The sequence below is a fragment of the Podarcis gaigeae genome, assembly GCF_964106915.1.
Source record: "Podarcis gaigeae genome assembly, chromosome: 11".
In the NCBI taxonomy this organism is placed as follows: Eukaryota; Metazoa; Chordata; class Lepidosauria; order Squamata; family Lacertidae; genus Podarcis; species Podarcis gaigeae.
The window spans coordinates 2,079,257-2,145,498 of NC_139687.1; the positions used below are offsets into that span (position 1 = coordinate 2,079,257).

The following is a 66,242-nucleotide window of genomic DNA, read 5'->3' on the forward strand; positions in this document are numbered from 1 at the left end:
AGTCATGGAGGTTAGTCTTGTCTGGCTGCAGATGTGGCCTGGGATGTGGGGAATATGTGTACCAGTTCCATGGGAAGGGCTCTTTTCTTCAGCTCCTACTCCCCCTGTAAACAGCGGTCACGACAGGGTTCAGCCTTGCCCAATACGGAGAGTAAGGAACTACTGTATGCAAAATGTCAAAGTGCCAGAGGAAGGAATAAGCCTGCTTGGGCGTGCTGGTTGCCCCCTCATGTTTTGTGGCACAGGGCGGGCAAATGTTGGCTAGAAGAAAGCTTGAAGCCACTTGATGAAGCCACCTGATATTCTTTTTACAAAGTGAGGTACACATATCCAACTCCTTTCCCCCAAGAAGCCAAATCATCTGCCGCCCAGGTAAATTCCGGGCACAATTCTAGGGACACCGTAGGATCTCCGGGGAGGGAATGCCGACTGTTTGCCTCCTGGATCAGAAAGTCCAACTGGGTTGCCAGTGGAGAGACGTCTTGCTGTCTCCGTGGCCGCTCCGTCTTGGCGCTCGGACGCGGCGCCGCCAGGGGCCGAAGCGGACTGGCCCCTGGGCTCAGCAGCACCAGAAGCCTCCGGCTGCTCCCGGGGTGACAGCGGCTTCGAGGACTCGGCGGCAGAGGCTGAGGCGTCTCCCCGGCGCGGACGGGGCGGGCCGAGCCGCGCTGGCGGAGGAGGAGAGATGGAGGCAGGTAGCGCGGAGGCTGCTCGTGGCCCCGAAGGAGGACGGGCTCCCGGGAGGAGGAGGAGGAAGCGCCGCCGCCGCCGCCACCTGCGCCGCAAGGGAGGCCGGGAGGAGCGGCAGGCTGGTGCCGTCTAGGGCGCGCCATGGGCTCTCTGGCGCTCCTCTTCCGAGGGACCTTCGCGCACTCCAGCCGCTCGGCGCCCCTCGACATTCGCGCCGGCCACCTGCTGGGCGTCGACGAGAGCGGCAAGGTGAGGCGGCGGCGGCGGCGGCGGGGCGGCGGGCGGGCGCCAGGGGGATGCCGGCTGGCGCCTTGGCCGGCACGTGGGCGGCCGCGGGACGAGGCGAGCGAGGGGCTTGGAGGAGAAGGAGCGGCGGGTGCCCGCCCGGGAGGAGGCGCACTTGGTGTCCCGGTGCTCCCAGGGTTATATAAGCGGAACGCGCGGCTGGGCGGGAAGAAAGCGGGGGGGGGGGGCAGAGAGAGAGAGAGAGAGAGAGGCTGCTGGCCGGCGCTCCCGGGGCAGGAGGGCTTCCCTGGGAGTGGACGTGCTTCGGGGCCCGGAAAGCGAAGAGTGCTGCACGGGGACTCGGACTCGGGGCTTTTCCCGGGACAGCCCCAACTCGCCAAGCAGCCGCTGGCGTTCTAGTTTCCGGGGCTTCTTTGGCTCTGAAAACACCCCCGGGAAAGTGGGGAGAGGAAGATGGCAGCGTGGAAGCCCGTCCGCAATGGGCGCCCGTCTTAAAATGGTCTTCAGGAAGCTCTTTGTAGGCTTATTAATAGTCCAATGTCAGTCGATGACGCCAAGTGCGAAAAGAGCAGCGATGATGCCCAGCTCTGCTTCCATCGGGCTCGGAAGCGTTTCAGGCAATATGAACTCGTGAGCCTTTTGAGGCAGCGAATATAAAGCACCAAAACAAAAGGGTTACAGAAATTATGAACCATTTACTGCTGCTCTCTGATCATGTATACATACTAACACAGATTAGAAACCATACTCAATAAATATGCCTGGAAAACAGTGAAGCACTTGCAAGTCTTTTTCCATCCTAATTTTGTATACATATATTTCAAGTACCGTACTTAATAGCTTGTGTTGATGGAGTTGAATAGAAGATTGTTGTGCGTGTAGTTTATTATGGGTTTTTCTGGGTGATGTTAGATATACACCTGGGAACATGTCTTTGAGATATTCACATAATTTTGTAGGCTTCGGTAATTTTAGTAATATAAAAGCAGAGGTGGCATGCAATATATTTTACACACATCTTTTTCTTGTGAAAGTTTGAAATGTAAAATTATGGCCTCTATTATACTAATTTTCTGTGGTAAAAATTGACTTTATCCTTACAGTATCTCCAGATAATCACATTGTTTCTGTAAGCTGCTTCCTGTAAAGATGAGAATTAACTGAGATGATTCATCAGCAGATCTTTTTATAAATAGCTTTCAGAACATATGGCCTCAAAACTGGCTTTAAAGCCCCCACCCCCTGGAATCTTTGTTACAAAAGACATTGTTCCAAGGAGCCTTTTCAGTATCTCTTGGGGGGATTTGAGTCCTCATCTCTCTTGCTTTGACCCTAACATATTGTCCTATCCTAAGTAGTACAGTGGTACCTCGGGTTGCAGGCGCTTCAGGTTACAGACTCCGCTAGCCCAGAAACAGTACCTCGGGTTAAGAACTTTGCTTCAGGATAAGAATACAAATTGTGCAGTGGCGGCGTGGCGGCAGCAGGAGACCCCCATTAGCTAAAGTGGTGCTTCAGGTTAAGAACAGTTTCAGGTTAAGAACGGACCTCCAGAACAAATTAAATTCGTAACCAGAGGTACCACTGTACATGACTTCTATGCTTAATGCTATTTTAATGCTCAACCAATAGACACACAAAGCTTCTGGGTTCTGCTGCTTTGACCATCTGGCCTTATATATTTTTAGAGCCAGCAAACTCTTGTCCAGTTAATATTCATTTAACAAGAGATATAATTAATATATCTCTTGTATATTGGATATGTGGATCATGGATAAGTATTCCTTTAAAAGCTTAATGGAGTGTATTATTGTGCATTTCCATACAGTTTCAAATGATTGCAGTGACTAATAAATGGATGCTTGGCATAGCAACGATACCTACTTTTGCAGCTCTGACTGTACATGTTATTTAATACAGTTCATTTCTTCCTTACGACATGACCACATATTCTATTTCTGCCACAATTCATATAATTGTAAAGATTGCTTTGCAAAGCTTGCTTTACATACTCTGGTCTAATTTGCATGTGGCACTAAGCCATGGCTTGTTTTCTGACAAGTCATGGTGTGCTGTTAACTTATGAAATGTGGCTTGTTTTAGCTATAATAATGATAATAATAATAATTTATTATTTGTACCCCACCCATCTAGCTGGGTTTCCCCAGCGACTCTGAGCGGCTTTCAACAAAGATGAAAAAATACTGTATTTTCCCGTCTATAAGACGTCCCCACGTATAAGACGCCCCCTATTTTAGGGGACTCCGATTTAAGAAAATGAGGGAAGATCTATCCATGTATAAGATGCCCCCAAATATTGGACATTATTTTTAGGGGGGGAACCTAGTCTTATACACAGAAAAATACGGTACATTTAATAATAATAATAATTTGTACCCTGCCCATCTGGCAGGGTTTCCCCAGCCACTCTGGGCGGCTTCCACAGAAACCAAAAATACACTAAAATATCACACATTAAAAACTTCCCTGAACAGGGCTGCCTTAAGATGTCTTCTGAACATCAGGTAGTTGTTTATTGCTTTGACATCTGATGGGAGGGTGCTGGACCTCAGTGTCCAGGCAGAATGATGGGGGTAGAGACACTCCTACAGGTATACTGGGCCGAGGCTGTTTAGGACTTTAAAGGTCAACACCAACACCTTAAATTGTGCTCAGAAACGTACTGGGAGCCAATGTAGGTCTTTCAAGACTGGTGTTATTTGATCTTGGCAGCCACTCCCAATCACCAGTCTGGCTGCTGCATTCTGGATTAGTTGTAGCTTCTGGGTCACCTTCAAAAGTAGCCCCATGTAGAGCATGTTGCAATAGTCCAAGCGGCAGATAACTAGAGCGTGCACCACTCTGGTAAGACAGTCTGCGGGCAGGTAGGGTCTCAGCCTGCATACCAGATGGAGCTAGTAGACAGCTGCCCTGGACACAGAATTAACCTGTGCCTCCATGGACAGCTGTGAGTCCAAAATGACTCCCAGGCTGCGCACCTGGCTGCACACCTGGTCCACACTTGCCCCATTCAGTACCAGGGAGTCCCCCCCCCCCACATGCCCGCCCCTTGTCCCCCCAAAAGAGTACTTCTGTCTTGTCAGGATTCAACCTCAATCCGTTAGCCACCTCAGACACTCACACAGGACCTTCACCTCCTTCACTGGTTCCGATTTGAAAGAGAGGTAGAGTATCTGCATACTGATGAACACCCAGCCCAACCCCCCCTGACGATCTCTCCCAGTGGCTTCATGTAGAGGTTAAAAAGCATGGGGGAGAGGACGGAACCCTGAGGCACCCCACAAGTGAGAGCCCAGGGGTCTGAACACTCATCCCCCTTCACCACTTTTTTTAAAATAATTTTTATTATTTTCCAACACAAATATACAATTATGTCAAATTTTCACAAATTTGATTCTTTTTAGACTTCCTTCGGCTTCTCTGACAATCATCCATAATTACTTCTCAGTTTACGCATTCCTCTGTTTATATTGCCATTAAACTTCCCTCCCACTCCTATTTGTTTTTAACAATATATCTCTGCTTTCACAGTGCTTCTTGAAATCCCACCAGTGTTGTTTGCACATCACATGTTCATTTCAGATATTCAACAAATTTCCCCCAGTCCTCGATGAACTTTTGGTCTTGAAGATATCTAATTTTTCCGGTTAATCTGTCCAATTCTGCATAGTCAGTCAGCTTCAGTCTCCATTCTTCTATTGTCGGTATTTCCTCTTGTTTCCATTTCTGGGCCAGTAGAATTCTTGCTGCTGTGGCTGTGTATTGAAAAAGTTTACAGTCTTTTCTTCTAATTTCATTCCCTGTAATTCCTAAAAGAAAGGTCTCTGGTTTCTTCACAAATGTATATTTTAACATCTTTTTCATTTCATTTGACTTGGGCCAAACTTATTCAGGGACAGCCCCATGGAGGCCATGCTTTCCACGAGCGGCCCCTTGTAAGGTCGTGTTGGCATGGATGTTAAAATCCCCTAGGACAACCAAACTAGGTGTCTTCAGGAGAACATTCGCCATGACCTGAAGCAGCTCAGGCAGGGAATCCTTGGTACAGCGGGGAGGTCAGTACACCAGAAGGAATCCTGTACTGCCCCTATTGCCCAACTTCCAGAACATGCACTCAGAGAACTGGGTCTTCCCAATAGAACGCCTGGTGCAAACTAATGACTTCCTAAAAATCACTGCAACCCCCCCTCCCCGCCCACGTGACCTGGGTTGCTGTGCGTAAGAGAAACCTGGTGGACAAGCAGCGGCAAGGACAGGCCCATCTGCTTCATCCAACCAAGTTTCTGTCACACATGCCAGGTCAAGTCCTCCATCCATGATCAAGTCATGGATGGCAGTGGTCTTATGAATCATTGACCTGGCATTGCACAGCAGCACCTTCAGGTCATGTGGGTATCCCTTGCTGATTCTAGTATCCGTCCAGTCAAGACCAGACCTGGAGGCAGGGATAGTCCTCAAACAACGACTAAGCCTGCTTCCTTGGTAATGACATGGTCTGGTCTTAGCGTAACTCCTCCTCCTACCCGTGATCACTGGGATTGGGTGTCCCAGAGCATTCCCCCCCCCCACCATGGAACCTGCCTCAGCCATTCTGTTGGTTGGGCCCACTCCCTGGCAGCCCTGACCCCCTCTCCTTAAGAACCAAATACAAACTTTATAAAACAACAAAAACAAAAAAGTACATAGTTATGTTAAAAATTGAACAAACATTGGGGCCGACAGCACCCACAGCCGGCAGGAATCTCTGCAGTCCCTCCGGAGCCTCTTTTGTAGGGCAAGGTGAGCCTGGACCCCCCCCCCCCAGGCCAGATGGAAAGGGCCTTACAGGGAGTGGCCGTCAGCACTCACAGCCATCAGGAATCCGGCTATGGTTTGGTGTTGTCTCTGAACCCAAAAGCCTTGCTTAAACATACTTTGTTGGGCTGCACCACTCCACATGCTCACTAAGCTACACAAGGAAGAAGCAGCTGAAAAATGAAACTAAGCTTTGGGGAACAAGCTATGCCTTGTGATTCCAGAGTGGCCGGAGGCTTCTTAAATTCTGCCTTCCAGGGAGCCCCATGTACTGCTTAATGGGTTGAATGACAAACTAAGTTCCTAACAGCTGTTTTATTTCGATTGCTACAATTTCTTGCCCCACCAAATGGGAAATGTTTGTGTATGTGTATATCATTGTGGCCTGTAGAAGGGAGGAATTGAAATGCAAGCACCTAAAGCTGACCTTGGGGGGCTTGGAAGGCATAAAAGTGCCAAAAAGCCCAACTTCCTCCCTCAGGTTTGTTGTATTCAGGGATAAAAATATATCTGTATTCCTAAAACATAAAATTTTATGTTTTTTATTTTTTGTATTTTAGGTTTTATATTCTTTTTTCTTTTTCTTTTTTTCCGTTTCATTCTTTCCCCTTTATTATTGTTAACTTTTTCTTCTGTTATGTTTATGTATGGAAAATAATAAATATTATTGTGGGAAAAAATGAAAAATAAAAAATATGCCCAATCAAAGCTAAATAAAAATAAAAATAAAATATATCTGTATTCCCCACCCCACACTATTGGATTGAATCCAATGCTGGCTCAACTAATTGAAATTAATGGGCATGTGTAACTTAGGCCCGTTCATTCCAGTGGATCTACTCTGAGTAGAACTCAGTTGGCAGCAACTCACTGTGCTTTGCCTGGGCGGCTCTTATGGTGATCTTTGTACAATACAAGAACAGCTTGTATCATTCTCAGTAAACTTACTGATCATTTGGCTGCCTTTTAATCAGTAGCAAGCAAGTATTTCAGAGAACTGCAGAAATGCAAATGCGCACATAGACAAATACATGGGCTGTATATTATGGTTTAACTTCAAACATTATCTTACCATCTTTGCTGATAAGCAGTGAGGGTCCCCTGGAGACTTGGCAAAGTTTTGAGAAGTGATGGAATGCCTTTTGATGGCTGCTCTGGTTTTAAGGTGGTATGTTTTGTGTACAGATGACTCCTGATAAAGTCCTAAGTACAACCGGGTAGAATATTTTACAATAAATCACTTACTTTAGTGCTCTCCATTGGCAGATCTAAGGAGATGCTTTGGCAGAGATACAAATGTGTGAATCAAAAAAGGGCAATCAAATAATATTGAACATGCATGTGTGAACTGACCCCTGCTTCATCATCCTCACTGGATTAAAAGGTAAAGGTAAAGGGACCCTTGACCATTAGGTCCAGTCATGGACGACTCTGGGGTTGCAGTGTTCATCTCGCTTTATTGGCCGAGGGAGCCGGCGTACAGCTTCCAGGTCATGTGACCAGCATGACTAAGCCGCTTCTGGCGAACCGCAGCAACGCATGGAAACACAGTTTACTGCTGGAGTGGTACCTATTTATCTACTTGCACTTTGACATGCTTTTGAACTGCTGAGTTGGCAGGAGCAGGGACCGAGCAATGGGAGCTCACCCCATCACGGGGATTTGAACCGCCTACCTTCCGATCGGCAAGCCCTAGGCTCAGTGGTTTAGACCACAGCGCCACCCACGTCCCTTCCTCACCGGAATAGTGTTGACCGATTGGGGTGGCCTACAAAAAAAGCAGAACATCTGAACCAGATGATAGCCTAACCTTTTACAACTTGTTCTTAATAACTGTTCTTCCCTCTTTGCTTTTTAAATATTTTCTTTCTTCCTAAAATGACATTTATATGATGCATTTTGCTACTCCTGAAAGGAACTATTTAAAGTTGCCTTGTTATGAATACTGTATAGGCAGCTCTTCTTCCATGACAACAAGCCTGCTTTCCACATTTCCCATCTGGTGTAGCATGCTTGTCTTTCCTTCACTTATTCTTGTTTTCTACTTTGTGTTCAGTAAGTGGTATTAGTCATTCTCCTCCCAGCTTCACTCCAGCATTTCTGTGACATTTTTTAATTGCTCATTAGAAGATCTGCGTTATAAAGCATATACATCTGTTATATAATGGTGTAGTGTGCATGCATATGCCAAAGCATGATACTAATGATAATAATGATAATAATAATAATAATAATAGAGTTGTTTGTTACCTTGAATGAACTGTTACTAGATAATTTTACAGATTACATTTATTATTTACAGCAGCAAATATTTACAACTGAGTACCAGCGGGTGGTTCTGTCGTCTAAACCACAGAGCCTAGGGCTGGCTGATCAGAAGGTCGGCAGTTCGAATCCCTGCGACAGGGTGAGCTCCTGTTGCTCGGTCCCTGCCCCTGCCCACCTAGCCGTTCAAAAGCACGTCAAAGTGCAAGTGTGTTAGGGTTAGGGTTGTGCAGGTGTGTTATGCCACCTATGCCTGAGTTTAATTGTTTTCTCCCTAACATATGCTGAAACTGATTTAGCAGGTTTAGACATACAGATATTGTCACATTATCATATATTGGTCAACCTAAACCCGCCTACCAGATCATTTTTAAACTAGACAAAGGACCCAACATTGTTTGCTATAGTTCCCCATATAGCTTAGAAACCAACCCATATTCCCAAGAGGAAAAGGTCAAGGGTAGATTTTTGAAACTTTTAAGTGTATGTGTGTGGCCTCCACTTGGACAGTAGGATCTCAAATAATATGATTCAATTGATATATTTGTAAGCAAGTAAGATACAGATTAGGGACGTGGGTGGAGCTGTGGTCTAAACCACTGAGCCTAGGGCTTGCAGATCAGAAGGTCGGCAGTTTGAATCCCCGTGACGGCGTGAGCTCCCATTGCTCGGTCCCTGCTCCTGTCCACCTAGCAGTTCTAAAGCACACCAGTGCAAGTAGATCAATAGGTACCGCTCCGGCGGGCAGGTAAACGGCGTTTCCGTGTGCTGCTCTGGTTTGCCAGAAGCGGCTTAGTCATGCTGGCCACATGACCCGAAAGCTGTACGCTGGCTCCCTCGGCCAATAAAGTGAGATGAGCGCTGCAATCCCAGAGTCGGCCATGACTGGACCTACAGGTCAGGGGTCCCTTTACCTTTACTTTTTAAAACAACAAATATTTGAAGGACACAGTTGCAGTGGCAGAGTGTAAGCTAATGCTGCCTAGGGGAGGCAAATGGACACACCCCCAGGGGCGCAGGGTGCAGAGGCAGCCTGCTGCGACTCACGTTGCAAAGCACACCTGGGGCGAGCACACCGCAGCCTCTCTCCACCCCCAGGTCAGGCTCGAAACAACATATATATTCTGCTTAATGTTCAAATGTATTCTCAGTGGTTTACAGAATATAAAAACCAATCGCACTACATTGTTAATACAGAATAATTAAAAACACACCATAAATTAAGATATAAACTCCATGATTAAGATATACAATAAAATAATCCTATTCAAGCAGCACTGCAATTAAAACAGGAGACACAGGTCAAGAGCCACGGATTTGGTGTTACCTGGCACTTAAGCACAGCACACCTCTACTCAAATACAGTGTAAACCCAATGCTGGCAGAGCAAAAGTCAAATGATTGGGCACATAGTATGAGGTTATATTTCTTAGGCCTCCTGTCACAAACACTTGGAGCTAGTAAGGGGGACCTCTGGCAATGGGATACAATGGAGAAAGAGCGCCTTGTACAACAGGGGCACAAGGAGTGAGCAATAGACTCCACTCCAGCAACTGGGGGTGCCAAGACAGAGCACCGTGAGCAGGTAGAATCATAGAATCATAGAGTTGGAAGAGACCACAAGGGCCATCGAGTCCAACCCCCTGCCAAGCAGGAAACCATCAGAGCATTCCTGACATATGGTTGGTACTGTCTCACTGTATGATTCCTGTGTCTTGTCATAACTGTGTTGCTCTCAGATTCTCCACACACAGCAGACAGCAATGTCGTCCAAATGAAAGGGAGGCACCCATCCCCACTTGCAGCTAATGTCTCCATCAGCAAAAGCCAGATCATCCACTCCAACCATTGCAACTGCTGGCCACTCATGCACACTCATGCCTTGCAAGGTTCACAGCCCAGATGCAGTAAGCAGGAGAAACTGTCACCATACACAGAGCCTTTCACTGTAGCCCTCCAGGGGAAGAATGTGAGTACACTCATAGTCACTGTGTCTCTCCCCCTCCTTACCAGTGGTGCTAGTGGAGAGCTCTAGCACAACACTCAGATTTCATCAGCCCTTCTTTTTCATTTCCTCCCAAACACCTACTTAGACTCCAGAGCCATATGGTGCCAGCTGCTGCCCATTGCTGATTGCGTTCTCGGTCTCTCACCGTGCTCTCCGTAGTCGCTTTGCTACAGGTTAAGGATCCAGGCTAAGGATCTCTGTGGGCCTTGAGGGAAGCCCACTCCTTAACCGCAAGCACTGACCACGATGCTCCTGGCTGTTCCGGCATGGGACTGTTGACTTGTTTGCTCCATGCAGACTCCTTGCGCACTTTGTGACAGTACCATATTGGCCCGAATATAAGACACACCTGAATATAAGCCGCACCTTTAAAATTCAAAAGGGAAAAAGAAAAAAAGACAATACCCGAATATAAGTAGCTCCCTTAAAATTCCGCAGACACTCCCACCTGTTCCATTTCACCGTATGTCTCTTTCAGCAGCGATATCGTAAAAGCCAATTTTTTTAAGGTCTCTAAGCTTTCAGCACCTGCACTGAAGAAGAATTAATTACTAATGGAATCTAATTATCAATGGATTACGACTATTAATGGAATGTAAGAGGGAATTAACAAGAACTTCATTATTTTTTATGGATTATTTGAATGAATAAACTGTGTGAAAATGTTGTGAGAATTGGTGGCATTACCTTCTAAAAAGGGCACTAACTTTGATTTATTATGGTTTTGGCAAGACACCAGCTTGTTAGCAGATTGGAAAGGATCAAAGAAGAAAATGCTGGAAGTCTGCCTGGAGCCATGGTCAGATGCCAGTTCACTTTCGGTTTGAAAAGGCAAGATGGCGTGAGGCCATGGCGTAATTGAGAATTCAGCCCTTGAAAAAGGGGGCGGGATGCTGAAGATGATTGATTGATTACAACATGAAGCAAAGGACGAATGCAAACAAATATTTCACACAGAAAGTTACAGGATATAAACTTCATTTGCAAATTAATGGCTATGGAATAGCTAAACACGAATGAGATTTGTCACACCAGTGGCTGTTAAAATAAAGAATTAAGATTGGAACTGTTGTACTTGGATTAAGAGGACTGGATAAGGACCAAGGAATAACATCATCATCTCCTGATAATCAGAACACGGGAAGTCACCCCAAATTGCTTAATTTGGAACTGAATAATTGTCTCTTTTAATTGTATTATGGTTTGGTATTGTATTAATGTGGCTTATATTGGATTGTTATTAATGAAAAATTAAAAAAAAAATTATTCAACATAAAAAAGAAAGCAGAGGGAAAGACTAATCTCCAGTGATGTGCATGATGACTGACTGCTGCTGTGGGGCTGGCTCTGTGGTGTGTGGTATATGGGTGTGAGTTCTGGGCACCCCCACCCCCACCCCCATGACTGTAGTTTCTTCCTTAGCATACAGAAGCTGAGTGGGAGGCATTTCCCATTTTCTCCTGGGAGCTCAAACGGCTGCCTCCAACTTCTCAAAAGGGCTGTTCATTGCAGGTATTGTGGTGTTGTGTGTGATTTGTGCATTGTGACACAAGAGGAATGCTAGGAATTTGTTAGGGGTGTGCCTGTATGGGCACCTCAGCATTGGCTGCCTCTGACCTTTTGTGCTGGTTGCTGTTTTTTACTTTGTTATCCTACCTTCTTATCTTGCAGCGAATGTCCACTGCATAGGACTAAGGTTGCATGCTCAACAGTTGCCTGTTCTGGATGGGGTTGCTAATACTAATTTGAGTCTCCCATGCTTGTGCTTGTTGTTAGCCAATCAGGTTATTGATCACCAATTATTGATTTTGCCAATTTTCATGGTTATGGTTGGAATGTCTGATTGTACTAAAAGGAATGTTACACAGTGCCCAGTTACCACCAGTATTCCCTTTGTATGGACTTAAGAGAAGACAGATACAACATGCTTTTTAAAATATTTATTCACTCTTATATTGATTAATACAATTCTAATAAAGCAATACTTCAGAACGTACCACCTACTCTAATACTCTGACACATTAAGCAAATAGTAGTTGTTCTACCCCAATACAGCATGAATTGGTTGATCAGGCCAATTAGTAGGACAGAATCTTATAAAGCCAGGCATTGTTGGAGTTAGATGAGATATGATCCCCTTTCAAGTGTATGTTTGTGTATCCTGAAGATTAACGCTGGACTTTCCCCCATAATTCCTTGCCCAGGTGGGTCCTACCTGATCTCCACCTTATGGCATATAAGGAGTTCATGATCTGCTTGTGCCATCTTGGCACTATCTTGTTATGCCCCGATGCACAACCAAACAGGTGTGGTGTTCTTGCTGTGCCATTTGTTCACTAATGCCCTTCTCCACATCCATTTGTTACCAATCCTGAACAAATTTACTAATTCTGTTATTTCTGCTTAACACTGCAGTTAGACTTCTACTTTCAGCTATTCAAGATATTATGCTTCAGTTAACGTGACCTATCTTAAGCATTTAAACATTTTAATACCCCTCTTCTATATTAATATAGAACCAGTGTGGTGTAGTGGTTAAGAGCGGTAGTCTTGTAATCTGGGGAACCGGGTTCGTGTCTCCGCTCCTCCACATGCAGCTGCTGGGTGACCTTGGGCCAGTCACACTTCTGTGAAGTCTCTCAGCCCCACTCACCTCACAGAGTGTTTGTTGTGGGGGAGGAAGGGAAAGGAGATTGTTAGCCGCTTTGAGACTCCTGAAGGGGAGTGAAAGGCGGGATATCAAATCCAAACTCTTCTTCTTCTTCTATACTATAGAAATTTAAATAATTATATGTATTAAAGCTCCTTCATAGAACTGCTATTCTTTCTGATATTATTCATTCAGAAGTCCTATCAAAGAGTATATTTTGAGTGTCTTCCTTTTAGAGTTCCCCCTAAAAGCACCAGTGTGTCTGGAACGCCACAAGAGAGAAGCCTAGGGCTAAGTGCCTCTAAGTGTACTATTTTTCTAGCCTCCTGGTAAAAAACCATACTTTCTGTTATCTGGGATCATACATACACCGTACATTTAAAGCACTCTTCATATCACTTTGGCGCCACAGAGCTGTTTTATGGACCTGTGAGTAATGTGGTGGGTGCATAGGAGCCAACTCCTAGGAGCTGAGATCCCTTTGTCCCCCCTAACCCTAACCCATAAAATATTTGAGGGGGCTGTACCTCCCCAAAGTTGATAGGCATTGCCATTCAGATGGTGTGTGTGTACTGCAACTTGTGATCGACTCTGCAGGGTGGGGCTTACCTGGCCCCCCAATATATTATTCAAGTTGGCGCCCCTGGTTGGGTGCAAACTCCTACTGCCTTTACAAGGCATTTGGAAGGCTGGGAAGAGCTGGAGCTGGGCTGGCAAAGGATCTGCTGGATCTTAAGTCACAACATATTTAGTGTAGTAAAAACAGAAGTTTATCTCCTACCCCCTTGCACCCTTGTTGGTGCAAGTGATGGGGCTGCAGCTGTGCTGCTTACTCCGCTGCTCTTCTGAGCCCCCACTTCTGCCCTGGTATGATTAGAGTTGCATTCCTTAGTAATACAGATGAAAAACAGGAGCAGCACAAGGAAATAGCATTTGAATTACGAGATCACACTAAAGTCACCAGGAAGAGCAATAGTTTGGAATTATATTGGAAGAGCAATAAAGTGGAACCTTTAATATGAATAACACCTTAAACGAAGTAACTTAAAATTCTTTAAAATTAGCCTTGATTAATTTTCCTTCATGTGAATCTACACTAAATGTGAAGCACACAGAATCATATCAAAAACAAGCATTTGAATGCCTTATACTCTTTTCACTTCCTTAGATTGCATTTTTGGAACCAGCCGAAGAGCAGGAGAAACTGGCAAAGAAGTGGGGATTCAAAGCATCTGACATCCGAGAGCTCAGTAATAAGTATGCATTATGTTTTATTTTACTTTTGTCATCAGATATTTTTGTCTTTATCATTTTCAACAATGTTGTTGTTGATGATGATGACAAATTGTATTTATGAAATACCTTTTCTGAGTGTTCGGTCTGCTTTGCATTTTCTCCTTTTATCCCCACAACAGTTCTAACAGCCAGATTAGTACAACTATCTATATATTACAGTGGTACTTCGGGTTAAGTACTTAATTCGTTCCGGAGGTCCTTACTTAACCTGAAACTGTTCTTAACCTGAAGCACCACTTTAGCTAATGGGGCCTCCTCCTGCTGCCGTGCCGCCGGAGCACGATTTCTGTTCTCATCCTGAAGCAAAGTTTTTAACCTGAAGCACTATTTCTGGGTCAGCGGAGTCTGTAACCTGAAGCATATGTAACCTGAAGCATACCAAGGTACCACTGTACATAGTATCTCTATATTTTTGAAAGTGGGGGTGCTGATGTTGTCAGATAGGGTAAGTACGTGGTCTGCTGAGATTTGAACTGGGACTTGCCACTCACAAGTCATGCTCCAGTTGTCTTCTAACTTGCTAAACAGGAACGCATGCACAAACATGAGCTCAAGTACAGGGAGGAACGTTCCCCTCCAAAATAGTCCACTGTGGAATATCCGTTTTCAGAAGAAATGTGCCTCTGAAAACCAGTTGCAGGAAGCAGGCTGTGGGCTTCACAGAAAGGGAAGCACCTGGTTTGCCAATGCGGAATACAGGGTGTTGGGTTAGAATCTAGTTGTTAGAGAGACCTTTGGCTTAAATTAAAGCAATTACAAATTTATTCATGTTCTAAAAACCAAGGAAACCATATATTATGGCTCCCACCTTAACTTCTGCTCCATGTTATTGATAAATACTGTTTTTTGTATACAGTTTGACCTTCATATATCAATATTTTGACTTGACGTTCAGCCCAATCTTCTTCCCTTGCAGGATGAGTATCATGCTGAGTATGAACGTTAAATAAGAATGTTGCTACATGTTGAAAATGATGACATGCAATACCCATTGGAGGAAATGGATGCAACAGTACTCCCAACCATTTTTCTCCTGTGTGGTTCCAAAGACACGTTAAACACCCGACTTTACACTTTCCCAGCTGCTTCTCTGTTCCAAAGTGTCCCATCCAAAGCAGCTTTGTAATTAGGCATTGTAGACAAATTTTGCTTACATTGACAGAAGACAGTTAAATGTGCAAAGCAATTTACCTGAGAGAGAGCCAGTCTATGGGTACTGCTCCAAAGTGAGTAGCTACAACTGAAGGGTGTGAGCCTTACTTTCAAGTAAATGCATTTAGGTTTGGGGTGTTAATTGGTACTGAAGACAGAATGTTCTTTTAAAATTGCAAGATTTTTATTTTTCATCTTTATTGATTTGCATTTATAAAGCATTGCTAGAACAGGTTGACTGCAGATTCTAGCTGAGTTAATAAGTGTAGGGTGACTTCGGTAGAGGGAAATTGGCAGAGCAGCATGATATCTCTTTGTTTTACCATCTTGTGCAATAGAAAGGAGGCTATGTTTCAGTTACGCAAGAAACATTTGTGCAGATCACACTTCTGAAACCCAGCTGAGAGAATAACACATTGACACACAATTCGGCAAAAGTTCATTAAAATTAGAATGCCTTGTAATCATCGTTTGCACTCTCTTCAGGTTTGCTTTCTTTGAATGTTAAGATTGTCAAGATTTACTAGTATCATGGAAAGCAAATCTTATTAAAAGTGTTCAGTATAATGGAGGCCTGGTTTATGATTGGGCTGCTTCAGAATTAATGCAACCAGAAAAAGAATTGACTACAGTAGTACCTTGGGTTACATACACTTCAGGGTCCATATGCTTCAGGTTACAGACTCTGCTAACCCAGAAATAGTACCTCAGGTTAAGAACTTTGCTTCAGGATGAGAACAGAAATCGTGCTCTGGCAGCGTGGCGGCAGGAGGCCCCATTAGCTAAAGTGGTGCTTCAAGTTAAGAACAGTTTCAGATTAAGAACAGATCTCTGAAACGAATTAAGTACTTAACCCGATGTACCGCTGTATTTGCCAGGATGTTCATAAATTACATGTGATGATTGACTGAAATGCTGAGAATAATACAGGAAGTGTGGAATACAGCAGGAGTAGACATGAGAGAGGCGAATCAGTATTATATAACTCATAGGAGCAATAAGCATAAAGCAAATATTGTATAACACTTATCTAATGCAATGTTCAGATCATGGACACAATCTACACAAGGGTTATGTGATTCTTTCACTAGGTCAAAGGCCTTACATTTTTCTGTGCTTTTTAACTGTCAACAGCATTTATTGCTTAGTGATAACAGCTGCCATCTTCCCCTAATGGAACTGAAGGGTTCTAACTGAAATGAAATTCTAATGTAACTGAAGAATGAGCTATCAAATGAGACAAACAAACAAATATTAGCCCTCTTCGAATGGCATTTGTGGGGTTATCAGTGTGTTGATGAAGAGAGAAGGGAGAAATGCAGGGTCCCCAATTGCCTGTGCGTGTTCAGGTTGGATGCTTTTAGGCTCTGCTGGAGGTGAATAAATGGTAGGGCAACCAGTGGGTCCTCCCTCCATGTATTGAGAGCCCCACACTTGTCTGTATTTCCTTGTGAAATGGAGATCACTCTTTTGTTCAAAAGTGACATTTGATATTTATGTGCTGTGTTGTTGTTTTTTACTATGGGCTTAAGGTGAGGATTGTTCCACAAGCATATTATTAAGACCCAGGGCTTAAGATACTTATGGGAATAATATTTTAAAACCTGTTTTTCTTCTTATTTTTTCATGCATTTTCTCCTCAGTGAATTCTTCATGCCAGGTTTGGTTGATGCACACATCCATGCCCCACAGTATTCTTTTGCAGGAACACGAATCGATCTGCCTCTTTTGCAGTGGTTGAAGGAATATACCTACCCAACAGAAGCCAAATTCAAAGACAATGATTTTGTGGAAGAGGTGTACACTAGAGTGGTGGTAAGTATGTCTTGAGGGTTAGGATAGTTTATGCCTTTGTAAGCAAGAGCATTTCAAGTGGATATGCTGAAATAAAGGCAGCCCGTTAGATTCTCTAATCCTCTTGTGAGTTCCACATGTACACTCCAATATGAAGTACAGTAGGTGACAAACATTTGCTTATAAACAATTTATGAACAAAACATTAGCAACTTGAATAACTAGTAAGCCAGCAGCTTTCCAGGGTTTGAGATGCAACTCTTTCCTAGTCTTACCTGGAGATTGAGCCTGGGAATATTTGCACACGAAGCATGAGCTCTGTCTGTGAGCTACAACCCTTTCCCAGATGGGTGACTGGCTCCCAAGGTGCAGTTGTGTGTGTGTGCATGGGCATACACACATGTACACTTTCTCTGGTAGAATTTGGCTTAGTTAAGTTGCTTGAATATTACCATCTTCAGTGGAACATGTTATCAGAAATAAGCATGCTTATTCAGGCAGTACCTAAGGCTCAATTGTTGGAACCGTTTGTGGTGGTCAGTATGAAGCCTAAATGAAATTCAGTGATATAAGTGGCAGCATTACGATGTATGTTATGATAAACTGTTTTAAATGCAGTAAAAAAGGAGTGGGGAGACAGAATGGAATAGCAGACTGATAAAAAAGAAGAAGCTAAGATAGAGAAATGATGGAAGAAATGGAATTTGCACATTACCTTGCACTTTTTTATACTAAATAAATATTTAAAAGAATTAGAATAAAAGGGAGGAGAAAGGCAAGGGGAGGAAAACAAGCACAAAGTAGAAATTTAGAAAAATGGGTGACATGTTATAAATGTACCATGCAAGTTAGAAACAGGGAATCTTTTTAAAATGAGTTGAAGATGCTATAACAGAAACATTTTGTCCATTATATATAAACTCATTTCTTTCATTTTCTTTTCTGTTGCCTCTGGCCACTTTTTTGCATAGTACAAAAATCTGTGTAGTCTATGGTGACTCCTGAAATTTGCAGCTGAAACAATTTTGTCTAGCATTCATTGCAGGACTGTTTCTGCAAATAACTGAAACAGAGTTCTTTTTTACAGAGGCGAACGCTTAAGAACGGCACAACTACAGCCTGCTACTTTGGAACAATTCACACAGATGCTTCTTTGCTTCTCGCTGATATTATAGGTAAAATGATAATGGCTCTCCGCAACTTAAATAACATAAGAATTAGGTTGCTGGTTCTGATGAAGTGCCACTCTGATTGTATATGGCGTCTCTCGCAATGGGTGGTCTGATTTCTCTAGAAAAGCCGGCAGACAGCACGATGGAGACTAAACACCACATCTTATTTTTCTTCAGCAAAATGAAGGTTGCAGGTTAGCTGTGGAGATCAGAGCTAACAGCCTGTGTTTTCAAGGAGAGCTTTCTTAGTATGTTTTAAAAAGAAAGTCTTGCCAGAACTGTGAATGGAAAGCATTGTTTTGAGTTTTGTTCTTTACAGATAAATTTGGCCAGAGGGCATTTGTGGGTAAAGTTTGCATGGACATCAATGAGAGTTTTGAAGAGTACAAGGAGACCACCACTGAATCAATCAAGGAGACGGAAAGGTAAAATGCTTTCTTCATGTACAAGTTAGGTAGCATATTTTTCTAAAAGTAATGAAATAGGTAAAACATAGAATCTAAAAGTTAAATAGAAGACTTTATTAAAACATAAATACTGAGCTGTAATATGACCACAGAATCTAAGGATCCTGCTACAGCTATTTTTATAACCATGTTACATTCTTAAGAATACTTACCCTTGAAGTAAACCGACAGAGACACATTTCTTCTTGAATAAATTTTTAAATGCACTTCTAATTTTTTTAAGCATAAGGTGAGTGTTTCTGTCTTCCATGTTTCTAACAGCTTACTATATATCAGAAGAGAAGGGATTTAGCTTGCATCCGGTTTACAAAGAGAGTTATCAAAATAAGCCTGTTGAAAACAAAGGGGGGATAGTATTAAATATCTAAGTATTGTGCATGTAACGTTGTTAGCAAATCTTGGGTCACTGAAGTCATGTTTTTTGGAACATAAAATGGTAAATATATAAAAAAAAACATAACAATATATTTTGGATAGTTTAAAAGATTTTGAGGATTATTTATACTTCTGTCTTTACAGATTTTAAGCTAAAAAAAATGATGTTCCTCTTATATTGCTTTTGGAGCTTCTTCATCACCTCCTCCTCCTCCTCCTTTTCCCTCCACCCTCTCAGATACTTCCCCTTTTGTGTTGTGTCCTCAAATTGGAATCCTGATGGCAGCACCTGTCTTATTGTTCATACTTTTGTTTGATTGTTGCTGAAATCTAAGGTGCAAGTGGATTCCTCCTTGCCCCTATCGCAGCCCCTTGTGCCCAAAAGGAAAAAGGCAGACTATTCTGCTAACTGATAAGAAGAATCCTAGGATTGTAGAGTTGGAAGGTACCCTCAGGGGCAATCTAGTCCAACCCTCTGCAATGCAGGAATCACAGACCCATGGGGGTCACAGACAGAACTTCTCTATCACGTTTAGCTTCATTCGAAAAGTGTTGAATAACCAAAGTTTATATGCATATTATTAAACATCTTAACTGAACCTAGCAATAAAGTGCCAACGTGTTTTATGTGTACATCTGAGAGACTCATTACCATTGTACACCACATGGGGACGTTTCTCTAATGGCTCCTTGGAATTTCTTCATGTCTATGCAGGCGCTGCCATGCGCAGGAGCATGTTTCTAGTGCCCACATTTAGGATGACTTTTAGTGGCATCCAATATATACTATGCATGTGGCTGATAAGGAACCTGCTTTCTTACAGCTGCTACAACATGTGCTGTACTTGTGAGTGACTCACCCACAGTATCAAAGAAAAACTGCTGCTAATGTTGCTTATTTAGTTAATTAACCTGTCTTCATAAACCTTCAAGGAAATTCTCATTTTTTCTACATACTTTAAAAGAAAATAAATGTTATTTAAAGGAGATGCAGGGGAGGTAGACAGTATCAAAGAAATGAATGAAAAACAGATCTTAAATTAGAATTTAATTTTTTTGTGGACACAACTATTGTAAATGAAACATCGATTTTGCCATCTAAAAATAAGGCAATAAAAATAGAATTCATTTAGGTTTGTGATACACAGCCAAAATTAAGTTTTTACTTTTTAAAAGAAAAATACTGCCATTATAGTATATAATTATGTTTTCACTTCACTTCACATGTTATCTATTTAGTTGTCACAGGAAGCATAGTAATGACCACTTGTCTGCTGTTAATTACCAACAGCTTGTGTAGATTTGAGATAAAAATCCTTAGCTGCTGTACATTTGTACAGTCCTATTAACCTCACTGAAAAAGTGATGATTTACTGTGTGATCACATTGTCAAACGATCCATGCAAAAATATCTTTCTGTTTGTACACATAATGGGTGTGTGTGTGTGGCCTGCATGTGGGGGCTGACTAATGAGGCCAATGGAGTTGATGTGTAATCCATTCTGGAGGGACTCAGTGTTTCTGTAAAATTCATCCACTTTGGCCAAAAGGGAAGGGAGTTGTAACCATTTTTAAATTCACCATTATAGTGATTATAGTGATTGGGGACCACTTTGTTTTATATAGAGATGCTCAGAACTCAGAATACAAATCAAAGCAGAGAGGACACACGGCAATTCAGAAACAGATCAGAATTTTGTTAAAATACACAGATACAAGGTACACCCCTGATACAGAAACACAGAGGGACTGACATGCACAAATATAATGCTAATTTAAAAAATGGTTGTAACTTACCCTGGGACCTCATATTAAAGGACGAAGAAATCTAGATGATGGTGATGAATATATTTTTTATATATTTTAACTTCCTACCCCAATCCTTTCAGGTTTGTTAGAGGAGTACTGGACAAGAAAGTAAGTAGAATTTCTTTTCCTTTCCCAGAACAGTAACTGGTCATGTTGTACTCCCAGGGCATGCATATTTCAATGTAAATGATAAGATGTTTTCCTATGTAAAAGATTAGGCTGTATGGTAGGGGTCATTAACATTTTTAATTTTGACAGAGTTTGGGGGATTCTGGTCACAAAATAGCCGCTATGGGGCAGGGCATAACACAAAATGGGTGCCATGGGGAGCATGGCAAAACACAAAAATTGAGAGACAGCCCACCCCTGACAACTTTAGGCTTACCTGATCCTGACTGTGTAGATCACACAACATTGATTTTTACTGATTTCACACCCACATACACTCATGCTGTTACTGGCTAATAGCAGCAGGGAGTGTTCCTCAGTACTGTACTAGGAAAAATACACAAGGTTACAACACTATTCTCCTCATTTCACAGAAATCATTTGGAAGGCACCTGCACATTTTGCCCTATTACTTTCTTTCTAAGAGGGATAGGAGCTAGAAAGAAAGAAAGAAAGAAAGAAAGAAAGAAAGAAAGAAAGAAAGAAAGAAAAAGCCAGGGGAACCCTTACAGGTGCCAAGCTACCCACAGACACTGGTATGGCGATCCTGTCAGAATTCACGTCTCACCCTTGAGCTGAGCTAGACAAGATGGAGACAGACCCATCTATCTGATCTGTCCCAATCATTTGAAACGGAGAGGGATACAGTGGTACCTCAGTTTTTGATCGCCTTCGTTGACGAACGTTTTGGAACTTGAACGCCGCAAACCCAGAAGTAAATGCTTCTGTTTTCAAACACGCCTCAGAAGTCGAACGGCTTCCACTGAGGTACCACTGTATTTTTCTCAGTTTTCTCTGTAAATTTGCAGGCCACCCTTTGCGCCTCGGTTTTCAAATGTTTCAGAAGTCAAACAGTTTTCTGGAACGGATTACGTTTGAAAACTGAGGTTCCACTGTAGTTCTGTTTAACCCCACTCCAGACTCATTGCCATTCCTGGAGCCAGGCTGAGGGGAACGTGAAGTCAGAGAGACTGCAAGGAACTAAGCCATATGTGGATCATGCTCCTTGTAAAGAATGATGGGTTATAGCCTGACTTTGCACATGCTGAGCACTTTGTGCCTGCTAACTGATGTCACTGTTTAGCTATCTGAAATTGTGGTTTAGCCATAACGGAGCAGAAACTGTGTGCCTTGGAAAAAGTAATCTGTACAGGCTTAATTTGTTCCCGTTTTTAATAATTTGCCTAAGAAACAAGCTAAGAATAGGTATATTTAATATGCTGTTATACACAAATGTCTATTGTCTTTCTTTGACATTTTCCCCAGTATCCAAGGGTTCACCCCATAGTAACGCCCCGCTTTGGACCATCCTGTACAGAGGAACTGCTTAATAGCCTTGGTAAGCTGGCAAAGATTCATGACCTTCATGTGCAGGTAAGTTTTTTGTTATCATATTTAGTGAAAACTCATCTATGCAGCAATTTCAAATGACACTTTTGGGCTACCCCCCCCCCCAAAGAAAAAGCTTAACAACTTTTGTGTTCAGATTTTTACTTCTTGAAATATGGCAACGCTACTGTAGCTTAGGAAACACCAACTCTGTTTAGGCCACCAGCCCTGATGTCAGCCCTGCAGTCATGATATATGCAGGGGAAATGGAAAACCCAGTGCAATTTTTTTCATGGTCATAAGGATCAGCTTCACGCTGAGTAATCCTTCTTATGGCAAGAGATCTGCCCAGGGGAGTTGAAGAGTTAGCTGTCTAAGAAGGCTTAGTTTTTGCTCTGCAATGCGCACAAACTTTAGATCAGGAAACAGCAAGAAGCTTTGTATTTAGAGTATTTTTAATGTAATTTCCATGCGACTGTCCCTTACAATGTCCTTCATTTGTCTGACTGTAGAATCAAATGTACTTAAATAGGAATGGGAGCCATTATTTATAACTATTTCATTATATAATAAAAGTGCAGTGTGGTTAATTATTGCTGGGGGCTCAATCTGGCTTTTTGTGGGGAACTTTTGCCAGCACTCTGAACAGTAATACATTGTGCCAGGAAAATAGGTTCTGTTTGCACACCTATTGCAATTTGTAATGCAGTGTGAAATGTGGTTTTTCAGGTGTCACAGACCTAATGAATAGTGTCCATGACATCATTTGTAATGATCAACACACACTTCCCATCCAATCCCATTTTATGAACATTTAAACCATTTTGGGGGCTATGCATACTCCACAGAGTCCTTCAAAATGGAACAAAAGCTGCGGTTTTCTGCATGCTGTATTTGTGAGCAAGAGTGGCTTGTCTGGTGGGATGGAGCCACAGTTGTTGCTGCTTACCAAGTCAGGGAGAGGTGAGGCAGTAGCAAGCTAAGGATTGCGCAGATGCACTGACAGGAATGCCAGATGGGCTCCCTGCAGATGCTACCCATGCAGACCTGATCTCTGTTGTGGTCAGTAAGCAGCAGCCATTCCACTCCCAGGAGAAAGTTGCCACACCTCTGCCACGCCTGTCTGTGAGTAAGGCCTATTGAACACAGTGGAACTTACTTCTGAGTAAGCATGCACAAAATAGCACTGGAAGCAAATCAAGAAGTGCTGAAAGCCAGCAATGCCAGTTCCTTCTTCCCTCTTTCCCGCCTTCCCAAAGAATGTATCACTATTTTGTGAGCCTTTGACCTCTTCCCCATCCTTGATATTTTTTCCAAGGCTATGTGCTCCTGCCACCACACAAATCTCTCTCTAATAAGCCTCTATCTATATAGAGACACAGATACTTATATAGATCTATAATATATGCAGTGTGTCATTTCCTTGCAAGCTGGCTACTCCCTTGACTAGAATATCTTTATGTTGTCACCTGGGAAGATAATACAGAAGACGGTATTCATAATTAACAGTGATGTGCTCTGTAGAATCAAAGCCATTACACACTTGTTTGGAGTGGGGAGTTATGGTGTCTTTTTGCTCAAGCTAACCATATATTGAAATGCTGACCATTGTATTTGAACCCCATTTCTCCTTACAGAGTCACATAAGTGAGAGTGAAGGAGAAATGAAACTCGTAGAAAAGTTATTCCCTACTTATCAAAACTATACAGAGTTATATGATAAAAACAATCTTCTTACAAACAAGGTAGAGTGTTTTTACAGAATACTTAGATATGTTATTGGGGAGGATGCATTTGGTGGGGTTTCTAGCACAGAGTCCTGGCTCTCTTATGGCTGCTGCTGCTGCCCCCCTCCATTGTGGTGACTGAGTGCCTGCTGCTGCCGCCATGGCCAAGTGCCAGAAGGAGATCTACTTTGGGAAGGGAACCCCGCCGTCAGGGTGGTGGCTCCTGTTCCGGAGTGGTGGGCACCAAGAAAAACGAGCATGGGTCCGCCCGCTCCAGCACCAGGAGGCTCTCTTCCCTGGGATCAGGGCCGCAGGCAGCCCTTCTCCCTCTCACTCCCCCCCCCCCTCAATTGGTGGGCAGCGTTGAGGCGGGAACCAGGTTTGTGAGGAGAGAAGGAGAGAGGGAAGCAGCAATGAAGGGGGGGGGCACAAGGCCTCTCAGAGGTGAGAGACAGAGAAAGGCGTGTGTGCGCCCTTGCTCATGGTTGGGCAGTGTGAGGAGGTGTTCAATGTGTCTCCTCAGCACGGCCGGCCAGACTCACCGTGCGCCTCCGCTGCCCAGCCTCCTTCTCTCCCCGCCGGCTCTCCTCCACCAGCTGCCTGGGCAAGACCTGGGAGGAGGGTGGCTGCGGCAAGGTATCAGGTGTGTGGGTTAAGAAGAAGAGTTTGAGGCACCTCTGTCCACTTTGCTTTGGTCACAATGCACAATAGCCTGAGGCCCCTTATGGGGTGGTGGAGTGTGTGTTGGGGAGTCGCAAAACATCCTGGCCACTGTCTGCTTGGAGGGGTGCTTACATGTGTCTGTCTCCTCTTTTTTGCTCTTTAAAATAAGGCAACCCTAGCAAATTCCCACAGATTAAAAAGTGGAGGAACGTGTGCAGACACACAAACAAACAAACAACCAAACAAACAAACACACTTGTCTGCATTTGAATTAAAGCAGTGTGAATCCCCAGGTTTTTCAGACAGTTTTCTTTGTGATTGTTTCCCCACAGAAGCACTCTGAAATTAATAAACTTGACTTTGAGGCAAACTTAGGTTTTTCAATTACACTTGTGAGGGAGATTTTTCAAAGACACGCAAGGCATTTTCAGTTGCCTCTGAAAATCTTCAGGGAATATGTCTCATTTGTCTTTGAAATTCTCCCTTTGCATTTTAAGATTTGCATAGCATTTTATTAGCTGACTTAGTGTCAATTAGCAGATTGTATACACAGCATTAATCACATTAATGAGATTCAAATTTAAGCACAATGCTCCTAAATAGAGTCAATAATGATGAGGGTTTACTACCAAGAGTTTAAAAGTTTGCGTATGGCAGGGCCCTGATATGCTTCCTTTGATTTTCTGAGAAACAAACATTACCGTACTTTCTATTATAAAGAATATCCTTCATTCAAGGTAGCATTAAACAACCACAACAAAAGCCCAATAGACTCAATTGCACTACTTTTCATTTGTATTTTAGTTGTTTGGATAAAATTTACTGGGATATATGGGCAGTTCACCTTGGTCATTTAAGAGGTCAGGAAAAGAAATATGAACGGTATGAACGACACATAACAGCCCATGGAAGTAGCTGCTCTAGCACGCGATAACCTTTGTAAACACAGGATTACACCATTCCTAATTGTGTGAATGATAATACATCTTATTTGGCTCTCTTGAAGAGAGCAAATGAGCTCACAGCAGAGTTATGAGGAATGAACAATAATTCTTCATAGCACCAGGGCCCTGCCTAGGTATTATCCTCTCTAGGTATAAGTAGAAGCAAAATGATAGTAAAAGTTAAGAATAAAATAAAAATACAAATTACACTGTTTTTGTTTTACTCTTTAGACAATAATGGCTCATGGCTGCCATCTTTCTGATGAAGAACTGCAAGTTTTTAATCTTAAAGGAGCTGCCATTGTACATTGCCCTAATTCAAACATATCGTAAGTAAAATAAGTTAATTCATTTACAGTAGGTAATACCTCATAGAGGTGTGTTTCAGATAATGCTGTGTTTCACATTTGTGTTTTAAAGTTCATCACATTTCAGTGTGGATAGCTTGAAGGTTTAGATAATTTTAACATGGGATGATGGAATCGGCACTGTACCAGCCTCTTCACAGAGAAAATAGATGTTTGCACGTACCCCTTTGAAGGGTCAAAGCAGCCTGTTTCCAGATGTCCCCAAGACAGATATAAATCTGGGTGCTCTGAAGTGGCCATCTGTTTTACCAGCCCTGTGCCTGTCCCCCTGGCAGTAGAGGCAAAGCATGGGGAGGGCAGGGGGGCGCACATTTGTGGCAGCGCGTAACAGGGTCCAGCAGGTGGACGGAGGCAGCGGGCGAGGAGCCTGTTGCAAGCGGGCTCTGTTTAGCTCCATGAATGCACCCCCATCATGTGCCTCTACCCCAGCTGCCTAGCCCACCAGGGGGTGCAACACTTGCCCTGCCCCAGGCACCAACAACCCACGCTATGCCACTGCCCAAAAGTCAACCTGAGGCATGAAGATGAACTGGCATTGGGATGCAGTGAAGGGAAGAGCTGTGAGAAGTTATGGGATTTTCTTATTGATATAGTGAGTGCTGTTTTGAAAGCTACAAGTAGAGCAGTAATCCATGAACCCGCCTGTTTGTTTGCAGCATTAAATTGGGATGGCAGGACTTTCTGTTTGAGACAAGAAGTGAAAAGTTTCAAAAACAGATAGTTTCTCTGAAATGGAGTAGCTGGGAGGCATGCTTGTTGTTGTTGTTGCTGCTGCTGCTGCGTTCCTCACTACTGGCAAGAAACATGGTGCCTTAGACCAGAACAAGACATATAATGTACTAGGGAGATACCTCTGAAAATGACACCCCAATAATATGCATATAGGGGGAACAGTCATGCTCTGCTGTGTCTTTCACATGATGCAAATTCTCCCACCACCACCAGCCTTTGATTTACAGTAGATAGATAGAAAATTTATTACGGTCAAAGACCAGCTCACATAACATAACACAATAAAAACAGCGTTCACAAAGATAAAATATACAATTGGAGCAGATTGCAGCAATAGCTCATGAGTTAAAATTGAGATATATACATACATCCATACAACTGAGATTTGGGCTACCATAAAAAATTGACCCTGAGGCGCCCCAAAGGACGACTTCAGCATTTCCCTAGGAAGCTATTTTATTCTGTGCCTACAAATCTGGGCGCAGAATCTGGCTACCAGCCAGGTCGTCTTGTAGATTTACAGTACAATAAAGAAAATTCACAATGCCATAATATCACATGGTATGAGTTCCTACTAGGGATGTAAAGAAGCAAGGATTTCCACCCTGTTCTCTCTCACCATCAGCACTGTCTCCATTTGCTACAGTTTAGCTTCTAGCCAAAACTTACATTATTCATTTCTTAATTAATTGTTTAATTAATTTCAAAGCCTTTCGGTGGAAGGAAATGTTAAAAACTATGCAGAAAATAATGTAATTATTTAGATAACATTCATAGATTAAAATAAAGATAGTAAATATTGCTCATATTCACTTGTCTGATTTTTGTTCCTGGCTTGGGATAAGCATGCAAAGTGAGGCATTTTTTGCTCCCATTTCTGACAGAATTCTCTGACATCCTAGTTCCTGCACAAGGATGAATACTGCTCCTTTCTCCACCATAACCTGTGTAGGAATGTTCACCATGTGATGTGATTCTATCACATCATGAATTTCCTTGACTGTGCTGTTTTTTGTGGTCAACTCTGTAACCTTCAGGTTTCTGGACTACAACTCCCATCATCCCTCACTATTGCTAAAGCTGGCCAGAGCTGATGGGAGTTGGGGTCCTAGGCATCTGGAAGGCATTGTGTTGATTACACCTGATTCTTGCATATAACATGCAATACTCCTTTCCATAATAATCATCATCATCATCATCATCATCATCATCATCTATCTGTACCCCGCCCTCCACAGCCAGAGCCGGGCTCCAGGTAGTCATAAAACTAACACAGTATACAAAGAACATAAGAACATAATAATAATTGTACTGCTATCATTTTAATACTAAACTTCCCTTCACCAGCAGGACCTGGGGGTTGGTGTTTATGACAGGGTGAAAGATTTATATGATCTGAAGGAAAACAACAGAATGTCTTTTATAGGAAAAAGAGAAAAGAAATATCTGTCTTGGGCCCGGTCTTATTCAGCATCTTTATCAACGACTTGGATGATGGACTCAAGGGCATCCTGATCAAATTTGCAGATGACACCAAACTGGGAGGGGTGGCTAACACCCCAGAGGACAGGATCACACTTCAAAACGACCTTGACAGATTAGAGAACTGGACCAAAATAAACAAGATGAATTTTAACAGGGAGAAATGTAAAGTATTGCACTTGGGCAAAAAAAATGAGAGGCACAAATACAAGATGGGTGACACCTGGCTTGAGAGCAGTTCATGTGAAAAGGATCTAGGAGTCTTGGTTGACCACAAACTTGACATGAGCCAACAGTGTGACGCGGCAGCTAAAAAAGCCAATGCAATTCTGGGCTGCATCAATAGGAGTATAGCATCTAGCCCTGGATGGTTACGTGCGGCGCCTATCTCACTTCAGGCTGAGGGAGCCGGCATTTGTCCGCAGACAGCTTTCTGGGTCATGTGGCCAGCATGATTAAACCGCTTCTGGCACAACAGGACACCGTGATGGAAGCCAGAGTGCACGGAAATTAATATTACTTATTAACATTAATCAATATTAATATTTAATATTAATAATTGAATAATATAGTTAATATAGTCATGAAACAAGCTAAGTTAGGAAAATCGCTTGGAGCTGATGGACTTTTTTCGATGTATTATAAAGTCTTCCAAGAAACATTGGCATGACCATTGATAGAGGTAATGAACCCAGTTCTACCTTCATGGGAAAAGGCAGGTATAACTTTAATTCCAAAACAAGATAAATAGCTCCACACCCAAAGAACTTCAGGCCAGTATCTCCATTAAACAATTATTATAAATTATTTGCAAACATTATGGCTAAGAGAATGATGACGGTATTGAATATGGTAATCCACAAAGACCAAGCCGACTTTTTGCCATCAAGACAAATGAAAAACAGAAATATATTGGATATAATTGAATACGTGGAAAAAAGGAGGGAGAAGCAAGCAGCAATCCTGTCTCTAGATGCAGAAAAGGCCTTTGATAACATTTTATGGATCTTCATGACAAAGATTCTATACTATATGGACTTTGGACCAGCCTTTACAAATGCTGTTAAGGCAATATATAGAGAACAAACAGCAAACATAATTATTAACAAAAACATCACCAACAAATTTCAAATAAAAAAACGTACAAGGATGTCCCTTATCTGCATTATTATTTAATTTGGTATTGGAAGTACTTACAAGAAGGATTAGGTAGAAGAAGAGAATAAAAGGCACATGGATTGGACAGAGAACGTATAAAATTAAGGCCTTTGCAGACGACAGAGTAATAACGGTAGAGAACCCATCCATAAGTTTACCAATAGCCTTGGAAGCTATCACAACATTTGACAATCTAGCAGGATTCTGTATAATAAAAAGCCAAAAGTTAACTCAGAATATAAATAATCAAACAGAGAGAGAACTGGAAAATGACCTAGGAATCAAAATGGAATGAAAAATTAAATACTTAGGAATGTGGATTGCATCCAAAAATCTATTTCAAGATAATTATAATAGAGTGTGGACTGAGATAAAAAAGACTTTAAAAAATGGAAGTGAATGAATTTGTCTTTTTGGGGCAGGATTCTGTAGTTAAAATGAATGTCTTCCCCCAAATTATATATTTTTTCCAATCACTACTGGTGATATCCAACACCAACTGCTTCACAAAATGAAAAAAGGATATACTAAACTTTTTATGGCAAAGAAAAAACCCAAGGATCAAATACAAAATATTAATAGATGAGGATCACAGAGGGAGGTTTGCTCTCCCAGGTCTGAAATTATATTATGAAGTAGCCTGCCTAAGCTGGATGAAGGAGTGGATCAAATTGAAGGATATAAATGTGCTGGACTTAGAAGGAGCTGACCTGATCTACGGATGACATGCGTACCTTTGGTATGAGAAAACTAGGGTGCACAGAGGATTTTTAAATCACATGATTAGAAAGAATCTATATAAGGTTTGGATGAGACACAAATCCTAGGGAAAGGACAATGGCAATACAAATTAACTGAATATGCAGAGCTTGCCAGTATGGCATCTAAAATAAGAAATCAAGACAATAAAGTGACAAGGATGAGTGGGAGAACCTAGGGGAATATTTTCAAAAATTGGACCTCAAAGTAGGGGTTACTTTGTGACCTTATAAAATATAAGTGTGTGGAAAATTGGGTGAAGGAACTAATGCAGGTATAGGCAAACTCAGCCCTCCAGATGTTTTGGGACTACAATTCCCATCATCCCTGACCACTGGTCCTGCTAGCTAGGGATCATGGGAGTTGTAGTCCCAAAACATATGGAGGGCTGAGTTTGCCTATGCCTGAACTAATGTATATCCAGCCAAATAAGATGTATAAAGAAGTGTCATGAAATGCTGGGTGGGAAGTCAAATAGATTTATTGTGTATGGTATGGACAAGAAGATGTAACTGAAAAACTGAAAAAACACATACTACTACTACTAATAATAATAATAATTCAGAATTAAAAACAATTAAAACAACTTACAGTCACAGGAATATGTGGGACACCTCAGTTCCAAACAGTGAAACAACAAAGAATGGAAGTAATGGGAGAAAACTCTCTTTTTCTTAGCCAAGGTTTATCTAAAAACTTTTTTCTAGGCTTCCCTTTATGAAAGACTTCCAATAGCTTCATTTGACAACACATGGGTTTTTTTGTTTGTAAAGATGGCACATTTCCCCCTTCTCCTGCTTCCCATCCAGGTTGTGCAGTGGCCTTTTAAACGCAAGGAAGGTTCTGCAGCATCGCGTGAAGCTGGGCCTGGGCACAGGTGAGCCATTGACTCCGTAGCTGCTTATTTTGGAAAGACTCACAGGAATCTTCACGTGGAACATCTGCTAACAGTTTGCTTATTGAATAGAGATTTTAAAAGCATTTAAAGTTTAAAAAGAAGCCAAACCCCTGATAGAGCGATGGGGTGTCTCTCTCTGTCTGTCTGCAGGCAGGAATTCTGGGTTGTAACCAAGGCTGCTCAACAGGCTTCTGCTCATATCCGCTCCGTAACACAGCTGTGCCATGCTAAGGACCCCCCCCCCCACATATTTAATGGAACTCATGTTTTCACCTGAAGACTGTTCCTTCCAGGCTATGCTTTTAATTTTCTGTTCTATTTCAGATGTTGCTGGTGGCTACTCAGCCTCTATGCTTGATGCTATCAGAAAGGCAATTATGGTATCTAACATCATTCATATTAACAAAGAGGATGAAACGTGCTTAACTCTCAAGGAAGTTTTCCAACTAGCAACTCTTGGAGGGAGCCAAGGTAATGAAGCTCCTCTTCTTCTTTTACTTCTCTACCCTAGAACACACAGCGGTCAAAATTTTGGTTTATCAAGGAGCTACTTGTGCAAAGTTAGAGGCAATACACATTTTCCCCTCATATTCTAAATTGACAAGATTTCCTTCTGATAATATGAATTTCTCAAAATTTGAATTTCATATTTGATTCTTGATTTTGTTCTGAATAAATTTTCCATTTTGGACTTAGGGCTTCTGCATACTCATGCTTGAGGGCTCAGATTTTTGGTGAGAAGAGCTGTGTTTTAGGGGAATAAGTTGATGTTTAAAAGTAATGTGATGTAAAGGCATGACATGGAAACTATCCCCAGTCTTCTCAGGTCTATTCATCTAGGTGAAAATTCATCTCAATGGCAACACAGGATACAAATTTCTCAGTGGGGTCAAACGTGAATTACATGTTAGATGCAGCCTAGAATAGCATTAGCTTTTTTTGCTGCTGCATCACACTGTTGATTCATGTTAAGCTTGTGGTCCACCAAGACCCCTAGATCCTTTTCACATGTACTGCTAGTAAGCCAGGTGTCCCCCATCGTGTATTTGTGCATCTGGTTCTACTTGCCTAAGTACAGAACCCAACATTTGTCCCTATTGAAATTCATTTTGTTCTTTTGGGCCCAGATTTCCAATCTGTTAAGGTCATTTTGAATTCTGATTCTGTCTTCAGTAGCATTAGCTACCCCTCCCAGTTTAGTGTCATCTGCAAATTTGATGAGCATCGCCTCAGTTCCTTCATCCAAGTCATTTATAAAGACGTTAAACAACAACGGGCCCAGGACAGAACCCTGTGGCACACCACTTGTCACTTTTTTCCAGGATGACGAGTGTGGCGTTCGTACAGAGCCCCCGGTCGTTTCATGGACTATTGACCTGTACACCACTGCTTTATTCTTCCACTGCCACCAACCAGGTTTCTTCTGGTGAAATACTGAGTCTCAGTCAGGTTGTAAAGTCAACAACAAAGATTAAAGTTTATTGAAGAACAAACAAGTTTTAAATATATTCAGAACGGTTTCTCAAATGCACGCCCAATAACTAGATGTGACACTATCTCCCACTGTCACACTCTTCTCTCTCAGTTCTATCCCTGTCTCTCACTCTAGCTGTCACAACTGCTATGTTTGTCTTTTGCTGGCTCTGTCTGACTCGGACTCCTCTATCTCCCAAAGGTGAAACCCCTGGGCTGAGCCTCAAAACCAGGTAGGCTCTGCCTCTGAGCTTTCTCATTGGTCAATCTACATTAACCATTTCCACCCCCCCTGTACAAACGAAATCACAGTGAATGGGCAAATGCCACAACGAGGAACCATTAATGAGTACTCTTTGGGTTTGGTCAGTCAACCAGCTAAAAATCCACCTAACAGCTACTTCGTTCAACCCACATCTTACCAGCTTCCTCCAAAGAATATCATGGGGGACGTTGTCAAATGCCTTAACTGAAATCAAGATACACTATGTCCACAGCATTTTCCTGATCCACCAAGTTTGTAATTCCCCCCAAAATAGAAATCAGATTGGTCTGGCATGACTTATTTTTGAGAAACCCATGCTGAGTCTTAGTAATGACAGCACCCTTTTCTAAATGCTCACAGACCGACTGTTGAACTATCTGTTCTAGGACCTTCTTTGGTATTGATGTCAAGTTCACCGGTCAGTAGTTACCTGGGTCTTCCGTTCTCCCCTTTTTGAAGATGTGGACAAACTTTGCCCACCTCCAGTCTGCAGGGACCTCACCTGTTCTCCAAGAATTCTCAAAGATAATAGATAAAGGCTCTGAAATGACATCCACAAGCTCCTTTAGTACCTTTGGATGCAGCTCACCAGGCCCTGAAGATTTGAATTCATTTAAAGTAGCTAGGTGTTCCCTTAATATTTATTTTCCTATCTTGGGCTGCAGGTCGCTTCTTACATCATTTATTCTGTTACCACCAGGTTGGGCATCACTTTCCTTTGGGGTGAAGACAGAGGCAAAGTAGGTGTTAAGTATTTCCGCCTTTTCTCTGTCACCCAATAGCATTTCTCCGTGTTCCCCACACAGAGATCCTATTGCTTATTCTTCCTCTTGCTTCAAACATAGTCGAATAAACCTTTTAAAAATCATTTTTAACCTTTTACCACCCTCTTGTGTTTAATGTGAAAACTGCACTAAAGATATCACTGAAAAAAGTAACACACTGCCATGCTGACAATATTTTACTAAGTGCCTAACGTTCAGTATTATTAAAACAAGATTGGTACAATTAAAAAAGTCATTTCCCCCTCCTTATTCTATTTCACTTTCTGTGGCTGAAATGCTCTTGCTTTCCACGCAATTTGTGAAACAATAAATTTTGTGCTGTTGCATTTTATGCTGAAGTATAGTAAATAATATTTATTGCATATAAGAACTGGAAAACAAATGAAATATCCTTTGATTACCAAACATCTCCCAAGACCTGACTTTTTTATATTGTAAAGCCTAGCAGTACCAGTGTTAGTGTTGACGGGTGTCATGCAAACAATGTTTCTTGAAGTCAGATTACAATAGTTCTTATTTTACAGTATATATAAATTAAATGCTTGATGGAACTACATTGGTCTCAATTTATAAATAGCTTTCAGTACCTGAATTCCAATCAAATATTCTGAAATGATCAATCTTTCCAAGCTATTTATAAAGGTAGGTAGACAAGAATCTACTCACATATTTTCATAATAGGGATCTCCATTTCACTGCCCATTATGTCAGGAATAAATGGGACTAAAGCAAGTTGCATTCATAAGTGCTCAGAAAAAACTTACTCAGAAAGATGATCCTGTTAGCAAACAGGAATAAGGAGAAGAATAGACAAGGGGAAATCCACAAAAAACAAGCACTCAGGCAAGTGTTTCTTTCCACACACAGAGAGAGACACAAAGACACAACCATCCCTTGCAGCAGGCAGGGTCAGTCTGGAGAAACGGGAGGGCTCCTCCCCTCTGGAACGGACATGGCGAGTTGAAGACCCTGCCTGTTTCTAGTAGGGAGGGCCATCCTATCAGGAATGGTGTCCCCCCTCCATCTGGTAAAGTAGCCTTTCCCAGTGGGAAAGAGCCCTGGTTTTGAGATGTATCCAAGGGCTTATTGTACTAAACATAATATAATATCATACTATATAATAACATAGTTCCATATCCACTTCTCTCTCTCTCTAGGGAGCTTGGGGAACTGTAGTGCAGTCTTGCTGTTCCATCACAGTCCACTCAGCTCTATCAAGTAACTCTGCATGTTGTCCTGTAGCTAGAAGTGAGGCTAGGTGAGCCTCAAGTTGCTGCACCTTCTCTTCCAGCAAGACAACCAGCTTGCACCTGCTACAGGTGTGCTCTTGCATGTTCTCCGGCAGAAAGACAAACATGGCACAGGTGTTGCAGGTCACTGCAGCAGCTCACTTGCCCTCCATGTCCCTTGGTCCTTTGCACACTGAGAAACAATACTCTGGGCCTCCCCTTAAATTCCCCCTCTAAACACCCTCACAAACAACCCTGTTTCTGAGCAACCAGAAGCTGCAATGAGCGAAGTTGCACTGCTGCCAGCTGCTAACTCCTTCCTCAACTCATTTCCGCATTCAGCCTGACTTCCTCCCCCAGAACCCTCAGGCCCAGCCCTGCGCTCAGTCAAGCTTCTAAACAGCTCAGTGTGGTGTAGTGGGTAAGAGCGGTAGTCTCGTAATCTGGGGAACCGGGTTCGCGTCTCTGAAGTCTCTCAGCCCCGCTCACCTCACAGAGTGTTTGTTGGGGGGGGGGGGGAGGAAGGGAAAGGAGAATGTCAGCCGCTTTGAGACTCCTTCAGGTAGTGATAAAGCGGGATATCAAATCCAAACGCTTCCTCTTCTTCATTCAAGCAACCAGCTAGAATCCGCAAGCCACAAGCTTCTCTTCAGTCTCCTCCAGCAATCCTTGCAAACACCCGTTTGCGAGTCTTGTTCACTAGCTCTTGGTTGCGAGCTCCCAGAAGCTGCAATACTTATTCTGAATTCCCAACCTTGTTCGCTGAAGGTGAGGAATTAGATGCTGGGGTCATGGCAGTCAGCTAAACTGCTGTAAAACCATAGCTGATGTAAATCTACACTGTTGGTTTGGCCTTTGAGAAGAGGAACTGTGCAAGTCTCTTAGAATGTAAATTGTAGTGTTTTTTAATTTAAACCTGTTGTGTATTGAGTCAAAGGATTTTATATCTGTATTATTATTGTCTGTATTGCATTAGGGTAAAGTAACCGCCTTTTGGTTCCAGAGGGTACAGCTACTATTGGTTCATTTAAGCTGCTGTATTTGGATCCTCTGTCTTATTGGTTGCCTCCAAAAGGCAGGACTGTGATTGCCTGAGATTGTTCCCTCCAAAATGTATCCTTTCTAGCTTGTTCCCTGTCCCTATAAATGTAGCTCTCCCCTCCTCAAGTCTCAGTCTTGTTTGCTTTAATAAAGAAGTGTTACTAGAGAACTGTCTCCAGCATATTATGTCAAGAGAGCTGAAATCACAAACCCCACGTCACAACAAAACCCATTACAATTCAAAGTTATATTCATAGCATTTGCATCAGTATAGTAAAATAAAGCTAAATAGAGAAATTAATTTTCAATAATATCCTCTATCTATTGATCTGTCATGATCACCATCGTAATACAGAGGTGGGCAGGCTTCAGGCTTGTTGGATCTCTCTTTTTTTTAAACTAGAACCAAAGATCTACAAATCAGAGCCACATGGAAAAAACATACTGGGTGCCTCAGAGCACATTCTTAGCCTGGGGTTTTGTTTTCTGTGCTAGAACTGAGCTGAGCTCGCAGTTCTTTAACACAAAAGTCCATTGCTGCTTAGTTTTTTTTTCATCTCCACAGCCTAATACAGACAGGAAAAGTCATTTTGTTGATTTGTTCAACAGTTGGGAGCCAGAAGCCCTTTTTGATCTATTGTAAATCACCCAGAGATCTACCAGTAAAGCCTGATCTACCTTATGACCCCCCCCCCCCGCTCTGATACACATTAAAACTCCATATTGACCTTCACTTTTGCTATATTTCCTAACATAAATGCTAGAACTCTTTTCTTCCCATTACAAGTTATCATACTTGCAACTTAATGAATCAGATGTTTGTTTGTAGGTTTTCATATGTTTGTTTGCAGGTTTAACTTTTAACTTTTTTGGGACGCAGGTGGCGCTGTGGGTTAAAGCCTCAGCACCTAGGACTTGCCGATCGAAAGGTCGGCGGTTCGAATCCCTGCGGCGGGGTGCGCTCCCGCTGCTTGGTCCCAGCGCCTGCCAACCTAGCAGTTCGAAAGCACCTCCGGGTGCAAGTAGATAAATAGGGACCGCTTACCAGCGGGAAGGTAAACGGCGTTTCCGTGTGCGGCTCTGGCTCGCCAGAGCAGCGATGTCACGCTGGCCACGTGACCTGGAAGTGTCTCCGGACAGCGCTGGCCCCTGGCCTCTTAAGTGAGATGGGCGCACAACCCCAGAGTCTGGCAAGACTGGCCCGTACGGGCAGGGGTACCTTTACCTTTACCTTTCATATGTTTGTTTGCAGGTTTAACTTTTAAAGCCCTCTACGGCCTGGGACCCTCATACCTACGGGACCACCTCTCCTGGTATGTCCCATGGAGGACCTTACGGTCTTCAAATAAAAACATCTTGGAGGTCCCGGGCCACAGGGAGGTTAGGCTGCCCTTGACCAGAGCCAGGGCTTTTTCGGCCCCAATCTGGTGGAACGCTCTGTCACAAGAGACTAGGGCCCTGCAGGACTTGACATTTTTCCACAGGGCCTGCAAGACAGAGCTGTTCCTCCAGGACTTTGGCCAAGGCACAGCCTGACCCCTTTCTCCTTCTGTAATCCTCATAGAACTCTAGCCCAATGGTTGCCATTAATTTGATTCTGAATTTATTTTAGAATGTATTTCAATTAATTGACTGTGATTTTATGAAACTATGCTGTTTTTACTGTTGTTAGCCACTCTGAGCCCAGCTTTGGCTGGGGAGGACAGAATATAAATAAATAAATTATTGTTATTTTTATTATTTTTATTATTGTTATTATTGTTATTTTTTTATTATTATTCTATGAAAGAGAAAAGAGTAATTTGTTATTTAAATTTCTTTCATAGCCCTTGGGCTAGATACTGTGATTGGGAACTTTGAAGTTGGCAAAGAATTTGATGCACTGCTTATCAACACCAAAGCTTCAGACAGTCCTTTTGAGCTGTTCACCTGTGATGCTTTTGAGGTAACTGAACAATGTGTTGTGGAAATACGTTGACCATGTTTGGAGAAACCTGTTTTAGGCAAATGGGCTGGACTTTGTGGCTTTCTGGCTGCTTCATATCTGTGGATTATTGGCAACCCTTATACAAGATGCTTGCTGCTCACCACAGAATTTGTTGGTTAGGCTTCTACCCAACAGAATTATGGCTAAGGAATTTCTTTTGTTCTTTTGTTCCATTTAATATTGATTAATTAAATGACTTGGATCCAGGAATCTCTTGCATGAACAGGAAAGCACTATCACTTGCACATGGCAGCCACACTGAATTACTTACTTCTAAACTCACTTCTAACCTGCTCTACAACCCATGACCCACACCATTCCAGGGTTATCTTCAAGAGTGGCTTTTGGAGGGGATGTAATGGTGGTAGGAGATACCAGCAAAACCCTGTTGCATGAATAGAGTTCTGCTTAATTGTCTCTGGATCCAACCCATTGTCTGCAGAAGATTCCTGTTGGAAAACTGACAAAAACTGGATTAGTTCATTTCAGGCAATATTATTTCCAAAGGCCTGAGCTATAAAGCGTTGTTTTGGCTCCCATTGCAGCATGGTGCCCAGTGTCACCCCTGCAATCGCGCCACCTTAAACAACCTCTGAATAGGGTAATATGGCAGTGTAAGAAACAACTGAATAAAAGGTATCTACAGCTGAGGATTGCTTAATGTAATTTTTCAACATTCTATAATATTCTTCATTCTCACATGTCTTTAAAGGAAATAGCTATGTTGGATCTGGATTTTGCTTTTAAAATGTTAATATTGCTTAGTTTTTTTTAAGGCTACTATTAGTCTTTTTATCTTGCTGCTTTAATTACAAAGGAGGAACTGCTTTTGAATAATTGTTTCTTCTCCCATATTTTTAGGATATGATCCAGAAATTCTTATATCTGGGTATGTATCAGTTCTTGCTATACAGATGTTTTCATCTAATTGCAAAATGAGTATCTTTCTGCTACAAGCGTTGAAGGTGCTCTTTTTGTTAAAACTTTCTTTCAAAATGTAAGATATTATTATTATTATTATTATTATTATTATTATTATTATTATTATTATTTCACCCCCTCCCCTTCCCAGATTTTATTTATTTATTTATTTTTATATGGTTAAATTTACCCTATTGAAATCTATTGAATGTACTGTAATTGATTTCAATAGGCATTATTAAGAGATGTCCCCTTAACATCTGGGGTCATCACCCAACAAGTTGCCTGGCAAAAGAGATGGCCAGGAGAACATTCATAACAGTTGAGGGGGTGATGGTTAATGTGCCCCCCCCTTTTCTGTGCACTTACTAGTATAAACTAAGTCCTGGTGTCAAGTTCAGTTCTTGGAAGCATGTGAATCTGTACATAATTTAGCTACATGGTGTGTTTGTGTCCTTAGAAAAATATTGATATCAAGGCTGACGGAACAGATTGCATACATCTCTTTCATTTTTTCTGATTTCAGGTGATGACAGGAATATTGTAGAAGTTTATGTGGCTGGCAAATTGGTGGTGCCATTTTCAAGCTCTGTCTAAAGTTAGATCCGCTTGCTGCAAAATGCTCTGCTGGTAACTCTATAGCTTGGAATAATTGGGTGAAAATGGGGTGCCTTGTTGTGAAGCCATGCTCACTCTCTTTAGTATGTTTCTGATTTGCACAAAAGAAGCCAATTACACATCAGATACAAAAAAGTATTGTGCCAATAATGTATGTGTGAGAGAGGCCACAAAGATCTAAAGTAAAAACAAACTTGTCTGTGGAGAAAACTCTGACTTAAACAATAATCTACAGATACAGTCATAGTACACATACCTCAAGTACTTACTGAGGTACTGAGGTAAATTTATGATTTTAAATGTTTATCCCGTAAAATTTTAGGCATCTTATTATAAAATATTATGAGGATTTCAGTGAGAGCCATACCATACTTTGGTATGGGGGTGGGGGTGTTGATGATTCCCCCCACCCCCCAAAATCCGCATCCTTCATGGACATCAATCCTACTTCAACATTCAGGTGACACCTTTTACGGGAACAGCGCACTGCACATTGAAGGGGACTGGAAATGCTCTGGTGTGCAAACAGAACACTGGACTTTTTGGATCCTGGTCATTGTTTATAAATATGTTTCAAGCAAAGCAAAGCATAATTCTTAACAAAGCCTAAACCCATTCATTTCATCTCTGATGACATTAAACAATACTCAGGAATTATTTGGGGGATGGGGTAGAAAATTGAGCACAGATACACTTTTTTCTCAATTTGCTCAACCATCCTTTCAAGCCATTTTTTTTTTTTTTGCATTTTTAAAATGTCTTTTTCATCCATCCCCTGAAAAGCACTTTTACTGAAGGCTCTAAACCCAGCATAAAGATCATGTTCTGCTGACTTATTTCCTTCTCATTAGGACACTGCTAGATATTTGTGAATGTAATCATTACCATAAACCTTGTTTGAACAAGCAGTTGCAGCAGGACTGACCCACACATTCACACCCTGCCTCAGTTTCCAAATTGCTTCAAATGTAAGCACATGCTTCAACACCAGAATCAGGGTGGTGTGAGCAGTCCTTCCACACAGGGCTCCAAGCTGAGGGGGCACAAAATTGAGAAGATCCATTGGAGGCACCAAATTTTGGCCTAGCACAGGGCACCATATTACGAAAGATTACCAAAGTCCACCCCTGCATGCTTAATTTTAAAACAATAACAAGGCTGTCTTTCATATTAGACAGGATGAGGCAGCCTGTCTCAAGTGAAAGATTTTGCTGTTATTCTAAAATACAGTGAATAGTCAATTATTTAGTTTATTTAGTATAGCTTTGCCACCATGGGGGCATTTCTTTAGGTTTTAGGCCTCAGGCACCACAATGTTCTGTAACACTTTTTTTTGGAATGCATGCTTGTAGACTGGGACAAGTTTAATAGGATCTTACTAGAGAAATTAATGTGAATAATTATCTTCTTCTTCTTTGGCGATCCCTCGTAGCCGAGTAAGATTGTTTTCCATAAACACGGTTTTAACAATGAGTCTGTAAGTGACTGTGGAGGCCATTTCTGGATCCACACGTTCTTCCACAGTGGGGACATTGGTTCCCGGGCGGGAGTTGATCACGGTGTGGATTTGCCAAGCGTGCCTTCCTCTTAGCACGTTTCTCCCTTGCGTCCTGAGTTTGAGTGTCTTCAAAGCCCATGACACTTTATAGTAATATAATATAATAATAATCTTTATTGCAGTCCAATGACACATAACATGCTTAAAATAATGATTAATAGAGACAAACCCCTAGGGAAGGGAGACCGAAGTGTTGTTTGTTTAGTCATGGGTATGTTGATCTTTGATTCGTATGACTACTGAAAGAAACTTTGTCACGGCCACTGTGATATCATTGGATTTGTCATCCAGAAGATATTTGATATAGTAGGTGTCAGAGCTGCCTCTAGGTTCCAGCTCACAGAGGACCAACGCCAGGTTGATGTAATGTACAAAAGTCTTTATTGAAGTTTAGTTTCCATTTCAACGCCAGAGCGTGCAGCCCTACGTCTTAGACCTTAGATCGGCGAAGTCCCGTCTGAATCACCTCCCCTTCCGCACCAGTTTAAGATCCTAGCCCTGCTCCACCTTCTGCGCTGTTCTCTCCTCCTCTGGGTCCTCCTGCCCACCAGGGCATTGCCCTTTCTGGACTCCTCCGACGCTGAGTCGCTTAGCTCCTCCCCCTGCCTCCGGCGGGCTTTAGGACCCGGTTCCCAATCCTCATTCTCTGCTGTCCCGCGCTCCTGTACATTTGAACTTGTTTCTCGCGCCAACCCAGTGACCTTTCTCCTAACCGTTACACTGCTTCTATCACTGCTTCCCTCTTCCGTGACACTGGCCGGATCTGACCTCCCCTCCGTTGCCTGACTCTCCGATGGAGGCGTGGTCAGCTCTGCCTCGTCTCCTCTCCCTGGTGGGGAAAGCACTGGCCCCGATACCTGGGACTCTTCCCCCCCACTCTGCTCTGGTGGGGAAGCTGGTCCTGATTTCCAACTACTGCTCTGGGAGTCCCTGCTGCCCCCTTGCTCCTGGGGCGTTCCCCTTGGGAACCCCCTGCCCCTGGCCACTGGCGCCCCCTTTTGTGAATCTTCCGATTCGCTGGAGAGGCTCATGGAATCCCTCGGACCACTGTCCCCTCCTACGCTCCCCTCGGATTCCTCCCCCTCGCTCTCCATCTCCCCTCTTCCCTGTGCCTCTGCTCCTGAGCCCCTGACAGTAGGCTTCAGATTGACCTGGCCAATTTGCCAATAGTGGTTTAATCGATTGTTCCCTAGCTTGATCATATTTTCTGCAATGCAATAAAATATGCCTCATGCAGTCGACGTTCTGAAAGCATACACAGATCCTATTTTGATAAGGGATACCTCTCAGTCTGCCATTTAACACTTCTGATGGGAATACATTTAATCTGGCTTTGGTGAAAAGATGCTTTTGGTAAAGACTGTTCTCCAATTGGAGAGCTCGCAGGCAAGTGTCCCCCAATTGTTGGTGTTTATACTACATTTTTTTAAGATTTGCCTTGAGACAGTCTTTAAACCTCTTTAAACCACCAGAATTACACTTTCCATTTTTAAGTTCGGAATAAAGTGGTACCTCGGTTTAAGAACAGTCCGGTTTAAGAACGATTTGGTTTACAAACTCTGCAAAACCAGAAATAGTGTCTTTGTATGAGAACTTTACCTTGGTCTAAGAACGGAATCCGAATGGTGGAAGGGCACCGACGGCGAGAGGCCTCATTAGGAAAAGCGTGCCCTGGTTTAAGAACGGTTTCGGTTTAAGAACGGACTTCCAGACAGAGTTTGTAAACCGAGGTACCACTGTAGTTCCTTTGGAAGACGATAATCTGTACAACATGACCAGTCCAACGAAGTTGATGTTGAAGAATCATCATACAACTGCCTCAGCAATAGTATGCTTAAAAGGAGCAGTGGATGCCACTGAGCTGTTAACTGAGAGGGTCATTTCATTGTTAAACTGCATTGCAAATCTTGCCAGAATAAAATTTTAAGGGCCAAGGTTAATGTTGCACCACCCTCTTTTGACACCCTTAATTTCCTCAGCCCAAATCACACAACCCAATGATTTTCCCCTGTGGGGGCTTCAGTGCATGTTTTCTTTCATTTGAACCCACACAGAGAGGAAGCTGATGCAGGGTCTGTGAATGTGACTAACTGAGATTTGATGCTTGTAAAGAGCAGGTTTCAAGGAGGTCAGCCCTGCCGCCTCCTCTGGTTCCAATCAGCTCTCCAGAATCAGCTTTTCCAGTTTTAAACATGTTGCGGAAATGTTACATACAATTGGGCACATCATCTAGTGAATAAGGTGTTAGGAAATAATTAAGGGATAAACTAATACATTCAAATGGTACTTCTGATAAGGCCCATAGTTCTTTGTGAGGAGGGCAACAAAAGAGGATCCATTTCTCATCTATATAAAACTGTGAACACATAGTTTTGCGGCCGATGTATTTATTTTAGTATTAAAAGTATAGCCCTCCTGTATAAACCTCTCTTTTTGTTGTTGTTGTTTTCTGAACAAACAATGTTGAAAATATATTCTTAAAGTTTTGATGTAAAATATTTTTTTAATGGACTGCCATTTTGAACTTCACAAAACTTTTAAAGGTGTCCTACTTGCAAACCTGTCTTACGGAAATAAGTTGTGAGAGGAAACCGTCCTCTCCCATCTGAACAAGCAGCAGAATTGGCCTTATTCATTAGGTGCTCTCTAGAACTTTAAAAATCATAACCATTGGGAATGAGAGTATAGTCAGGTGGAATGTGACATGAATCAGGAATAACAGAAGCTCACTGTGTGTCTCTTGACACGTTCTCCTCCCTGTGCATCCAGAGAGCGCAGTTCATTGACAATGATTATTCTGATAATGCACATGAAGTACGTAGGAAAGGAATTGATTTGTGCTCGAGATTTATTGTGCTGTACCCACAGACTGGTAGGTGCTAATGTACTAGACTTGAACAAAGCACTTTTAGAAGGATGTGTGCCTTCTATGGATCTTTACCAGGTTGTCACATTTGTATAGGGCATTTTTAGGATTACTGCCATGGTGCAGTGTTGTCTCTAAAGGGATTCTCAGTAGAAAAGGGTGATGTCCTCAGTATGGTTTATCACTGCATAGGCTAAGCAGAAAACCCTTCCATATGTAAGCCAAAATATAGCTTTGGTTGGTCATGAAGGGAAAGAAAAAGGGAGTTGCTTTAACTTAGCCAAGAATATGTCCCATTACATTCCAAATGGGGAATGAAGTCTTAGGGAAAGTGTGTTTTCAGAAGCCTCACATTCTCTTGTATTTTCATTTTACGAAAATTTGATACTATGCCTCTCCCTCCCACCCCATGACCCCCTTCTGTTCTTGTCAGCATGCAATTTAGACAATGAAAAAGAAAGGAGAATGTGGAAATGTAGCTTATTGGAGGGATATCTTAAATGTGCACTTTGTGGAAACAAGCACTTTTCATGGAGTTGATCTGAATGTATAATTCTGTCTCTATCTTACTGTGCCACTTGCTAACCTTCTGTTTGAAGATGTTAATGAAACTGAATATTGCCTGTGCTTTGTGCAGCTATGTGAATGATTCCTATGTGACAAGTAGAGTTCTGCACTTTAAAATGTTGCCTTGGCATAGTGTCCATGCTCTGTAATATTTGCAAACAGATGGCTTAGTGAACTCAGAGAAAGGCTGCACTTTATTTCCTTCTGTTGGATGCTTCCCCCAATGCACCGTGCTTGTACATTTTTGCAGTAATGGAGAAGAAAGCAAACTTTTAAGAGTTTCAGCACCTTGTCAGTTCACACCAAAATGTAGGGCTCCTGCTTGTGAAAACATCTAAACCCTCCATTTAAACAAGAGGGGTTAGTGTGATGACCCAAACTCAGCCTCATTGTACTTGCTGAATGAAGAGCACAGCTTTCAGATAGGCAGCAAGAGGTTCGTGTGTGCCACACAGAGAGTTAGGAGGCCGTAGCTATTTTCACACTGGCACTGACATGCTTGGAACACATTAGCAGTTTTACTCATACCACTCAAAAGATTTGGCAAGCCTTGGGGATGTTGCTGGCTACATTTAGGCTGCATGGATTAGACTATGTGGAGAGGAGCACTTCACCAAAATGCAAGAGCTGTCAGCACTGGTGTAAAAAAGGTGCTTTAATCACATTTTGCAGAAGTGCAAGACTGCCTTTTGAAGGAAGTATTTGAAATATGCTCACCAGATCTCCTATTTTCTTTTGATTTCTTTCTTTTGGGGTTAGAAATGCATCTGGAATTGTGATTGTTGCTCTGTTTCTGGCTGATTTGTTGTCAGTTATGCTAAATGAGCACCTTTGTGCTGATGTAACAAAATAAAGAGGCCATGTTTACATTACTAAGCGTCTGATTATTTTGGTTGGGAGAATATACAAAACCATAATCCACAGACGGACGTAAAGGAAAGGAAAAAGTTGGGGGACCAGCTATGTTTCAGGTTTTGCCCTGGTGTTGTTTCCCTACAAATTGGTGAACTTTCAAATAGCAAGTTGGGTAAGAGCTGTAGCTCAGTAACAGGGTGCAGGTTTTGCATAAAAATTCCCACATTTCTTCGCTAGCATCTCTAGATATGTCTGGGAAAGACCCCTGAGGAGCTGCTGCCTCTTACTAACTGAGCTACATGAACCAACCGTCTGATTTGGGTTGACCACTTCCTAGGTAACTATTACCATGTCCCTAAGTGGCCGCTCTCTCTGAGTTCTGCTTGGAGAAACTTCTCTTGCCCCACCTTAGGCTAAAATGTTGTCTTTCAGAGAGCTGTAGCTTTTTGCTATGGGAGTATTTGGGAACACTTTGGATTTTGTCCCTGCCATCCCGCTGCACGTGGAACAGAATAAAAGCTGGTTTAGCACTTTGGATCCGTATGCATGTTGTTTTGGGGGAGGAGGGTCTGCAGGGACTCTGGGAACATGGGGACAGTTAAATATGTGGTTTCTTATGCCCCATTGAGCGGTGTGTGAAATGTTATCACCTATTGGCGTTTAAAAAAGTAAATCGGTTATATATCCTGGGCTTTGAAAATGGAATTTTTTTTGAATGGAGCAACACTGGCTGCATAAATGTTTTGTGAACCGAACAACATTAGGTCCATTACTTAACTTTGATCCTGGTGTGTGATAGGACTGATGGCTTGATATGTCTCTGAAAGTGGACCCCCCTAACAATTTTACCAGTTTAAATCTCCTAAACTCCTGAGCCATCAGCTGCCACAGCCAGTAAAGGAAGCCCTTAGGGGAGGGAGATGATGTGGGACACCTGTGTCCAACAAAGGCAGCTGCTTGGAATTTCCTGAAGATTATATCATCAGAACAACAGGGGTTAGTATATCAATCAAATTAAAGTGCTAATTTCCCTATCAGTATTTTAATACAGAAATCAATGTTTCTACATGGCACCTAAAATCTCTGCTATACACAGTGCCCTTCTGAAGCAAATCATACCAGCTTTCAAGATACTTTTATTGGATTTTTGTCAAATGTAGTAAAAATGGACTTTGCACATTTTCCCACAGTAACAAACTCTGAAATTTCAATGAAATTTTGCAATACATGTTTTAACATTTATTCTCAGAAAATCTTGTATAACACTAGAACATCAGTAGGGACCACACGGTAGCTGACATTAAGCACTAAGCAGATGCTTACTTTCCCCCTTCAAACCAATACTTCAAAGTGATTAACTTGGGTTAAACAAACCAGATATTTATAATTTATGAAGATTTTATTAAAGGCCACCTCTTGGGATAAAATTTAATTTATGCCATCAACTGATAGAGAAAAAACAACAACGCTTAATGAGACTTTGGAATAATACATTTTGATCAATGTGAGCCAAGTGTTGATGCAGCTACTGGATAGCAATCCTACATTACAACGATTTTATGACATTACAGCATACTGCCACTCAATCACTTTTGTTATAGGTTTTGCAGAGGACAATAACCACACAATGAAATAAGGGCAAAAAAGTCCAAAATGAAGAGCCATGGAGTTCTATGCACTTCTGCAATTGCCATCCCTAACTGCCTGCTAATGTCCATAACGTGGGTGGTGCTGTGGGCCTAGGACTTGCCGATCAGAAGGTCGGCGGTTCGAATCCCCGCAACAGGGTGAGCTCCCGTTGCTCGGTCCCTGCTCCTGCCAACCTAGCAGTTCGAAACACCTCAAAGTGCAAGTAGATAAATAGGTACCGCTTCGGCGGGCAGATAAATGGCGTTTCCGTGTGCTGCTCTGGTTTGCCAGAAGCGGCTTAATCCTGCTGGCCACATGACCCGGAAGCTGTACGCCGGCTCCCTCGGCCAGTAAAGTGAGATGAGCGCCGCAACCCCAGAGTCGGACACGACTGGACCTAATGGTCAGGGGTCCCTTTATCTTTAATGTCCATGAACCTAAAACCTCTCCTAGTCTTCCACATTACACGGTTCCAACTGCCCAAGGTGTGTGGCCCAACTTCTATCACACACCTAACAGTGGAGTCAGATGTTTGGCAGAGAGCCAGGTGTGGAGTTTAAAGTAGGAGGAGGAGGTGGTGGGGATATGCTTAACCCCTTCTCCAGACCACTGTTCTTTCCTTCAATGGATATTTTAGCTGAGTTTCCTGCCTTGCAGGGGGTTGGACTAGATGACCTGTGGGTCCCTTCCAACTCTACAATTCTGTGATTCTATGAATACTCCCTCCATTCCAAAGCAGCACCTACTGGAGAGATTTTTGAAATATTCAAAGTGATATATGAACAAACTAACCGTCAGTAGAAAGGGACATCTTCTTGCCTCTCTTGAAAACAGCTTGTTTACAGTCTCCTTTAGAGTCAAAGTTTTTCTCATGATATAAAAATGGTTTCAAATTTCATTAGTGTTACACCATTCCCTCTGGGAAGTAAGTGCTACAAACGTGCTCTTTGTTGTCAGAGTCTTTAACAATCAGCTGAAAGGAAAGAGTAGGGCTGCTGCCCTTTTCAAAGAAAGGCATTTTCATATTTATATTTTGCAATTCAAGTTGGGACTTGGAAGGCTGCTCAGACACTGGAGAACTGACTGACTGGAATGAGCCAATTTCTACCACAGGCTAATAATAATAATAATATAATAAAATAAATAGCCAAATCTTCCACACATGAAAAATAAGTTGTCCAAATCAGTTGTTAGCAAGCAGCTCAGTTCAACTGAAATGTGCTTCAAGGTTGTGTGTATAATTTAGCTTTGCTCTGAGTAACAAGTACAAACTTAATTGTAGCAAATTATAGAAAACAGGTGTATAGGGTAAAAACAAAAAAAAAAATCCTTCCAGTAGCACCTTAAAGACCAACTAAGTTAGTTCTTGGTATGAGCTTTCGTGTGCATGCACACTTCTTCGTATAGGGTGTTAGTGGAAGGGCCTTCTCAGTAATAATAATAATAATAATAATAATAATAATAATAACAACAACAACAACAACAACAACAACAACAACAACAACAACAACAACAACAATAATAATAATAATTTATTATTTGTACCCCGCCCATCTGGCTGGGTTTCCCCAGCCACTCTGGGCGGCTTCCATAGAAACCAGAAAACACTAAAATATCATACATTAAAAACTTCCCTGAACAGGGCTGCCTTAAGATGTCTTCTGAATGTCAAGTAGTTGTTTATCGTTTTGACATCTGATGGGAGGGCGTTCCACAGGGCGGGCGCCACTACCGAAAAGGCCCTCTGCCTGGTTCCCTGTAGCTTTGCTTCTCGCAATGAGGGAACCGCCAGAAGGCCCTCGGCACTGGACCTCAGCGTCCGGGCAGAACGATGGGGGTGGAGACGCTCCTTCAGGTATACTGGGCCGAGGCCATTTAGGGCTTTAAAGGTCAACACCAACACTTTGAATTGTGCTCGGAAACGTACTGGGAGCCAATGTAGGTCTTTCAAGACTGGTGTTATGTGGTCTCGGCGGCCCCTCCCAGTCACCGCTCTAGCTGCCGCATTCTGGATTAGCTGTAGTTTCCGAGTCACCTTCAAAGGTAGCCCCACGTAGAGCGCATTGCAGTAGTCCAAGCGGGAGATAACTAGAGCCTGCACCACTCTGGCGAGACAGTCCGCGGGCAGGTAGGGTCTCAGCCTGCATACCAGGTGGAGTTGGTAGACAGCTGCCCTAGACACAGAATTGACCTGTGCCTCCATGGACAGCTGTGAGTCCAAAATGACTCCCAGGCTGCGCACCTGGTCCTTCAGGGGCACAGAATAGGGATTCAGGACCAGGGAGTCCTCCCCACCAGCCCGCCCCCTGTCCCCCCAAAACAGTACTTCTGTCTTGTCAGGATTCAGCTTCAATCCATTAGCCGCCATCCATCCTCCAACCGCCTCCAGGCACTCACACAGGACCTTCACCGCCTTCACTGGTTCTGATTTGAAAGAGAGGTAGAGCTGGGTATCATCTGCATATTGATGGACACCCAGTCCAAACCCCCTGATGATCTCTCCCAGCGGCTTCATATAGATATTAAAAAACATGGGGGAGAGGACAGAACCCTGAGGTACCCCACAAGTGAGGGCCCAAGGGTCTGAACACTCACCCCCCCCACCACTTTCTGAACACGGCCCAGGAGGAAGGAGCGAAACCACTGTATAACAGTGCCCCCAGCTCCCAACCCCTCTAGATGGTCCAGAAGGATGTTATGGTCGATTGTATCAAAGGCCGCTGAGAGATCCAGCAGAACTAGGAAACAACTCTCACCTTTGTCCCTAGCCCACCGGAGATCATCAACCAGTGCGACCAAGGCAGTTTCAGTCCCATGATGAGGCCTGAACCCCGATTGGAAGGGATCCAAATGGTCCGCATCCTCCAGGCGTGCCTGGAGTTGTTCAGCAACCACACGCTCAATCACCTTGCCCAAGAATGGAAGATTTGAGACTGGGCGATAGTTGGCCATACTGGCCGGGTCTAAAGATGTTTTTTTAAGAAGCGGTTTAACGACCGCCTCTTTCAGCGGATCTGGGAATGTTCCCTCACAGAGGGAAGCATTCACCACCCCGCAGAGCCCATCGCCCAGCCCTTCCCGGCTTGCTTTTATTAGCCAGGATGGGCAAGGATCAAGGAGACAGGTGGTTGGTTTCACGCGTCCAAGCAGCCTGTCCACATCCTCGGGGGTAACGGATTGAAACTGATTCCATGCAACTTGACCAGACAGGGCTCTAGCACTCTCCCGCCCCAGCCCTGCTCCCACGGTGGTGTCTAGCTCCTTCCGAATATGAGTGATTTTATCTGCAAAAAACTTTGCAAAATCGTTGCAGGAGATCTTGGGGTCTTTACAAGGCCCTGGTGGTAAAGGTGGTTCCGTTAAATTGCGGACCACCTGAAAGAGTCTCCTGCTGCTATTTTCTGCAGATGCAATAGAGGCGGTGAAGAAAGTCTTCTTCGCCATCGCTATCGCCACTTGGTAGGCTCGACGTTGAGCTCTAACCTGTGTCCGGTCAGATTCGGAGTGAGTTTTCTGCCACCGACGCTCTAGCCGTCTCAGCGATTGTTTCATCGCCCTCAGCTCCGAAGAAAACCATGGGGCTGTCTGGGCTCCATGCAATCGGAGAGGGCGCTTCGGAGCCAAACAGTCAATAGCCCTGGTTAACTCCACATTCCAGCGGGCCACCAGGGAATCAGCTGAAAGGCCATCAACATGGGATAAAGCATCCCCTACCAATCTCTGGAAACCATTTGGATCCATTAAGTGGCGGGGGCGGACCATCCGAATTGGTCCCACCTCCCTGCAGAGGGGAAGGGTCGCGGAGAAGTCCAGTTGCACCAGGAAGTGATCTGACCATGGCACTTCTTTGATTTCACTTTTACTTAGTGTCAGATCACCCACGTCACTAGAGGTGAATACCAGGTCTAAGGCATGTCCATGACTATGAGTTGGGCCCAGCTTATTCAGGGACAGCCCCATGGAGGCCATGCTTTCCACGAAGTCCCGAGCAGCCCCATGTAAGGTTGTGTCGGCATGGATGTTAAAATCCCCTAGGACAACCAAGCTAGGTGTCTCCAGGAGAACATCCACCATGACCTGAAGCAGCTCGGACAGGGAATCCTTGGTGCAGCGGGGAGGTCGGTACACCAAAAGGAATCCTGTACTGCCCCTATTGCCCAACTTCCAGAACATGCACTCAGAAAACTGGGTCTTCCCAGTTGACGCCTGATGCAAACTAATGACTTCCTAAAAATCACTGCAACCCCCCCTCCCCGCCCACATGACCTGGGTTGCTGTGCGTAAGAGAAACCCGGTGGGCAAACGGCAGCAAGGACAGGCCCATCTGCTTCTTCCAACCAGGTCTCTGTCACACATGCCAGGTCAAATCCTCCATCCACAATCAGGTCATGGATGGCAGTGGTTTTATTCATCATTGACCTGGCATTACACAGCAACACCTTCAGGTCATGTGGGTTTCCCCTGTTGATTCCAGTATCCATCCAATCAAGGCCAGACCCGGAGGCAGGGATAGTCCTCAAACTACGACTAAACCTGCCTCCTCGGTAATGACATGGTCTGGTCTTAGCGTAACTCCGCCTCCTGCCCATGATCACCGAGATTGGATGTCCCAGTGCTTCCGCCCGTGTGGAACTTGTCCCAGCCATCGTGTTGGCTGGGGCCCCACTCCCAGGCAGCCCTGATCCCGCCCCTTAAAAACAAAATACAAACTATACAGAACCAATAAAACAACAGAAAACAAAAACAGAACAATTATACTAAAATTAATCCCCAACCAAATATCCATCCCACCCACCCACCCCCAACAGAGGAAAAAAGGAAAAAGAGAAATACAAATTTAAATTGCCACCGACTGCTTGAGGACATTTTAAAACACATTAACCACTTGGAACAGGGAAGCAATTGCAGAACACTTCCCAGCTTCCCCAAAAGTTTGTTCCAAATAAGGGCCTGGGCCACGCCCCCTGGGCCAGTTGGAAAAAGCCCTGGAAGGGAGCAGGCCCTGCAGTCCTCACCCAGCCGATGGTCCGAGGCTTCCCAGCAGCAGGAGTCCCTTTATAGCTGGGAGAGAGGGCTTGGGCCACACCCCCTGGGCCAGTTGGAAAAGGCCCTGGAAGGGAGCAGGCCCTGCAGTCCTCACCCAGCCGATGGTCCAGTAGCGGTGCTCTTCCTGTGGAACGCCACCCAACTATCTGACTTTGAGAAGACATATGAAGGCAGGCCTGCATCAGGAGGTTTTTAATGTTTGATGTCATATTGTGTTTTAATTTGTTGGAAGCGGCCCAAAGTGGTTGGGGGAACCCAGTCACATGGACAGCACATAACTAATAAATTATCATCATCATCATCATCATCATCATAGAACACAGAGTTGCGCCAGAGAGACAAATATTCTGACCTAGGATCAATTGATTCCCCCTGTTTCTGGCTGGTGGAATGGATGCCTTGCTAATCCCCAATATGCACAGGGTCAGCCACTTGGGATGTGTTCGTTTCTTTTTAATATTTTGAGATTGTCTTGACTACTCTTGATGTTTTGTCCATTGCCCAAAATTTATCTCTTCTTTCGTCTTTGGCGATCCCTCGTAGCTGAGTAAGATTGTCTTCCATAAACACGGGATTAACAATGAGTCCGTAAGTGTCTGTGGAGGCCAGTTCTGTATCCACATAGAATCATAGAGTTGGAAGAGACCACAAGGGCCATCGAGTCCAACCCCCTGCCAAGCAGGAAACACCATCAGAGCACTCCTGACATATGGTTGTCAAGCCTCTGCTTAAAGACCTCCAAAGAAGGAGACTCCACCACACTCCTTGGCAGCAAATTCCACTGTCGAACAGCTCTTACTGTCAGGAAGTTCTTCCTAATGTTTAGGTGGAATCTTCTTTCTTGTAGTTTGGATCCATTGCTCCGTGTCCGCTTCTCTGGAGCAGCAGAAAACAACCTTTCTCCCTCCTCTATGTGACATCCTTTTATATATTTGAACATGGCTATCATATCACCCCTTAACCTCCTCTTCTCCAGGCTAAACATGCCCAGCTCCCTTAGCTGTTCCTCATAAGGCATCATTTCCAGGCCTTTGACTATTTTGGTTGCCCTCCTCTGGACACGTTCCAGTTTGTCAGTGTCCTTCTTGGACTGTGGTGCCCAGAACGGGACACAGTACTCCAGGTGAGGTCTGACCAGAGCAGAATACAGTGGCACTATTACTTCCCTTGATCTAGACGCTATACTCCTACACTCCTAGATCCTTTTCACATGTACTGCTCTCAAGCCACGTGTCACCCATCTTGTATTTGTGCCTCTCATTTTTTTTGCCCAAGTGCAATACTTTACATTTCTCCCTGTTAAAATTCATCTTGTTTGTTTTGGCCCAGTTCTCTAATCTGTCAAGGTCGTTTTGAAGTGTGATCCTGTCCTCTGGGGTGTTAGCCACCCCTCCCAGTTTGGTGTCATCTGCAAATTTGATCAGGATGCCCTTGAGTCCATCATCCAAGTCGTTGATAAAGATGTTGAATAAGACTGGGCCCAAGACAGATCCCTGTGGCACCCCACTAGTCACTCTTCTCCAGGATGAAGAGGAACCATTGATGAGCACCCTTTGGGTTCGGTCAGTCATCCAGTTACAAATCCACTGAGTGGTAGCATAGTCAATCAATCAAACCTTTATTGCATTAGCATACAGCCATAGCAGGATAAGAAATATGCTAGAGAAAAAAAAATATGCTAGAGACAAGCAACCAAACAAGATTCAAAGCGATATTACTGGCGTAGCATAGTCAAGAACGCATTTTACCAGCTTCTTTACAAGAATATCATGGGGCACCTTGTCAAATGCCTTGCTGAAATCAAGGTAGGCTACATCCACTGCGTTCCCTTCATCTACTAGGCTTGTAATTCTGTCAAAAAATGAGATCAGGTTAGTCTGACATGACTTATTTTTCAGAAATCCATGCTGACTATTGGTGATCACAGCATTCCTTTCTAGGTGCTCACAGACTGTTTGCTTAACGATCTGCTCCAGAATCTTCCCTGGTATTGATGTCAGACTGACTGGGCGGTAATTATTTGGGTCCTCTCTTTTCCCCTTTTTGAAAATAGGGACAACATTTGCCCTCGTCCAGTCTGCCGGGACTTCGCCTGTTCTCCAGGAATTCTCAAAGATGACTGCCAGTGGTTCTGAGATCACATCTGCCAGTTCTTTTAATACTCTTGGATGCAGTTCATCTGGCCCTGGAGACTTGAATACATCTAGACTAGCCAAGTATTCTTGTACTATCTCCTTAGTTATTCTGGGCTGTGTTTCCTCTGCTGAATCATTTGCTCCAAATTCTTCAGGTCGGGCATTGTTTTCTTTATCGGAGAAGACTGAGGCAAAGAAGGCATTGAGGAGTTCAGCCCTTTCTGTGTCCCGTTTGCATTTCACCATCTTCTCCTCTGAGTGACCCCACTGTTTCTTTGTTCTTCCTTTTGCTATGAACATACCCATAAAAGCCTTTTTTGTTGCTTTTAACATCTCTAGCAAGCCTGAGTTCATTTTGTGCTTTAGCTTTTCTGACTTTGTGTCTACACGTGCTGGCTATTTGTTTGAATTCCTCTTTGGAGGTTTCCCCCCTTTTCCATTTTCTGTACACATCCTTTTTTAATCTTAACTCAGTTAAAAGTTCTTTAGATAGCCACCCTGGCTTCTTTACGCACCTTCCATGTTTTCGTCTCATTGGTATTGCCTGAAGTTGTGCTTTTACTATCTCCCTCTTAACAAACTCCCAGCCATCATGAACTCCTTTTCCTTTTAGTATTACTGCCCATGGGATCTCACCCAGCACTTCGCTAAGTTTTATGAAGTCGGCTTTCTTAAAGTCAAGAAATTGAGTCCTAGTATGCTTGGCTGCTCCTTTCCGCTGTATAGTAAACTCGCGCCTAATGATCCTTCCACTTCTACCCCACTAACCAGGTCATCAACATTGGTTAGGACCAGATCTAAAATGGCTGTTCCTCTTGTTGCTTCTCCCACTTTCTGGACAATGAAGTTGTCTGCAAGGCCAGTGAGGAATCTGTTTGACCTTATGCTCTTGGCTGAGTTTGACATCCAACAAATATCTGGGTAATTGAAGCCCCCCATTACTACTATCTCCCTTCCTTTTGCATGCTTGGCCATCTGTTCCAGGAAGGCATCATCTATGTCCTCCGTTTGGCTTGGGGATCTATAGTAAACTCCCACAATGAGGTCACTATTATTCTTCTCTCCCTTAATTTTGACCCAAATGCTCTCACTTTGGCTTTGAGGTTCTAAATCTTGGATCTCTTCACAGGTATACACATCCCTGACATATAACGCCACTCCTCCTCCTTTCTTGTCTGGTCTGTTTCTCTGAAATAGATTGTATCCCTCCATTATTACATTCCAATCGTGGGACTTATCCCACCAAGTTTCAGTGATGCCTATTATGTCATATTTAGTTTGCTGTACCAAGAGCTCAAGCTCATCTTGTTTATTTCCCATGCTTTGCGCATTAGTGTACAGACACTGAAGTCCATTAATCATTCCCCCGTGTCTCTTATTTAAGGATTTTTTCCTCCCACCACTAGGTCTGTGTGCTGTTTGCTCCATTCGGTATATGACATTTAGATGATCATCTTCATCAATTGATAGACTCCTACCTTCAGGAGCACTGTCTCCCTCCCCCACATTAGTCAGTTTAAAGCCCTCCTGATGAGGTTTCTGAGATTTTTGGCAAAAACATTCCTCCCAACCGTTGTGAGGTGCAGCCCATCGCTTGCCAGAAGTCCATCTTCAAGAAACTGCAGTCCGTGATCTAAGAATCTAAACCGTTCCTGTTTACACCATTTGCGAAGCCAGCTGTTCACTTCCACTATTTCCCCCTCTCTCCCTGGGCCACGTCGTTCAACTGGGAGGACAGATGAGATGACAATTTGTGCATTTAATTGCTTCAATTTCCTGCCCAGAGCCTCGTAGTCTCTTTTGTTCTTCTGGAGTCTATTGCTTGCAGTGTCATTGGTTCCCACATGAACCAAGAGGAAGGGGTATTTGTCAGTGGGTTTTATGATTCCTTGCAGTCGTTCAGTTACATCTTGGATCTTAGCCCCGGGGAGACAGCACACTTCCCAAGACATCTTGTCAGGCCCACAGATCACTGCTTCTGTTCCCCTCAGTAGGGAATCCCCTATCACCACTACACGCCTCCTCTTAGGTCTGGTTGGGGTTCTTCCGTAAGCTGTCCGTTCCAAGGTCGCCATTCCCTGAGGACTGACTTTGCTGCTCGTCTTCATATACCTGATCGACTGTAATGAGGAAGAGATCCTCAAATGGAGTCTGCTCTTCGTCTTCCATGCTAGGGGAGAGGACCTCAAAGCGATTGTGTATTTCTAAACAATCAGAGCGAACCCTGGGCTTCCTACTTCTTTGAGTCACGTTTCTCCATATATCTGGCTCCTGTGTTGGTGAACTAGCCTTCTTCTCAGGGGAGTCCCCTGTCTCCTCCTTGGTGGAGATGGTGTGCTCTGTTGCTTCCAAGAAGAGCTCCAGCTCTCTAATTCTTTGGAGCGTAGCTACACGTTCCTCCAGTTGCTGGACTTTGTCTTCTAAGAGGGCAATCAACATGCAATTGCTGCAGGTAAAGCTGCCTGCAACCTTTGGCAAGATGGCAAACATTGCGCAGGAACTGCAGGCAACTGCAGCTGTTCCCTCACCCTCCATCTTGAGAACGTGTCATTGGGGGTGACTACAGCGGTCCTCCATCATAAAAAGCGTGAAGACAGGACAAATAACTCCCCCCCAAAAAAACTAGGTCTCCCCCAACAAACGTTTGAGACTAGCTCCCCTAAAACTAAAAGATGGATCAAACCCTGCAAGCTCTGATAAGCTCCTCCCACAGCTAATCACCTGCCTCAACAGAAACCCTGCCCCCTCTGACCTTTGCACAGGGAGAGCAGCTAATCAGCCACAAGAAACACACACACACACACACACACACACACACACACGAAAACCCTTTTTGCTCCTTCTTCAGCTGCTGCCCTGCAAGTGTCCTTCCAGAGTGGGGACCTTGGTTTCCGGGGGGGAGTTGATCAGGGTGTGGATTTGCCAAGCGTGCCTTCCTCTTAGCATGTTTCTCTCTTTTGACCTGAGTTCGAGTGTCTTCAAAGCCCATGACACCTTTGGTAAAGGCTGTTCTCCAACTGGAGCGCTCGCAGGCCAGTGTTTCCCAGTTGTCAGTGTTTATACTACATTTTTTTAGATTTGCCTTGAGAGTCTTTGAACCTCTTTTGTTGACCACCAGCATTATGCTTTCCATTTTTAAGTTCGGAATAGAGTAGTTGCTTTGGAAGACGATCATCAGGCATCCACACAACATGACCAGTCCAACGAAGCTGATGTTGAAGAATCATTGCTTTAACACTGGTGATCTTTGCTTCTTCCAGTACACTGACATTAGTTTGCCTGGCTTCCCAAGTGATGTTTAAAATTTTTTGGAGACACCGTTGATGGAATCTTTCAACGAGTTGGAGATGGTGTTTATAAGTGGTCCATGTTACACAAGAATATAGTAAAGTTGGTAGTACAATAGCTTTGTAAACACGCATTTTGGTTTCTCTGCGAATGTCCTGATCCTCAAACACTCTGCACTTCAATCGGCCTTGCTAATCTCCAATAGGCACAGGATCAGCTATTTGGGATGTGTTCATTTGTTTTTAATATTTTGAGATTGTCTTGACTACTCTTGCTGTTTTGTCCATTGCCCAAAATTTATGTATTACATCCAGGAACCTACAACTGTCCAAATTGCAGTGTGTCTGTGTTATTTAGTTCCTGCTTTGTTAATAGTGTTTTATAGATCATAATTGTTTTAATTATGATTGATTTGTTAATTAGTTTAGATGATTTGTGATGCTCTATTATGTTCTATAGAGCCAGTGTGGTGTAGTGGTTAAGAGCGGTAGACTCATAATCTGGTGAACTGGGTTCGCGTCTCCACTCCTCCACATGCAGCTGCTGGGTGACCGTGGGCTATTCACACTTCTCTGAAGTCTCTCAGACCCACTCACCTCACAGAGTGTTTGTTGTGGGGGAGGAAGGGAAAGGAGAATGTTAGCCACTTTGAGACTCCTTCGGGTAGGGATAAAGCGGGATATCACATCCAAACTCCTCCTCCTCCTCTTCTTCTTCTCCTTCTTCTTCCCGACATGGGCATCACAAAAACACTTCACACCGTCTCGCTGATCATCCCCTATCACAAACGACAGGGGGGATGGCCTGTCCCTGAACATGGCCCTCCCCACCAGCTGAGACCTAGGACCAATCGGCTAAATGTCAGATGGCCCAAAATACCCCAAATGAACATCTATATGACTACATATAGGAAATTATTTACAACCTACTCTTTAACCCAAATCTTACTCTAATCCCATTAGTCCCCCACCCACCACACTCTAGATCAGCACAACCCCATTGGTTTGTTAAACAACAAAGAGAGAGACACAGGACAACCCGGACAGGTTGGCAGGGAATCACCCTACATAATAGATAAGCAAAATGGCTAACTTAAAAGCGTTTGCATTAAATGTGAGAGGGTTGCGAAACCCCATCAAAAGAAAATGCATCACCTCATACATAAACACCATGAAACCACACATCACCTTCCTACAAGAAATACACAACCCACCCAAAGGCAGCAAACTCCTGAACGAGCCCCGCTTCAGTCAACAATGGGTGGCACCTGGCTCAGGGAAGGGCCGTGGAGTAGCCATAATACTCAGTAGAGACCTGAACTTCAACGCCACAACAGTCCTCAAGGACAAAAAAGGCAGATTCATTTTCGCTAAAGGGACACTAGATGGCAAAATTAAACTGACAATCGGCTCCATATATGCCCCAAACTCAAAACAACTAGAATTCTTCCAGAAGACACTAAATAAGTTCATCTCCTTCTCTGAAGGGGAAGCAATCCTAGGAGGGGACCTCAACCTAATTATGAAAGGCATATCCCTGAAAAACATTCACCTTACAACCCCATGGGCAACCTTCCTCCGAACGAAACCCCCAACAACTAGGGACTCTTACAAGTTACTAAAAATGTTAAAAAACAGGGGTCTCTATGACATCTGGGGGTGAGCAAAACCTGGGAGACACCAGCCATACATTCCAATCCGGACGCCATGGCACAGTGTCCAGACTGGACAGCATTCTGCTCACACAGGGTCTGATCCCCTCAGTGGAATCAACAAACATAGGTAACATTAAAATCACAGATCACGCCCCAGTAGAAGTCACCGTTAAAATAGGAGAGGGAACACAAACCATCCCATCATGGTCCTTCAGTCCCATCCTAACTACAAACAAACAAATTAGTCTCACAAAAACTCTCCAAAACTACTTCAAGGAAAATGATGTACACAATATAACAACCCCCCTCTTATGGGATGCAATGAAAGCGGCCTTACTAAACATCTTCTAGGACAATAATGCCCACTTACACCGCAAAGAAGTCATAAAACCTACTTTCAGCAGCCAGAAACATCATAACCAGACACTGGAGAGACCTGTCAGAAGTAAGCATGGACCAATGGTACCAAATAGTATGGGAAACAGCCTTACTAGAAAAATTAACCAATAAACTGAAACTGACACGGGGACAAATAGAAGACGCCTTCACCCTCGTATGGTTCTCCTTTATCACATACACAGCTCAACAAGACAATGACAAATATCCACCAACAGCATACAAATCAATATGGCTAACCTGATCCAAAACACCCACCCACCCCATTCACACATGAAAACAAAGACCACTACAGCCAACCACAAATGAACAGCCACACCCTAGGCCAACCCCAACCTCTCTCACCACCCAAGGAACACAAGTGAACAGCAGAGAACCTGCACAAGCAACGTGGGCACAAAAACCCACATATATTAAGTAAAATAGAAACATCGCCACCCTACCCCACCCCCACCCCCACCCATCTTCCCCCTCCACCCCTCCCCCTTTTTTCCTAATGTCTCAACAAATGAAACTGATTTGTAAAAATGATAGATGGGGAAAATAGGAGAGACATTGCACATACTTCTGTAAATCTAGAAAATCTTTAATAAAAATACATTAAAACAAGAAAAAAGAAAACTCTTGACAAACGCCAGCTGCCTCCGCCTGAAGCAAGATGAGCACTGCACCCCATAGTCACCTTGGGCTGCACTTAACCATCCAGGGGTCCATTAGTTTACTTTTACCTTTATTATTATTGCTATTTATTGTTTGTCACATCACAACAAATGTGATTTGTCCACAGCTTTCTGCACCTGATAATACCCATTAATACTGTGGTACTGTGCCATCTCCTCCCTGCCTTGGATAAATGAAATTGCACTATAATGCAGTTCTGTACAAGGAAGTTCAAGAACAGAGATACAAATCTGGAAAGGTTGGGCTATATGTGAGTACTTATAGGAATTGCTGTAATCCTATTCTTGCTCATCAAAATAACAATTGTGCTAACTGCACAGATCCATAGAAATGCATCATGTAATGTGCCATTTGCAGATAACTATGTCCAATGCAATGAATACCAAGAGGTGGCAGAGGTGATTAGAGTAGAATAGACTGAAGATTGTAAAGATATGACAGAATATATGATCGGGGGAGTAGGTACAGAATCAGGGAACAGGCAAGAGTACATTCATCAGTTCAGGAATTGAAAAATTCTGAGTCTATGAAGCAGGAGCTTAAAAAGGAGAACAAGGCACTTGAATTCTGGTTGGCATTTGTGGGATTAGAAGACTAGGAGCAAGGTTTACAAAAATACCAAGGAAATGAGCATGCGTTCAGAAAGACATGGTTTAAATAAACATGATATGCAAATGATACAGTGGTTACTGGACTTAATAAGGAAAAGATAAATAAGAAATGAAGTGAGAATAAGGCAGTGGTTCTGAGGATGGAACAGGATTAATAAGGTCCAAGAAATCCAGTTAGGATAGCTTGGCCATACAAAGAGGCTGCCCAAGATTGGACCATGTATGCACATAGCAGTAATAAGAATTGTAGGCTGCATTCCTACACAAACCCATTGGCTTCAATGGGCTTACTTCTGGTTACAGACATCTAGGAGTGCATTTTTAAGATACAAGGACATGTAAACCATCACGCTAGGGACACAAAGATGTGTCCACAAGAACACACAAAATTAGTAGAGGACACCAGGCCAATGAAAAAATGAACACTGAGATACATGAAGTCTGGAGAGACTGTCCTGCTTTATACATAAGCAAATGACATTTGGATCTGCTTTTCTTCTGTATTTGCAACCTAGAAATACATAACACTGAGAGTGAATACTGATCTAATCTGTTTACAGGTATATAGCTACAGCAGTGAAATAAATATAACTAGCTTTTTCACCTGCTTCCCCAGAACAGTGAAATCCATATTCCCTTGGGGTGCTAGAAAGTGTGCTACTTCAGAACTGAAAAGGGGGTGGGAACCATAAAATGGTAATTTATGCAAAAAGTATGTGTCTCTGTGCTTTCCCATCCAATTTATGCAAGGTGATTATTGCAAGGCTGCATTGGCTCAGGAGTAAGACTGCAGACAAGCTCCCACAACAGCTCTCACCCATTGCCACTTACTGTCAGGAATTTAAAACTGGCACTCCTTTCCCTCTCCTATTCAAGACAGATGCTTTCTCTCTCTCTTGTTATGCTCATGAAGTTGTTGATCCATCCCAAGTGTTTTTGCTGCAGCCTAGTGGTTTGTTTTCAGACATTAATAATAGTAATAATATTTTTATTAATAATAATAGACACATTTGCCAAAATATAATTACTAGAATACAACTTAGTGGAACCAACTGATTAAAAGCCAGAGTGCTGACTAAAAATAAATCACTTACATGCTTATTCAGAAGTAAATCCCACTTAGTTCAGTGGGTCTTATTTCTAGGTAAATACGTATGGGATTGCAGGCTTACCCAGTTTAAATTTTACTTAACCAGGACTACGAAACCTTACTGACAGTGCAATCCTAACTACGCATTTTTCGCTCCATAGACGCACCTAGTTTTTGGAGGAGGAAAACAAGAAAAAAAATATTCCGAATCCCAGAAGCCAGAACAGCAAGAGGGATCTGGCTTCTGGGATAGCCTCTTCCTGTCCTGGCTTATGGGATAGCCACGTGCAGCCTCTCCCGGGCAGGGGGATGAAGGCTCCCGATGCCCGGGAAAGGCTGCGTGCGGCTAAGCCAGAAGCCAGCAGGAGGAAGGCTCCCCCAAGAGCCGGGCTCCCTTTCAAGAGCGTGAGGAGCGTTTGTGCGGCTCCTGGGGGCTTTTCCCCCAGCCCTTCTCCCTCCCAGGGAAAAGCCCCCAAGGACCGCACACATGCTCCATGTGGCTCTTTAAAGGGAACGCTGAGCAGAGCCTCCCGCCTGCATTCACTCCATAAGACGCACACACATTTCCCCTTACTTTTTAGGAGGGGAAAAGTGCGTCTTATAGAGTAAAAAACATGGTATATCTATTCTGCAGCAAGTCATCTTGTGTTCAGTAGTTTCCTCCCAGGCAAGTGAACAGTGACAGATTTAGAGTGGTGCCTGTAGGGAACCTGCACAGGGCACAGGCCAAAGAAGTGCCAAATTTTATATTTATACAGGTATCTAAAAAAAACTGTACCAAAAGGAATTATTGTGAAAATGAGAAATAGTTTTTTTTGGGGGGGGGGGGGCACCACATTTTGTCCTTGATCACAGTACCATACGACCAAAGTGAGATTTGGAATTCAGATTCAGTTACTTTTTGAAAGGTAATCTGCACACCTTCATGTATATTGTATAAGTTGCCTTATACAATAAGGCAACTTAAAAGGAACTTCAATCTTTTCTTCTAAATGAAAATTGAAATGCAGAATGCTCTGTAGCGTAACAATAAAAAGCATAAATCACAATCTCACTGTTGTGGAAGATACAGACAGAAAGTAAGATGCCGATTTCAGGCAAGTTGCCTTATTTTTAGACAACAACTATGTCCCGGCTGAAATATACATTATGTGCCAACTTGGGAAAGCATTTGAGAAGAAAAACCCTGTGCACATCTCTGCAGCCTGCGCACAAGAGCCTTTCCTGCAGCTTATGGGAACCGAACATGCAGCAACCACCAGCAGACCCTGGGTCAGCCTTGCTTCAACGTCAGGCAGGATGTCAACTAAGTCCAAGGTCGCCTAAGACTCCTATGGACACAGGAAGAACACCTTTGTTTATAGTCTACTACAAACTAGTAGACCTGGGACGGGGGGCACATCTTTCCTTCACAGTGGATACTTTGTAGTGCACCAGCACTTACTCTCTACTCACCCAAGTGACAGATATTTTATACAAAGATATTCACAGGGTGAATGACCTCAGGAAACAAAGCAAATGATTTCATACTAGGAGGAAGAACTACAGAGCTAAGCATCAGCTCTATACATGTGCAGCATTTTAGCCTAATAATAGAGGTAAAAAAGCTGTAAAAACTGTTTTATTGCACATCTGTTTGCAGATAATTTTAGGTCTCTGTTAAAGAAAGTGTAAGTTCTCAAACTACCGTGTCACAGGCAAGGCAGATACATAGCTAAGCTTTGATTATAGTGTCATTAATAGCCCACCCCTTGTGAGGTTTGGAGCTGCTATGGGTTTTTTCCACACACACACACACACACACACACACACACACACACGGAACAGAAATGTTCTTCTACAACTTCCATGAGAAAGCAAACTAAACTTTAAAAATCTGCTCATATAAGTAAACCTGTTATTCCAGGGAATAGCTCCAACGTTTTGCATCCTACTTAATTATAAACGCATTACTAGCCACTACAGAACAGAGCTCTATACACAGACTTTTGACCTTCCTATAAAAAAATATATAAAAGGAAACAGAGCTAGACCAGGGTGGACATAATTTGGGAAAGTGAACTAGGGAGTGTGCTGTTTATTGCTCCAAGCTCTTTTAAAAAAAGAAGTTTGAAAGAGGGGAAATCTGTACACATCACATAGTTTCCATATTTAATTCCATGGAAGTGGTATACCACCACATAGGGTAATTGGATTTCATAACAGTAATAAATAAAAAACAAGTGATTCAACATGGTCAAAAGGCACAACTTTTGCAGTAAATCAGGTCAGAAAACTGCAGCTAAGGTGGCAGCAAAAAGAATCTGAGTGGAGAAATTTGTAGATCAAAGCAACTAAGACTCTTAAAAGCTTCTTTTTTTCAACTATGATGTTGCTCTTAAAGGTCCAGGAGTCATATCTGTATTCCATTTTACATGCTTTGCTCATCTGAACACATCTTCATTGGCTGAAGTGTACATAAAAATAAAATCCAGCAAGGGGAAAAACATGCAGAAGAGCTGATCTCCAGAATTATTAACTAATAAGAATTGAAGGATTAGTTGCAACCAACTTTTCACAAGTAGGAGATTTCAGATTATTCAATCAATATTTTAATAACCCAATGAAGCATCACAAAAAGGAGCTATATCCCTCTGTACATGATTTTATTATTTACATAATACAATATAGCATAGATGCCGGGTAGCATGATTATGTGCAATACATAAATATGAACTATCTGTACACATTTGTATATCTAATAACTCAACTGAGGACAAAATATAAAGCAAAACCTGATGCTTTTAATGAAGAAAAACTAAGACTGAACACTGCAATAGAAGTCAGAAGTAGTGCCCTGTGTATACACAACTATTTACAGATGAGGACAGGCATTACCACTACACTACTCTAAACTGTACTTGTTTATATAAAAAAACACAAGTTTCATACATCACAAAAACCTTCCATTATAACACAGAAGTGATATTACCAGACAAGCATCAGTGAAGTATACTGCCTTTTTCTAGAGTTGTTATTGTACAATGCTGTAGATAATGCAGCCCATGCAATACACCCAAGAACACTATAGTCCTACACCCAAGTACTATTAAAATAATAAAGCAGCCCTCAGAGTGGTTCCAGGTACCACTTAAAGTCTACAGCAGCCATATTGGGTATGATTTTTCCATGCAAAATGGTGCAATCTCACTACATTTGAAAACTATAAAAATTAAAAGCTAACGTTCTTTTGAACCCAGAACACATTCAACTTAAGATGTATATGACAAATTAAATGCTTGAATACATTTGCAAACTAGGTTCATCAGATGCATGTTACTTGACAGAGCTGCTGTGGTTATGTTTATTTTTTAAATGTAGCATTTTGTTTGTAAACTGTAAAACAGTCTTGTGGTTTTGTGCTACACAAACTTATCAGCTACATAAAGAGTAAGAAGCAGACAAATCTTCTGTTGTAGGCTAGTTCAAAAAGTTCTGAAAATGAAGTTTCCTTTGGGAACCAGTTTTAATAGTTGAACAATTTCCATCAGTTCCAAGGATTGCACTGTTCAGACTCAAATTTCTTGGTTTCATTCAGTAGGTAACCTTAAAGTGCGGCTTATGGCACCTGAACACCCGTTCTCTTTAGAAAGTGGCTCCTCTGCAGCTCAGTTTCAAAACAATGAATTGTGGAAATTAAAGAGGACAAAGTTTAACTATGGTAAAAGTAGACTCATTTTTTCCTGGTGTGTAATTTAATCAAGCAGGCACGTAGCACTATCCAAGGATGATATACCTCAATTACATTCCCAAAAGGCAAATCTGCTGCAAACATGCAGATTTTATGCATCTGTTTGGCACATGTGAACTAGACAACTCTGTCTTTTGTGCATGTCTGTTTTCCAAGTGCAGGTCTTACTCTTTCAATTCATTTTGGGGAGGGCATGTACACATTTTAAAGGGCTGTATCTATCCAATTCTGCCTGTAACACCCACAACATCCTAAAATATCAATCAATAAGATAGACTAAAGTAAAACTCTGGAGAACATCAAAGGAAAATGGCCATGCATCTGCTCTTTAATGTTTTCCTAGGATATTTTAAAATAAAAACAAAGAAAGTCAGTCTTTTCACCGAGTAGGTTAGTTTATATTCTCTGGATTTTTTCGGCCACAACAACTGGATTCTCTTTTCTGATTTTTGCTGCAGCTTCTGCTTTGTAATCATATGGGCAGTTGTGCTTGTCAGAGTAACGGTGAAGTCCACAAAACAGATTTCCACATCGGCAATCAAACCCTGTAAAAGCACAAAAACAGCATAAAGTCCTGTTCGGTGAAGACCTAGGTTTCGTCATGTGGAATAAAAAAACTGAATTCCGGTACATACATACATCTGTGCCATTTCAAAGTGTCACAAAGTTTCAAAGTATGCAAGTCCTCAGCAGTAACTATATTTAAGACTGGATAAGTGTGGATAATGCAGTGTCCAATAGCATACCTGTAAGGCCAACCTTCTTTCTGCACATAAAACATCTGTTCTTCTTTGGTTTAGGCATTTCAGGTGTTTTCTCTTCATTCTGAGATGTACTAGGCTGACTAACT

At 42.9% G+C, this 66,242-nt stretch overlaps 2 protein-coding genes and 1 long non-coding RNA gene across 5 annotated transcripts in view; 2 read left to right on the forward strand and 1 right to left on the reverse strand.

The window, feature by feature from the left end:
• The first annotated feature begins 697 nt into the window (after positions 1–697).
• GDA (guanine deaminase) lies at positions 698–45,149 on the forward strand. 2 transcript variants are annotated; one of them, XM_083702081.1, is made up of 16 exons: positions 725–939; positions 13,843–13,931; positions 16,766–16,937; positions 18,004–18,091; positions 18,408–18,513; positions 20,820–20,847; positions 22,174–22,281; positions 23,874–23,981; positions 25,802–25,899; positions 30,879–30,946; positions 31,292–31,438; positions 33,406–33,445; positions 37,587–37,705; positions 38,609–38,636; positions 39,195–41,154; positions 41,983–45,149. In XM_083702081.1, the coding sequence occupies exons 1-13, from the start codon at positions 832–834 to the stop codon at positions 37,618–37,620; spliced, it is 1,194 nt and encodes a 397-aa protein (XP_083558207.1). In that variant the 5' UTR covers positions 725–831; the 3' UTR covers positions 37,621–37,705; positions 38,609–38,636; positions 39,195–41,154; positions 41,983–45,149. The 2 variants fall into 2 exon arrangements, with proteins under 2 accessions (XP_083558206.1, XP_083558207.1); XM_083702080.1 differs by lacking the exon at positions 33,406–33,445 and having other exon boundaries at positions 698–939.
• LOC310826872 lies at positions 36,104–37,490 on the forward strand. The gene is made up of 2 exons (XR_014556052.1): positions 36,104–36,589; positions 37,013–37,490. It is a non-coding gene; the product is annotated as an uncharacterized lncRNA (long non-coding RNA).
• Positions 45,150–64,290: 19,141 nt separating the features above from the next.
• The window catches only part of ZFAND5 (zinc finger AN1-type containing 5), a 10,126-nt gene continuing 8,174 nt past the window's right edge, over positions 64,291–66,242 (reverse strand). For both annotated transcript variants that reach the window (XM_083702147.1, XM_083702148.1), the window contains exons 5-6: positions 66,139–66,242; positions 64,291–65,937 (exon numbers count right to left, since the gene is read on the reverse strand). The exon at positions 66,139–66,242 is cut by the window's right edge and continues 22 nt beyond it. In XM_083702147.1, the coding sequence (XP_083558273.1) occupies positions 65,789–65,937; positions 66,139–66,242 (253 nt within the window). In that variant the 3' untranslated portion in view covers positions 64,291–65,788. The remainder of the gene's footprint in view (positions 65,938–66,138) is intronic.

Coding starts and splice junctions, on each gene's coding strand:
- GDA (XM_083702080.1), top strand. CDS start 832: ATGGGCTCTCTGGCGCTCCTCTTCCGAGGGACCTTCGCGCACTCCAGC. Junction 16,938..18,003: donor AGGTGTACACTAGAGTGGTG/GTAAGTATGTCT, acceptor TCTTTTTTACAG/AGGCGAACGCTTAAGAACGG. Junction 18,092..18,407: donor GCTTCTCGCTGATATTATAG/GTAAAATGATAA, acceptor TGTTCTTTACAG/ATAAATTTGGCCAGAGGGCA.